A 72,089-nucleotide genomic window follows, 5' to 3' on the forward strand; every position below is an offset into this window, starting at 1 on the left:
TTTTGCGTGAATATTTTTCAGGCAAAAATGACCCTTAACCCTATTTTGAACAATGAAGCACGAAAGAATCATCATGAGATTATCAAACTAATAACGTTGGTGTATTTAACGCAGGAGATGATTGTGTGTCTATACAAACTGGATGTTCCAATGTATACATACACGACCTTAATTGCGGACCTGGCCATGGGATTAGTATTGGAAGTTTGGGGAAAGACAACACAAAAGCCTGCGTTTCTAATGTCACCGTCAAAGACGTTATACTCCAAAACACGTTAACTGGTGTCAGAATCAAGACCTGGCAAGGAGGCTCAGGCTCAGTTCACGACATTAAATTCTCAGACATCCAAGTCTCAGAAGTTGAAACCCCAATAATGATCGATCAGTATTACTGTGACAAGAGCAAGTGCGCGAATGAATCATCGGCCGTGGCTGTGTCTGGTGTTGACTATGTTAACATCAAAGGGACATATTCTAAGGAAGCTGTAAGGTTCGCATGTAGCGATGCTGTTCCATGTACTGGTTTAACGTTGGACACCGTACAGTTACAACCTCAGTCTGCTAAACAAAGTTCTTCAAGCTCAGATAATAATGGGGTTTCATGTTGGAAGGCATATGGAGAGTTGAAGACTAAGACCGTTCCTCCATTAGATGATTGTCTCCAATCTGGCAACCCGTCGTCTGGCGTCAATTCTAATAAAGATTCTTGCTGAATTCGTCGTCACTATTTATTAATTTCCTAAAAATATGTAGAGTGAAGTTTTATACTTTATATATATAGTTGTTAATGTTAATTTTTAGAATTATACTGGGATTGCAATAGTGTGAAATATATATGTTATGCTCATATTTTCGATGAAGGATGTTTAATTAAATAGAACCATATGTAAAAGGAAAATTAGCCTTTAGTTTCTGTTATTCCTCTTGTTGTCTTGTAAGATTCATCGATCTGTCGTATATGTATGGCCTGATCATATGGGAAATCTGAACTGTGGACAGTCTTTTGTGTATGAATTGATTCATCTGCTGCATTTTTTGTGTAATATTCGTCTTGACACATAATCTTGATCTCCATTTTTCTCTCACTTCACTTGGTGGTATATATACATCCAACTTATATACTATATTCAATACTTAATACTCTTCTGATTCTTAATATAAGACTTATTTAACTAATTTAATTAAATTAAGAAAGTTATGTAAGTTAGTTAATTAAAAGAAATAGGACATATTTTTTCTAAAGCATCATAATTATCTTTCTTAATATCCCTCCTCCCTCTTCTACTTAATTGTGGTTGAAGGAGTATCTATATGGGTAATTTAGGAAAAACTGATAAATATAAAAAATAGGTCTTATATTTATGACTAAAATTAACTCAACAATTAGATCCTATATTAAAAATCGAAGGAGCATAAGATTTAGTTTGTAGTTTAAATTGAACTACAAATTATATCTTATATTAAAGAATAGACGTAATATTTTCAATTTATCTTCTAATTATTAATAGTACGATTTTGATATATTGCCTAATACTTAGGTGGTCAATAAAAATTTTTTAAAAAAGATTATCTCTATATTTGATTTTCCATATGGGAAATTTGTTCCACAAAAATACTTTACGTGGATCTAGAACCCAAATACCTCTAAGGCTCTAGCTGGGGGGCAAAAAACCTAAAGCCAACAGGACCCTCAATGACACAAAAACAAATAAAACGTTTTTCCATATAAATTCACTAAAAAAAAGGACCTTTGCCATATAATGATATAATTGGGAACAATTTATTACTACTTGTAATTGAACATTTAATTTAGTTATAAATATAAAACTTTAATTTATTTTGTTTCTCATCTTTTTCCAAAATATTCCTATTGATTCCAAGTGATTCTCACTAAAGAACAATTCTAATCATCCAATATATATGATTGAAGAGAATAATTTAAATAGGTCAACTAATATTTGTGACAAATAATTAATTTAACTAATTTTTTTAATATATTCAAATTAGTTATCTTGCTTTTATATTAAAGACTTGAAGTGGTATTTTGTAGGCCTACCCTAACTTGAATGCACGTGTAGATATATAATGTTGCCCATGGGGAAGCTAAGGATAATTTGCTGAGCCGTTGGTGTCACAGAAAGTAATGGAGATTTTACTCAAAACTCTTGCACTCTTCAGAAGAAGCTCTATGAAACTCAACTTCGAATCCTTTGAACTCCTTCGCATGGAGTTCCTTCATTGTAGTTACAAAGGTTCCTGGATCATTGAACGATAGCTATGATATAAAGACTCCTTGTTATAACAATTCTTTAAGGACTTCACATCTAGAAAGAAGCATAAACGCAGATTTAAAATTTATAAAATAAAGATTTTCCAAATGCAAGACTTTGAGGGAAGGCAAATTGACCCAAGAAAGGTTATTATCTACTAATCCTCCATGCAACTTCAAAAACCTAATGCCGTTGCAATTGAAAATACTTGAAGGCAACCCCATCATGCACCAAGCTGGAAACCATAGCTCGAGATGCCCAGCTTTATGACATACCAGTATTTCAATCCATAACTCAAACGTCCTGGGTTCAATTAGATGAGCGTATTGAGAGGATTTGAAGCTAAACATTGTGATGGACTTGGAATATAATCGCCTGGGAAAAGGAATTCATCTTCAAAGTGGACGAAGGAATTAAAAGAAGAAAAGCTTTGGTCTTCAAGTCAAAAGTGGGCACAGAGAGCCAAACTGAGGTCCATCAAGAGGCTTATGGAAACGGCTTGTTTAGTTGAAATAAAAGAGAGTGAAGTGACGAAACTGTATATAGAAGCAGCAAATTGTGAGTAGGTAGAAGAGGCAATGGACATACCTATCGCTAAACGGCTTGGACTTTGGATTTGTGGCATATATGTTTCCGCCTATGTAAAATATCTAGATAAGGAGATTGAGTTTAATGACTCTAATGTAATTTTTCAAAAAGGACTATACTTACATTAAGCTGTTTATATCAATTATATCAAGTTCTTTAATTACATATTATTTTTGAAATATTAGCATTTAATAGTATTTAATTATAATCCATATGAAACAAAAAAAGACATAGTTATGTGTGATTGGAGAACTTGACATAATGGATATAAGTAACTTGACCTAAGTTTTTTCTTTTTGAAAAATATTTCTTGAATTTCAAATATTTAGAGTTTTTCTAAAATTATCAGAGAGATATCTTCATATCTTTTACATTTTGACCATTATATTATAAATTAATTTAGTTGACCCAAATTAAGGAAAATTAATTTTTATAACCAAATAATGCACAAAAAATTTATTTTCATTGTAATTTATTTGCTAACATGCTGGCAAAACAATATTTGTTGACATTCGTTTAAATTTATTTGTTGCCATTCATATGATAAAACTTGATGTACATTTTGCATGTTTCTTCTGACTATAATCCACCTCAATAATGCAATTGTGGTTAGAATGTTGTTTTATTCTACTTTCTTATATAAACCTTAAACAATGATACTGATATTAGTGAAATCAATCTTTCTGGCATGCAATATCTGGTGATGGACCTCTCCAATATACATTCATCTTATTTTCAAAATTACATGTTTTGCGTGCGGATATACTTTGAGGGCTAAAGAGTTGAAGAGCGATTGAGGATGTAGGAGAGACAAACAAGAAATAGACACAGTCAGTGAAAGAAACTGAAACGTGATAATGTCATTGACAATCAATTTTTTAATTTTACTTATGCGTATAGAAATAAAGTAATCCATGATGATAGTATGGAATTCCCATGTTGTTATGCAACTATTCAATTGGGATGAAATAAAAAGAAGACATTGTTAGGGCATGAAGAAAGAAATCATAATGGAAAGAGAATGGTGATAGTTTGATACCACATCACATGGTAAACAGAGTAGCTGGAATGAGAAACGTGATTGTATTCATTGTATCAAGTATACATATAGTGTGCATATGGTGATTTAGATGAGTTGTACTTTGAATAATCACTACTGAACCCAACTAATAAATTAGTTATAACATTATCTTTATATTACAACATCTCCTCAAGCCGGAGAATGTATATCAATAATTTTTAGTTTGCAGATATAGCAAATGAGAAAGAGTCAATTGAGGGCTTTTGTGATGAAGAGCCCATTTCAAGTCTTTCCATGCACAATATGAAAAGCAATTCCAACATGTGTTTATAAAATGTTGGATTTGTAACCATATGCTTTGATCGGCAAAACCAATTTTGTTCTTGAATTCAAGGGTCATTAACATCGCATGAGTTCATGAATGATAGCTAGGACTTGTTAGGGCTTGAGAAACAAGAACGGTACTAAGATTCTCACTAAGATGAACATAATAGGGTAGGATTGATTATGTAACGGTTCATCCAATGAAACAAAACAAAAGAGGATGTTGTCATTAAGGCATGACGAATAGAATCACAATGTAGAGAGAATGATGGTGATAATATCATATCACATGGTAACACAATAATTGAAATGTGAAACGTGATTGTATTCATTGTATCTCAAATGTGTTTATATATTTAGTATGTACGAGCTCATGAGTAATAGTTAAGACTTGTTAGGGCTCAAGAAACAAAAATGGAACCAAGATTCTCATTAGGATGCACATAACGAGAGTTGGATTGATTATATAACTATCCATCCAAGGAGGACGAAACAAAAGAGGATGTTCTCGTCAAGGCATGAAGAATGAACTGGAAATGGAGAGATAATGATAATGCTCTGATACCATATCACGTGGTGACATAATAATTGGAATGCGAAACTTAATTGTGTTCATTTTATCTCAAGTGTATGTAAACATATAGCGTGTACATGGTAATTTATAGAATAAATTAGTTATAACATTATCTCTATTTGTTTTTTTTTTTTACAAGTAGAGGGCTAAAGCCCAAAAAAATTAAAGACTAGACTAAAAAGGGATTAAATCCCAAACTATCTTTGCTACTCATAGTCCTTAAATGAGCAGGTACAAGCATGGAGAATCGCAGAATAAGATAGACCTTCTTTAGCTAAAGCATCAGCTAAAGTGTTTTGCTCCTGAGGAATGTAAGTGAGAATGATATCCCATGTATAGTCTATCATTTTTGGAATTTGTAAATAGATAAAGTTGCTAGTGTCACTAGCTTTCCTTTAACAAACCATATCCACCAAGATTTGACTCAGATTCAATGATAATTTTCTTCAAACCAAGCTCCCAAACAATTTATTCTAATTATAATATTAGTTATATCTGTATATTTGAACTGTGATGTAGTGCTTCTTTATGGATGTCATCTTCTTAAAATATCACTTTTGAAGTTTGGATATAAATAATTACAATTTGATATACCTTGTGGGAAAGTTCAATTATTTGGTCACAACCAATCTTCCACCTTCACTAGTATACCATAGGTAAATTATTTCTATCAAGTGTTTTATACAAATTTTTAGCTAGTGTTTATCTGTTCTCATGCAGGCTACATGGTCATCTAGTGCCATGCATGTTATATAGTTCGGTAATGATAATATACTAGCATTTTGCAATTTAACCCACCTATAATGTTACACTAATGTCTAACTAGGATAATGAATTGTCTTGTGATTAGTCTAGTAATGTTTCTTATATGAGAAGACAAATGTCAGAGTGCTATGGTGTAGTGGGTGAAGACAATGACGGTATCAGATATGTGATGTGAGGATGTGAAGGAAAGGAGAGAACACTGCATAAGCAAAGTGTAGCGAAAAAAATAAATGAGAGAAGCAAAAATAGAGAAAGCTTTCGAGCTCCATGAATAAGAGTTAGGAACTGAGTTTCATCACCCATGAAAGTGGTCTAATTCCATGGATAATGGTTAGAATTAAGCTCCATAGTTTTTGATGAAACTAAGTTCCATGAGAAATCCACTCCTAAGACAATAAATAAATATAACCAAACAAGATATAAGTGAATTATTGTCACCTCGCTCCTCTCCTTTGCCATCAATGAGAGGATTTCATTAAAAATCCCTTTCCTCCCCTCCAATAAATATGTAAATACAGTATTTAACTTGAGCATAAGGGATAAATATGCAAATTGTAAAATAATCTTCAGTTAAAAGTGCCCAATAGAGCCTATTCCTCATATTGGCCTTTTATCTGGAGGTAATATATATGTATGTGCATCGATGCCCATAATCTTCTGAGTAATATGGACTCTTATTGATAGGCCCACACACAACATTCACAACACTTCAAAATAGTAGAATTGCTAACCTTTCGTACATATTTGTTGTGGGTGAACGGAACTTCACATGCCTTTCCAAGCAACTTATCCTACTCAACAACATTCGTCTCTTTAATTCATTTTGCTACTAGAAAGATAAGCAAATATCATCGTTAAAATCAACCAGTCTCCTTTTGGATAACGGATTTACCTCTGCTCAAATTGAGATTAGTTGCTACTTATATGGATTGAAACAAGGACGAATGCAACTGACTTGAAAATTGGAAGATAGAAATTAACAAACAAGTAATGAATGGATCACAATTCAAATTCAAATTGAAGAATAAACCCCACCAGCTTCACATGACCACTTCATGCGCGCAAATTCCCAGATTCACTCAGATTTTGAAGTTAAGAAGTCCTGAAACATGTTTACACAGACAGATATTAATGATTATGAAGATGAACTATTGCTCAAAATGTCTATATAATTACAGATTTACAGTAGGGAAGGTGTTCAAAACGCTTCCGTTGGCCAAAATAAGCACTCATTAATTAGCTTGTTCTTGTCAATTCAAAACAAGATTAGTACCACCTAATCTTAAAAGTAGTAATTGAAGTCCTTATCTGACCGTAATTTGCTCCTAACGCTTTGGAATAGACTTGTGGCAGGAACATCAACAAAAGCCCTGCAATTCTGGGAACATTTGGGGTATGACGACAATAGTTGGAGCAATTCCAGGCTCTTTGCCTCTCGGCATGGATGATAAACATCAACAATCCAAATGATGATAGACCTCAAAACTTCTGCGTACTTCATTATAAATTTCACAATTCCAAACTCAATCTGCAAGCACTCAAAGGCACCAAGCGCGAACGTCTTTAGGTTTGATAACACACATGGAGGAATATCATCATCATCAGGATCAGGATTTGATTCCACCAACCAAGTCGACTCTCCATCAAGAGCCTAGACACACAAGTGTTTTTTGTAACATAGAAAAACCAGATAGCAGAATAAAAAGTAAAAACAGATTCTATTTTAAATTTTTCAAACCTCACGAATTATAAGAGTTTCAAGCTTGGGGAAACTTTAGAGACAGCTGACCATACTACTCAACTGATTCTGATCTAAACAACCTTCCAAGTGGGTCAAGTTGGAAAATGTTGGAATATCACAATAACTAGGAACAAAGTCACGCTGCATAAGCAAAGACCAGACCAAACTAATTATAAAATTTCTTTATTTATTATATCACTTAGAAACCAAGGAAAAATTACCTATTCATGCCTCCTTTAAGCTTAGGAATGTAACATTAGAAAAAGCTTTCAGTGGAGCTAGATCTACCGAAACCTCCGCAATAACCAAATGATGAAGCATTCCACTATCCAGCTTCATAGCGTCATAATCATCAAACTCCACAGACAGTAGCAGTAATTCTTGAAGATGAACACATTTAAAAAGAAGCATTTCTAAATTTTCAGCTTTCAGGAACTGAACATTCATCAAATGCAAGGTCTTAAGAGAAGGCAAATGAACAGTAGAAAGATTACTCAAATTTACCCCAACCAACTTTAGGATCCTAATGGTATTGCTTCTAAAAACAGAGGGTAACGACAACCCAACTAGAGAATCATAACAAGGTGCCAAACATAGATTCAGATACTCAAGTTTGCTATCGAGCACTTTGTTAACCCAAGCATCACACCGAGTAGGGTACGCACCAAAATCCTCACACTAGAGAGAAAACATTCTGAGAGATTTGGGATCAACTAAGTTCAAGGTAGCGTTGATAAACTGAAGGAAGGATTTATAAATATGGAAATTATCGTGAAACTCAAGCTTGGGAATGGAGTGCCAAAGAGATCTCCACCTCTTTGACAAGAGGGATGTGGCAACAACATCATTGGTTTCAAGAGAATTAGAAGAGAGAATATGTAGAAGCAGTGAGTCTGGTAAGTTGCTAATCCTATTGCTCATTGTTTCTTCGCCTCCTCTTTGTTTTTGGAACCAAGGGTTGAAGAAGTGAAAGGATTTAAGTGAAGTCTCGCTTTGTACTAAGAAGAAGAAGAATAATGATCAAACCTGGGCTGTGTTTTTGGTTTTCAAAACTCAGAGATGCCGAATTAAAAATAAGAAAGATGAGTCCAAAAGAGAAAGATCTGATGATGATGATGATGATGGATTCAGCTTCTCCCCTCTGCTATTCTCTCCTCTGCCAGTGCGCTACCCAGAGACGTGCGCAGTGCAAGAAAGGGCTAACTGACTGAACAAAGTTTTTAGGGGACCGGTTTCTCTCCACTTCCTTCCCGTTCGCTTCCAGTTCACTACCTTCCACGACGTCGTTTTACACTAGAAATCTTAACCGTCTATTTCCTCACTCCATCTCAGTCGTTCAGTGGGTTTAATGTTTAATATCACCAGCTTCCGTTTCTCTTCCATGAGTAGCGCGGGAAAGTCGAAGCTATTGGGGGGAAAGGTTTCGGCGCAGAGTTCTGGCAAGGAATGGATGATGAATATTAAAAATTGGTGAGTAAACAATTTTTACAAAATACCAACAGTTGATTTCAGTTTCTGCAACTCTTTCTTGAGCTCCATTACCTTGCATCTGACGCCATGGATCATGAAAGGAGCAGAGCATACTGGTGGGAAAATGAACCAATTTACATTATGTCTATTAATAAATTATTTCTGATTTCATTTATGTTTTTGTGAGGCAGCATGTATATATTCACGCACCAATGTTCTATGGATCATGAGGCAGCATGTGTATGTGGTCTTTATATATTCACGCATATTGTTTATTTCAACAGGGATTTCATTCACTCCTTGCAAATGTATAAACATGTTGTTTATTTTATTCTAGCTATTTGCAGGAAAATTCATTTGTTATTAAAATGTAATAAATAAAATAATTTTGTAGATGGAAGTGAAATAAAGTTTAGATAATACTTAAGGAAAAAATCATTTCTGACCACCTCATGTATTATTAAATTTTGACAATAGAAGTGTGGTAAATAGCCAATTATTTTACAAATCAATTTATACTGGGTATATACGTTGCAATTTTGCAGGAACCTTATACCATGACTACAAATTTGATTCCTAGACTTAATCTTGAATTTGATGATATAAAAGAATCATGGGAATTTTGGAAAGCATATGGGAGAAGAACTGGCTTTGGTGTTCGAAAGCAGAAGTTTAACAAAACTAAAAATGATAAGTCAATATATTCTTCTTATCTATATGTTTGTAATAAAGAAGGGGTCAGAAAACCAGATAAACGAGATGTGCGAACTAGGAAGCCCAGAGATGAGACAAGAACAGGATGCGAAGCTAGAATGAAAGTTAAGCTGGTAGATGGAAAATACAAAATTATTGAAGTTGTTCTAGATCATAATCATCCTTTTCAGCCCCCCGAAGCTGTTCATCTATTTGCATCACATCGAGGGATAACACCGGCTCAACAACATGAATTCGAAACTGCTGAAAAAGCTGGGATTAATCAAAAATCGGCATTCAATTTACAAAGCCAGTATGCAGGAGGTCGAGATAATTTGGGATATACAAGAGATGATGTTAAACATTATCTTAACTCAAGAAGGCAACGAGCTATGAAATATGGTGATGCTGGATGTATATTTCGTTATTTTGAGCAACAATTGGCAGAAAATCCATCCTTTTTCCATGCTTACCAAATGGACTCAGAGGAGCGAGTCACAAATGTGTTTTAGGCCGATGCACGCATGTTGATTGACTATGCTTGCTTTGGAGAAGTAATTTCACTTGATACAACTTATTGCACGAATAGTAATCACAGACCTCTTGCAATTTTCTCTGGCTTTAACCATTACAAAGCAGGGGTGATTTTTGGAGTGGCATTGTTATATGATGAGACCATCGAGACATTTAAATGGCTCTTTGAGACTTTTCTATGTGCACATAAGAATTTAAAGCCTTTAACAGTTTTCACTGACCAAGATGCTGCCATGGCACGAGCATTACAAGAAGTGATGCCAGATGTAAAGCATGCTTTGTGCACGTGGCATATTTCAAGAAATGCAATGAAGCATCTTCCAAATTCAATGGTTAGTGATTTCAACAAGTGCATGTATCATTGTTGGGATGAAATAGAATTTGAAGAAGCTTGGCAAATATTATTATCAAAAGAAAGTATGACAGAAAACTCATGGTTGATGTCTATGTACCAGATAAAAGAGAAATGGGCAGCATGTTATATGAAGAACATAAAGACACTTGGTATGAGAAGCACACAAATTAGTGAAAGTGTCAATGCATCTGTTAAAAAATGTACCAATGTTCTATTGGATATCAATCGATTCTTGCATCAATTTGAACAAGTTTTAGAGGAGAAACGCTACAATGAATTGAAAAGTGATTTTGAGGCACGTGACAAGGTGCCAAGATTGATATTGCAGAGTTCATGCATGCTTCATCAACTTTCTGATGTCTATACTCGACCTATTTTTGACTTGTTCCAGCACCAATATGATCAACGTGAAGCCACATGTATAAAAGAGAGAAAAGAAAGAAAGAAAAATGAAGATGAGGAAGACAGTGTCATCGTGTTTGATTATGTTATCACCATGTATGATAAGAAGAGGGAGTTTAATTTAACATTTGATCCTTCAACAGAGACGATCAGCTGTAGTTGCAAAAAGTTTGAAAGAGTGGGCATATTATGTTGTCACGCATTGAGGGTATTGAATGAACGTGATGTCAAATTACTCCCTCAAAAATATATTATAAAGAGGTGGACAAGAGAACCACGATGTGGTGCAGTGTATGATATTAAGGGAAATCAGATTGAAGTTGATCCTAAAATGCAAAGATCAAATCGATATAGACAATTATGCCCCTTGCTTGTTAAGTTAGCAAGTGATGCGTCAGAAAGTCCAGAGGCATTCTCTCTTGTCCATGAAGCTGTGTTGGAACTTAGTAAGAAAGTAACTGAGCTGCATATAAAATATCTTTCAGATGGCAACAATAGTAGCAAGGATCATGTGGAGAATCATGATGGTGATAATGATTGTAGAAAAGTTGTTGGGTTTAAAAAGAGATACGGTAAAAAGACAAGTAAACGGATAAAGAGCTGTGTTGAAACTCGTCCAAAGAAACGAAGAACCTCTAAGAAACCTCTTCAAGCTTCGCATTTAGTGAAAACTTCGCAGGTATATTTATGGTCAATTTAATTCTTGATCGATTTAATTTCATATAGAGGCTTCTTATATGTTTATTGTTTCTTTTTGAATATGTTTTAGGGACAAGATAGTCAACTTCAAAAATCTAGCTCATCAACTCAAGTACAACATGATCATATGATGTTGGATAACTCTCAGCCAAGTCAAATGACTTTCACAGATTTGTTGACGGTATGTCATATAATGTTGGACAACATAATCAAACTAGTTTCTTTATCTAAGACATGTTAATTGAGACATTCTTCTTATTTCTTGACTGTAGGCATCACTTGACTGCGACATGACTTCCTTTGAAGCATTGGATTTTAGCCAAACATATAATGATGGTAACCATAAAGAATAATGATAATTGAAGGGAAAAATTAGTCACTTTTATTGAAATTTGAATTTTTTACACAGCATTGTCTCATCTCAAGATAATTGACAATTTGAAGCCTCTTGCTACATATTGATTAACAATACAAATTTTGACTATGTTACAAATACAGGTTCAATGATTGACTTAGATCCTCCTGCATGAAGTCTCCATTTCAGCTCTTTTTGTCTAGCTCATTTATACAGCATCTAGCTTCTTATGGGCTGCTCTCTTTTTTGGTCAAGCAAGCTTATCCTTTTATATTTCTGGGCTACTCTCTTTTTGGGTCAAGAAAGCTCCTCCTTTCATATTTCCGGGCTGCCCTCTTTTTTGTTCAAGCAAGCTCGTTCTTCCAGCATTTTCATGTCTTCTTAACTCATGTAATTTGAGTAGGCTTTATTTTGTGATGAAGATTGCTCATCATTTGTGTAATCTGTCATGAAACAATCATAGATGTTACTTGGTATGTAACAATATTTCTCATAGCATTTTAAACTACTGAGAAGTATAGCATTTGAATAGCAAGATTGATGACTGATTATGATGTTCAGAAATAACAGTCCTCACAAAACATTAGTTATACTGATCTATAAGCATCAAACACAAAGACAATTTCATCAACTAAAATTGTGCAAGTATGCTGCTAAGACATGATATTGCAAATAAAAATTGGTGTGTGTCGCAGGTGCATATTGTTGAATGGTTGTATCCACAAGACCCATTCCAAATCCAATATTTGATATGTGACCACCTCCTGAACAAATAGCTTTAGCATGAGCCTCCATCAATGGCTTCTCCCAAGCCATCATGACAGCCTTGCTATTAGAGTTCATCAGCTTATTGTCTACATCTAAAGCTGGAGATATATTTGGGGCATAGGAGGGGTTCTCTTCATAGCAACAGTTTGAGCTGGAGGTAACCTCAGAATTCTGCAGGGTCTCCAGGAACAATTCAGGGTCATAAAGCTCGAAAATTGGAGCACTAATTGGGCTTGAGATTTCATCCTGCACCAAATGATTTAAAAGCATTGTGAACAACATGGCTTCCAAAATCTACCAAACATATAACTCAGGATAGTTTTCAGGGTAGACCCTATTTATAACAAGCTTGAAGAAGCGTGATTCTCTATAATTTTTTTCATTGTAGACCTGAATCCAATTCCTTTACTTGTTGATAGACATGAGCCTGATTTGGTCGTTTAAAACAGAAAAGAGGGCTCATGGTTTGAACACTGAAAAGCTAATATTCTCTAATCAATTTTAGCTTTGTATTGCAATTGTCTTCATCAAATAGTGGGCATTCCGTGGTGAGTTAAAAACTGTCAATTAATAACAGTATCTGCCACAATACTAGTCCCCAATCTTTGTCTAGTAAGAAAATGAAATAATTCAGCGTGCATAACCCCTCTAACACACTCTAAATGTAAGTCTCATTGGTTGCATGGTCCAGTCAGTTTTGTCCATATTCAGAAAAGGGAAAAGCCTCATTCTTACGGAGTCTTGATTGTTCTTATTCCCCAGTCAATAAACACATTGCTTTCCAACCGTATAAGTACATATAGGAAAGAAAACTTTCATGTCCTGCAAATTGTAAGGCGGTTTCTGATTTTCTCTGAAATATACACCCACACATACATGCGTTTCTCTGAAATATACACCCACACATACATGCGTTTCTCTTAAATATACACCCACACATACATGCGTTTCTCTGAATATACACCCACACAAATTCAGCTCTGGTGGAATATTATTAAAAACAGAGTAAATTGGGAAAATTAAGGTAGATCGAACAACTGACAGAAGATGAATTAGAACGGAAAATCTCGCAACTAAAATAAGGAACTTAGCTGAGTGGAGAGCGACCACCAGATCAGAGGACCAGGAAGATGCAGAGCCAGTGGATGAAGTAGAAGCATCCGAGTTTCCGGAATCAATGGCAGCCTTCTTTGAGTCCCTAATCTCCTCAAACAAATACCTAAGTAAAGAGATCCGACGAACCAGATCGGTGTAGTCCTTCTTGAACATAGCATCGGCTTCAGAGGTAGTAGCAGAAGAGGATCCCCCAACTCCACCGCAAATTCCAACAATGTCATGAACTAGACCAATGAGCTCCGGAGTGCGATCTCTGGCGACGGTGCTGGCAGCTCCGGTGGCCATTGTCATGTTATCCCTCTCTCCTCTCTCGCTTTCGCTGTGTTTGCGTCTGAAGGCAAGAAGAGCTGAGTAAACCGTAGTCAGGGAAGAGAAACGGAAGCTGATGAATGCACTGAACGACTGAGATGGAGTGAGGAAATGGACGGTTAGGATTTTTAGTGTAAAACGACGTCGTGGAAGGTAGTGAACTGGAAGTGAACGGGAAGGAAGTGGAGAGAAACTGATCCCAGTTTTTAGGGGGTGTTTGGATAACATTTTGTGCAAACCATGGTTTGGGTTTCCAAACCATGGTTTGCAAGTGCATCCAAACGGTGCTTTAGTTTAAGGGTGTGTTTGGATGAAACCAAACCGTGGTTTGGAAAAGTGATTCTGGAGAATAGATTTTGGGAAGAATAGATTCTGGAAAGAATAAGGGACCGTTTGGATTGCATTGCAAACCTTGGTTTGGAAGCCCAAACCAAGGTTTGGCCAAAATGCCATCCAAACGGTCATGCAATTTAAACAAACCAAGGTTTTGGTAAAACCATGGTTTCAACCGGTGAAACCATGGTTTGGGTAGCAGCATATCTGATTTGCTTTTCGGATCCATTTGCTGAAAGGAACGGTGGGCCCCTCCACAAATGACCAAAAAAGGCTCCAATTATTGCTCTGAATGTGTTCAATAATTCCTCTCCTCTGGTTCACGCCTTCTCCCGTCGGTCCCCGCACCCAACACCATCCTTCACAGAACACCAGTCGACTCCACGGTCTTCCTCTCCTCCTTCACAGAACAAGTCGCCGCCGGTGAAGAAGTCGCCGTCTAGCCACGGTTTGAAGAAGTCGCCGCCGGTGAGAGAAATCGCAGCTCCATGGTTGAAGAAGATTGCAGCTATTTCTGGCGCTTAGGTTCGGTGTGAAGTATTTGGCTGTGGTCGGTCTTCCCTGGCTCAGATCCGTCGCTCAGGTAAGGTGGCTCAGATCCGGCGTTTTCTTCTTCTCCATAGCCTCTGTTTCTTCCTCTGTAATATTCGGCGTGTTGCGAGCTGGACCTTGTTCTGGTTGTGGGTCTTCTTCTGCCTTCAATGAAACCGAAACATAACAGGGTCTTCTAGTTCCCTTTGTCCCTCACCTGTTCGGCACCTCACCCACAAACTCCATCAATCTCTGTTAGCTCTTTCTCTCATGCTCCAGCTCTGCCTTTCGATAGTCCCTTTCGCTCAGCTTCGTCCGATTCGATTGATTGGATTGTTTTATACCTTCCGATTAAATTTTCAGATAATTGATGTTGGATGGTTTATTATATTTTCAGATAATTGATGTGTTGGATTGTTTTTTGGGTAAGGAATCGTGAAATGATATAGCCGTTTGTCGTTGATGCTTGCTGGAAAAATTCTGATTTGAACATTGATGTTGTTTAATCGGCCGTTTGTCGTTGATGCTTGCTGGAAAAATTCTGATTTGAACGTTGATGTTGTTTAATCGGCCGTTTGTCGTTGATGCTTACTGGAAAAATTCTGATTTGAACATTGATGCTGTTTAATCGGTCGTTTGTCGTTGATGCTTGCTGGAAACTTGCCATGAGAGTTTGACCCGTTGAATATCCGTTCGGAAAAATTCTGATCTGAATATGTTGTTTAGTAATCTTGCTTATTAATATTAGGTTGGTTTATGCGTGGCATAGGACAGAAATTATTCAGTTGGTTTGAGCCTGATATATGGTATTTTCGGTTGGTTTATAATGTCTGATTTTTTTTTGGTTATGAGATATGTTTATCTTATGCACAAATATACCAAATGCAAATCTTTGTGTTAAATGTTTGAATCATGGTAACAAAAATGTTCAACATTTATAATTTTTGTCGCATCACGGTTTGTCGCCTGACTGTAGTGAATTTTTTTTTTCAGTGCTGGCTTGAGGTGTTTGGTTGGTGCTGATTTTTCTTCATTGATAGTTGTGGCTGACGTTTTGCTTTCAGTGGTGGGTTAATTTTCATTCATAGATTCATTTGTGTAGCTTGGTTTATCTGATTTCGGTTTGCTTCCTTTGTTGAAACCGAAACATCGTGCTACTCTCAAGGATGGTCTTTGCTTTCGAGGCCAGAGGATCAGTTTTCGGTTCATATAGTTTGACTAGTTTTTTTAGAGATATATTTGTAATCCTTATGTTTTATTTTTTGTAATTCTGTTTTAAACAAAATTATAGGATGTTGTATTTGTGGTAATCAAATTTAATTTATTTAATTTTTTTTCTTGTCATTAAAGGAATGGGAACATAGTTTCATTTTATGTTGGATTAAAAAAATTAATTACATGTTATAAAAACATAGAATGAATTTCTTTTTGTTTGAAATAAAAATGAAGGAAAGAAAAATGTTAATATGGTATTCATAGTTGATTTGGGTAACAATGACACTTGTTATTTCAATTGATTTTGAGTTGATTAACCTGTGATGACTGAAGAGCTGTAATTGTGCTATAGCATTATGGGTAAGAATACGGTGAAAGCTTCCTGGGACCTACGAACCACGAAAGTGTTTATTAACCTATGCATTGAACTTGTGCAACAAGGGGAAAGAAAAGGTACTAGCTTAACAAAGAAAGCTTGGGATATTCTTGCTGATAAATTTACTGCCAAAACTGGAAGAGTGTATGAAAAAGCTCAATTTAAGAATAAATATGATTCCCTACGAAAGGAGTGGCAGACATGGGATAGGCTGCTTCGTGAGACGGGATTGGGATGGGATACAGAAAGGAATACTGTCAGTGCAACTGATGATTGGTGGGAGAGAAAAATAAGGGTAATTATTGAACCTTTTGATCTTACATTTTTCTCTACTTGTTAATGTTTTGTGTATATTTACTGTTTTTGGAATATTTTATAATATTATTGGTGTCTAATGTGCAGGAAGTTCCAAACTACGAAAAATTCAGAGAAAGAGGACTTCAATTTAGGGATCAATTGACTCAACTATTTGGGAGTGTAGCTGCAACTGGACCACAAGCATGGGCACTTTCTTCCATGACACTTCCAAGTGAAGGAACACCGAATGAAGATTTGGAAGAAGGGTTCGGAGATAGTGATGAAATTTTAGGCGCACCAACTGGTATAAGTGGGGAATTTAACACAGTGAACTTCAATGATAATAGTGGAGGTAGTCGAGGCAACACTGAATTGAGGCAGGATACCAGTGGTGGGGGTACAAGCAGAGGTAGGAGTCGACCTAGTAGCTCACTGGGGGTCAGAAGGAAGAGTGAAGTCAAGAAGAAACGCACATCTCCCTCTATGAAAATAGCGGATGCAATTAGCAAGATTGCTGAAACAAATATTTCTGAGGCCGAGCGTGGAAATGAGGTCATTTCACGAGAAGAAGCTAGAAGGTTGGAAGAAGAAGTGCGTGCTTATGAAATTTCAATTAGGGGAGTCCTGTCTCACCTGAAAACAATTCCTGAAGTTGTCAGTGATCCTGATTTCTTTAGACAATGCACACAACTCCTTATGGAACGGCCGGAGACACGGGAAATGCATGCAGCTCTGAAGGATCAGAAGGAACAACTTCTACCTATTTTGGAGTTTTACACTAGGGATGTATGACTTGCTTATTATATTAGACAGTTCCATATGTGTATGTTTTATGTGACCAGTGAATTGTTATATGAATCAAACAACTCTGTAACTTTTATAAATGTTTTGTAATTTCTACATAGGAATTCTAAACTTTATGTGTATGTGCACAGGATAAAACGAATATGGATGACGAAATTAAACATGTGGAAGAGCATACTAAGGGACGGAAAAAAAGGGTTAACAAAGTTGCAGCATTGGTTGGTGCATATGCTACTTTGAACTTGTGTAAGGAGCCTCGGCATACAAGTGCTTATACAGGCTGCATATGGGTAAGGGATGTTTTAGATGGCAACTCCAGTCGTTGTTATAACATGTTTAGGATGGAACGGGATGTGTTCTTAAGTCTGGTGGAACAATTGCAACAACATGGTCTAAAAGAAACTAAAAATATAGGGATACATGAATCAGTTGCAATGTTTTTACATACCGTTGGGCATGCACTTAGTAGCAGAATGCAGCAAGAAAGATTTCAACATTCAGGGGAGACAATTAGCAGACATTTTCATAATGTCCTAATGGCATGCTGTAACTTGCCATGTCTAATATCAAACCAAAAGATCCAACATTCCGGCATGTTCATACAAAAATTCGGTTTGGTAAATACTGGCCTTTTTTTAAACATGCTATTGGAGCAATTGCTAGCACACATGTTTCCTGCGTTGTTACTGCAACAGATCAAACTAAATTTATCTCTAGGAAAGGAACAGTGTCACAAAATGTCATGGCGGTTTGTGATTGGGACATGTGTTTTGCTTTTGTCTTGGCCGGATGGGAAGGTAGCGCACATGATGCTCGGATATTTGATCATGCCCTCACAACTCCTTCAATGAACTTTCCCCATCCACCTGAAGGTATTTTTTTTATTTCCTATATTTTTTTTATATTTAGCTAAACAATAGAAACATAATTTACAATAATTTCATTTTTTATATAGGAAAATATTATTTGGTGGATGCTGGATACCCAACACCAAATGGATATCTTGGCCCATACAGACGAGAGCGTTACCATTTGCCTGATTTTCGAAGGACATCTGGGTTTGGAAATGACAATGAGATCTTTAATTATTTCCATTCAAGTTTAAGGAGTACAATTGAAAGAACTTTCGGAGTTTGGAAAAAAAAGTTCGCAATCTTACAAAACATGCCATCCTATGATTTTGAAACACAAGTTAAAATCGTTTGTGCAATGATGGCTATACATAATTTTATTAGAACGACATCTATTACTGATCCTGGATTCGTTCAGTTGGAAGAAGAAGGTACTTATGCAGAAGATGATGATGATGGGGTTAGATTTTCACGTATACATTCATCAATTCAATCTTCATCTTACATGGCTCAGGTTCGTGACAGCATAAGAGACGAACTTGTTAATTCAATATGAGGATAGTAGTCATGTCTTATTTACTTCCTTTTATCATAGATTGTAATATGTAGTTAAAAACAAAACCTATTACAAATGCTTTGTATCGATGCATCATCTTAATGATTATGACACTTCTTTATTTATATTTCTCTTATTAATATTATACCTTATATTCTCAAGCTAATTATTACTTACTTGAATAATTAATAAATTATTTTAAGACGTGTTTATTCTATTTTATCAAACAATATCATCCCATTTTATGTTTATAATCTTCATGAAAAATACATGACTTTCTGTTTGCAACAAAATAATTCATCTTCTCTAAAAATATTTTTCACTCTTATATTTTATGAATATATATGTGTGGTGACAATTAATTAATTAATTGTATTAAACATCAGAGGTTATTATACATGTAGTATGTTATTACAAAAAGTAGTTGTGAAAAAATGTTATGAGATTTCACGTTTACAATCTTTAAACAAAATTAATATTTTTCTGTTATAAAAAAATCATTTTTCTATAAACATATTTAATATTATGTTTTATAAATATATGTACACATATTAATTATGTATTAATTATATTATCTTATATATTATTAATTATGTTAGTAAAAATTATTTCATTAACAATTTTATTTCTTCAAATCAAAATAAATCATAAAATCTATCCCTTATATAATTATCATATTAACTTATACCCTTTTTGGTAATTTCCACATGTAAAAAGCACTTCTGGTAATAACTATTCAAACACTCTCACTTCTCAGAATCACTTTTTCTCAGAATCTATTCTCCACAGAATCTGTTCTCCACAGAATCTATTCTCCAGAATCACTTTTCCAAACCACGGTTTGGTTTCATCCAAATACACCCTAAATGTTATGAAAAAGTGATTTTGAGAAGTGAGAGTGTTTGGATAGTTGTTATCAGAAGCACTTTTTATATATACAAATTACTAAAAAAAAGACATAAGTTAATATGATAATTACAAAAAAAAATAGATTTTATGATATATTTTAATTTGAAGAAATAAAATTGTTAATAATATATTTTTTATTAACATAATTAATAATACATAAGATAATATAATTAATAAATAATTAATATGTATATATATTTTTAAAATATAAGATTAAATATGTTTATAAAAAAATATGTTTATAAAAAAAATAACAAGATTCATATCCTATAAACTCTCACACTCTCCCTTTTTTCTCCAAAAACAAAAAATTTCTGCTTTTTCCAAAACCACGGTTTGTCCAAAACCAGTGGGTGTTTGGGTGACTTATCACCCAAACCATGGTTTGGGGTGTCACCCAAACAGGGCCTTAGAAGAGGAAAACTATCGAAGATTTGAGTTGTGGCAATAGTAGCAACGATGAAAACTCCTTTTTTGACCTTTTTCCTGCCTAATTGAATTTGTGGCTATAAGATAGAGCACCCTCATCCTACTCCTCACATGCAATTTATAAAAAAAATTATAATAAGATCTTATTAAGAAGAATCAAATACAAAAAAATTATTAAAATAATTAAGTTAATCTAAAGTTCTACATAAAGTAATTGCAACAAATTCTATTTGTTTAATTATCAAATTGTTTTTACCTTTTTTTAAAAGTATGCACTAACAATTAAAAATGCAGTCACTAATAATTTAAAGTGTAATGATTAATAACTATCATAGCAGATGTTGATAACTCATACATTATATTTTCATAATATGTTAACAAAATATGTTATTAATATTTGCTATGATAGTTGTTAATCGTTATTTCTTTAGTTGTTAACGACTTCTTTTTCAATTGCCAAGCATGCTTAAAAAAAGATAATTTGGTAATTAAATAAATAAAATCTTTTGTAATGAGATCCTTCAAACTTCATAATAATTTGATAATTTTAAAGAACCTTTTTATATTTAATTCTCTTGGAACCTTATTATAATTTTGGAAAAATGACTACAAAATACCATATATGAGTTTCAAAAAGACAAAGAAGGCATTCAAATAAGCAAAATGACAAAGAAGGCATCAGGTACCAATCTGAAATTTTGATGTTTGGCCTAAATACCGAATTGCCCTTATTATGTTTGAAAATTGAGGAGATGGAGAAAGGTAGAAAACGCCTCCTCCCAACGAAAGCAATCCCCCCACTCAAAGAAAGAGAAACTGCCCCCACTCTGCGAAACCAATCCACCCACTCGGCGAAACTAATCCCACCACTCAGTGAAATCAAATCCCCCTACTCAGCGAATCCAATCCCTCCACTCAACGAAACCAAATCCCCCCACTCAGTGAAACTAAATCCAAACTCCTCTAGTCACCGAAAAAGGTTCTCCGATTTGCAAGGGGATTTGTATGTAAAGGGATTTGCAAACTGTTTTCAGAAAATATAAAGCTGCCTAATTTTCAAGTATTGTTAAATCATTTGCCCAGAATGTTACTACACGTATAACGAGATTTATAACCCGTGAAGTGAATTTGACCACTTCTTCAAGGGGTTTGACAACCTGTTTTGAGGGGCAGGGCAACTTTTCTCTACAAAAATATAATTCCACGCTAAATTTGACAAAACACATAGTAGGATTTTCAACTTTCACAGTGAGTGTTACTACATTTTCAATGGGGTTTGTAACCTTTTGTGAGGGGCTGGCCAACGTTTCTATCAAAAACAAAATAACTCCACACTGAATTTTACAAAACGCATAGTAGGAATAACAACTTTCACAGTGAGATTTACTACTTCTTTAATAGGTTTTGCAACCTTTTGAGAGGGGGTAGGCAACTTTTCTATCAAAAACAAAACAATTCCACGCTAAATTTTTCAAAACATATAGTAGAAATAACAACTTTCACAGTGAGATTTACTACTTTTTCAATGGGTTTTGCAACCTTTTGTGAGGGGCTGGGCAACGTTTCTGTCAAAAACAAAATAATTCCACACTAAGTTTTACAAAAACACATATTAGGAATAACAACTTTCACAGTAAGATTTAATACTTCTTTAATGGGTTTTGCAACCTTTCGTGAGTAGCTGGATAACTTTTCTATCAAAAACAATATAATTTCACGTTGAATTTTACAAAACACATAGTGGTATTTACAACTTTCATTACTACTTTGTGTAATGGAATACACCATTTATGAAACAATATTTGCCAAAAATCAGCTGCTATATAACAGTAGATAATTACATATATTCAAATGACTGCACCTGAAGTACATCAAAGTAAACATCAAAGTACTTCTGTAACGAGCACTTAACTTATTTTAACTGATTATGGGCCCGTTTGGAACAGCTTATAAGTAGTTTATAAATAACTTTTTAATAGTAATTTACGGAATATAAAGTAAGTATATAAGCCCTCCCAAATAGGCCTTGATTTACATGAAATATGCTTATAGAAAATTTTTTAAGCCCTCCCAAATAGGCCCTATAAGAAATTTGTATTGGGTGATTTACATGTTTATTTTAAATATTTTAAAATTATCTCTGAAAAGCTATTTCAAGGACTCTCGCAAAATGAAAATATATAGGTTTGGCCTGATCCGAATGGTCACAGAAATTAAGGAGGTGTTTGGGTAAGATCAAAATCATAATTTCAGAGGTGCTTTTACGGTATACGAAGTAAATATGTGAAGGAGTTTGCCTCGATTTGCAGAAAAATACTTCTGAAAAGTGATTCTTGGGATATTCAAACACCCCCCTAAGTATAGCTATAGCTTGTATGGGGCTTCGTGTGAGGTGAGATCCCTATGACTGCCTTGGTCAAATGGCCGACCTACTTCCTACCAAGTGGCTCCTGCCACTTTATTTGACATCTTGACGTTTATGGATCAGTTTCAGTACTTATCAAGCACTTTAAACTTTTTAAACTTATTAGATCTGAATTGTCTATATTAGATTTAAATAATTTAGATTCAAAATTTTTAATTAATTATTTTTAAATAAAAAAATTATTTTTTTAAAAGAATGATAGTTAAGAGATTATCTTTATTTTAGATTTTATACATATTAAAATAATTATCTTAAATAAATAAAAATAAACAATCAAATCTAGACCATCCAAATAAGATATAAACGATTCAGATTTAATGAGTTTAGGATGCTTGTTAAAATAATGAGCACTGAAACTGATTCCTGATGATTATTCATCTCCAACTGAAAGGACAAAAATCATTGTGGCTTGAACACTTATCTTTGTAAGATTAGAAATGTTAAAGTAAATCCTGTCGGTAAATGTATTTTTTAGGATTTAAATTTTATTTTTTTTAATGAAAATAAAATTACTAATAATCTCAATTAGCATTGTATTGTTAACTTCTTAATTAAATGTGTAAACAAATAGGGATGTTCATGGGACGGGACGGGACGGGACAGAGACGACCCTGTCACGAGACGGCTTTTCCGTCTCTTGTCCCGTCCCATCCGACGTCCTATCTATTTTTTTAATTTGAAAACTAACTATACACAATAAATGTAAAAACTTATAATAAAAACAATGACGAGAAAAATAGATAAAATAAGGAAACAATGACAAAGAAAAATATTCTTTGTAATCATGAGACAAAAAATTAACAAACCTAAAATATTCACTACAAAAAATATCATTTAACCCACACAAGAATAACTTATAAACAAATAAAAAATAACAATTGATAAATATCATTACCAAAATACTATTACTATGATAAATAAAATAAATTTATAACAACTAAAAATAAAGATAATATATTGGAACAGGACACCCCTGTCCTGCGTCCTATCCTGTCCCGAAATAATTTTGTGTCATCCCGCTTTCGTCTTATTCCAAAAACTTTCAGGCGGGATTGTCCCGTCCTAAAATGACTGGGACAAGAACAGGACGATGGGACGGAACACAGTTGAATACCCCTATAAAAAAAATACAAGAAAAAAAGATATTAAAATAACTTTGAAATTAAAAAAAAACATATTAAGGTGGGTAAAATTTAAAATCTTAAATCTCTATATGATTTTGGAATTTTAAAATATTATGAAATAGCATTATTAGTCTTATTTCTTGTGACTACTTTCATATAGTTTTAACTATTCTAATTTAAATGTTGACTATTTTTGTTTTTGAAGTTCTAGTAATTATTTTTATATAACTATTGATTACACAATAATTGCAAGTAACAAAACAAAAAGTGATTACTAAATCTCTAACAGCACATGGTAAATTTTTTGAAAATTTGAAATAAAAATAGTTAATAACAAAAATAGAATAATCAATAACTAAATAAGAATAATCACCAAATTTTTAAAAATAAAAGCAATCAATCGTAATACTAGAGTAGTTAGTAACTAAATAAAAATAGTCATCAAAGTTCTAAAAACAAATATAATCAATAACTTAAAAAGAATAATTAATACATAAAAAAAAAGTAATTATCGGAATTCTAGTGAGTGGTGACATGTCACCGAAAACGGCTAGGGGAAAAAAAAGTGAATGACATTTGTATAATTTTATTAGATTTTTTTAAAATATTTTTATATATTCCTAAATATTCCTTTAGTTGCAGAATCCAATTAATTGCGTCGCTCTCTTTTTAATTTCTTCCCCCTTTTAAGGGGTGTGACTTTTAATTTTTTTCGTGTATGAAGAGATTTTCTCAGATTCAATATAATATTAATTAAATAACAAGAAAAAAAATTCGATTTATATTATCCGAATAATTTAAACATGAAATATGTCGGCCAAAAGAATTAAATATAAAAAATATATATAATTTAATATTGTTAAATTATAATCATATTTTTAATATTAAATTAGCATTTAATCCAATCGTTATCCTTTTCTCTAGCAATCCAATTATTTGACACTATGGGTATTAGGATAAAAATTTAAATGAGATTAAATCCATATAATATATATTTTCTCATTGATAGACTGAGATAATAAAAGGATGATCCACGATATATTGTTTTATTGATTGATGATTGATGGATATTTGACGATATTTTAGGAACATAAGGGCTCCCTTTTCAATTATCTCTCGTTCCTTTTAAGTCTCTAAGCGACTCCTTAGCCAGTAAAATCCTTTCTCTCGCTCTTTATTTACAAACAGCCACTTTAGTAATTTCTATTTCTTTGCCAATTACACGCACAGATATTCATTACTATTTTTCAGACTTGCATTATTTCTAATAATTTGGAGCACAATAATTATAGCCTTGTTTTTATCATCATATTCATATCCTATGTAGCTCAAACGTAAAATAAGCTTCCACCATGATTTCTTTTTGACAATTATGTACCAAAGATATGTGGATTTCCTGTGACCATTTGACTTTATCTGGGTTTTCTTCGTTTTTGGAGATCATTGTGATTACTTGAAATTCTATGTGTGTGTATTTGTTACTGCACCTCGTAACCCTAATCTAATAATCTTCATATTTTCATTCTCTTTTCCTTCAGAGCAAGCTAAGGTGGTTATTTCAAAACCAATGTCCAAACGTAATGAAAGCAGATTGGAAGTAATGGCAAGTGATCAGATTAGCGAGTTACCTGACTCGTTGTTTGAACATATTCTGTCTTTTCTTCCAACCAAACAAGCCATCACCACATGCCTCTCCTCCAAGAGGTGGAGCCATCTCCGGTGGTCACTGCCCATTCTTGACCTGGACGACTTCAATTTCCATAGCCTTCACTCTTTTATTCAGTACGTAGATACAATCATGAGCATGAGAGATCATTCAGAAACCCTAAGAAAGTTTCATCTCTTTCTCAGATCTACAAATGGAAACGTGCCACGCATGAAGATTAACACTTGGATTAACACAGCAGTAGATTCCAAAGTTGAACACGTTGAGATTTATGATAAAACTCTTAGCAAGTTCAACATTGAAATACCCTCTTCCATTTTCAACTGCAATACTATCAGCATTTTAAAGCTTAGTGGTGTTAAAGTGACGACTCCTTCTTTTATTCATTTGCCTTCACTTGAAGTCTTGCACTTGAGCAAGGTTATATTTCCAAATATCAAATTCATTTACAATCTTCTTTACGGCTGCCCTTTGCTTCAAGACTTGGCACTAAAATTCTGCGGCACAACTGATGGGTATTCGGTTGTACCAATAAATAAAGGGAGCCTTAAAAATTTGGTTTCAGCTGATGTTTATGACTATCCATTTACTTTGGAAACTTTGTCAAACGTAAGAGCACTGCGGATTGATACGGTATGATGTTGCCACTTTAATTTTGATCTTTGGTATAAAAGCTACTTTTAACTAAGTTGGATAGGATAAAAAAGTTGATTTAGTTAGTTATTTGTAACAAATATGAGTTAAATTCCCTAAAATGTATTTTTAATCATAACTACCTTTAGATGGAAACTCCTTAATATATATTATTAACAAGCATATTTTAGAGCATGAATTTAAATTTGAGAGACAAAAAGTTGAGTTGATGTCTTATTTTAGAATCAATTTAACCTCCAACAACCAGCTCTTATACTAAGGATTAAATGTTGATAAGTAAATAATTCACGTACATTATTGCTTTTCATTCTTAGATTTGATATTTCAGTTTGCTTATCTTGTTGCTTTTCATCCTCAGATTTGATATTTCAATTTGTTTATCTTGTTGCTGTCTCCCTCTCTTGCAGATTGGTTTTTCAAGTCGCCTTCATCCTGCCACATTTTATAATTTAATCCACATGGAAATAAGATATTATTCACCAGATTTCTCGCATATAACAATATTGGAATGCTTGCAAAACTTCCCCAAGCTTGAAACTCTTATAATTATTGAGGTTTGAATTTGTTATTTTCAAACTCATGTGTGTGGACTGCCATTTGATTAGCTAGTTGGTTTAACTCCTAACTTTTACACTACATTATTTGGTTCAGTTTAATGGTACAGAATGGTTGGGAGAAAGCGTTCCAGAATGTGTTTCATCGCACTTGAAGGAATTCCATCTTGGAAACTACAGAGGCCTTTACAATGAATTGGAACTTGCAAGATTTATAATGAAGAATGCAAGCTTCTTGAACATCATCTCAATTCGTGGACATGTTACATTAACAGAAAATTCAAAACAAGAAATGCTTCAAAGATTATCCTCTTGTCCTAAAAGCTCCGTGAATTGCAGGCTTTTGTTCGAGTGAGCTTCCGACATGCGGAGATTTTAAGGATGTAAATTACTAATTGTTATCTGTTTTATTTTTTGCCGATGCATATCTGCTTGAGTTTAATTTTCTTTTCCCTTTTGAATTTGATCCGTTTCAAGTCAATTGTCTATACTACCTTCAAACGAAGTCGTGAGATTCAACAAAGACATTCCAAGTTAACCTGTGTTGCAAATTGCAGTTTCCAGCACTTCCCCATAAGAGCTGCCTAAGCAAATGAGAATGGAGATTACTCCTTCTTGGAATCCACTCAAAGTACCTACAGAACCAAGAGTTTTGCCAAGAATCACAAAATCCTCCACCAACTTCAAGCTCCCCCATACAGGGCAAATATTCTCCAGTTCCAATGGAGAACAGCCAAATTCAATCCTACCAAGCTTTGACCTACACCATATAATACTACTTTCATTTGAGGCTATCAGTAGTGTTGTTATCAAAGCTTTGTTTATCTAGGCCAGTTCTGCCCTCCCTATTAACCTTCCCAGACGATTAAACAAAAGGTTCATGGCAAGTTTGACCGTAAATACAAGCACATTTAGTGAGTTACCAAAAGAAATGAGATTAAATGGGCGAGAAAACAATTATTTATACCAGTCAAATGATGAGCATATAGCACAATACAATTCAGATCGTTTATTTATCATTCATCTTCCAACCCTTGTGGCCCTGCTACAGAGAATGGCGACATTGACTCTCCTAAAGTCAATACCAAAGAATCCAGCTATGATGCAGATTAACGTTTGCACAGAAAAATATTAATGACTATGAAGATGAAATATTGCTGGAAACGTCTACATACATACAGAAGCGAACGAAAGTGTTCAAAACGCTTCCGTTGGCCAAAATAAGCACTCTCATTAGCCTTTTTTTCCCCGTATAAGTAAATTCAAGACCTAATAAGGTACCACCTAATCATGGAAGTAGTAACTGAATTCCTTATCTGACCCTAATTTACTATACACATTCTGAAATATATTTATGGCAGGGACATCAACAAAAAGCCTGCAATTCATGGAACATTTGGGGTATGACGATAACATTCCCAGCAATTCAATTCTCTTAGCCTCTTGCCTTGGATAATCACGAGTCCAAATGATGACAGAGCTCAAAACTTTTGCATGATTCATTATAAAACTTACAATTTCGAACTCACTTTGCAAGTAGTTAAAGCCACCTAGCACAAACACCTTCAGGTTTGATGACACACATGGAGGAACATTATCAGGACCTGCTTCCATCGACCAATCCAATCCCTTACAACCCTGGCCACGTACACAACGAAAGTGTTTTGTAATAATTCAGAATACTAGGTAGTAAGACGAAAACAGATTCTATTCAGTTAATTTTCAAACCTCGTAAATTATAAGAGTTTCAAGCTTGGGGAAACTTCGAAGGCAGCAGACCAGACTACTCCACCCTTTCTGAGTTAAGTAATGAATTTCCAGTTGGGTCAAATTGTAAAATGTTGGAAATTCATAGTCACCGGGAAAAAAATCATGCTGCACGAGCAAAGATTAGGCCAAATTAAATAAATTTGGGGATATGGTATTATATAGAAACAATTAAAAAAAAATTACTCATGGTAGGTCATTGGTACCTCCTCTAAGCTCAGAAATGTAACGTTAGAAAAAACTTCCATTCTAAATAGATCTACTGAAGAAACCTTTGCAATAACCAAGTGATGAAGCCTTCCAATGTCTAGCTTCATATTCTCATCATCAGGAAACCCCAGATACAGTAGCAGCAATTCTTGAAGACGAACACATTTAGAAAGAAGCATTCCTAAACTTTCAGCATCCGAGAACACAACGTACATCATATGCAAGGCCTTAAGGGATGGCAAATTGACAGTAGAAAGATTTCTCACCTTCACCCTAACCAACTTTAAGATCCTAATGGTATTGCTGTTGAAAGTGCTAGAGGGTAACGGCGGATACGTAACCATAATATCAAAACAAGGTGCAAAACACAGATTCAGATACTCAAGTTTGCTCTTGAGCACTGTGTTAACCCAAATGTCAACCTTATCATGGGGCATATCAAAATACTCACACTTGAGAGAAAACATTTTGAGAGATTTGGAATCAACCAAGTTGAGGGTAGAATCTATAAATTGAAGGAAGGATTCGTAACTACGAAAGCCTTTTTCGTAGAACTCAAGCTTTGGAATGGAGAGCCAAAGAGATTTCCAAATCTTCGACAAGAGCATTGTCGCAATAACATCTTTGGTTTGGAGAGATTTAGAAGCGAGAATATGCAGAAGCAACGAGTCCGGTAGATTACTGATCCGGTCGCTCATCGTTACTTCGCCTCCTTTTTTATTTTGGAACCAAGGGTCGAAAAAGTGGAAGGTTTTAGGCGTAGCGTCACTTTGTAGAATAGCAACTCTACAATCCGCCTCCGGCTTGAAGTGATCAATAGGCTTTGCCCATTGATATTGATGATCTTGATCATCGCGTCAATAAATGCTTGCACAGAGCTATCTTCACGCGGCAATATTGCAGATATATACACAATATGGGGTTGAAGACAATTTTCTTTATATCATCTGCTGTGACGATTCATATGGCTTTTTTACTGATATACTGTAAACAGTAAAAAAAATATTATTTCTAATTATAAGACCCAGTTGACTTATTTAAGGAGATTAAGGAAGTAAGTTAAATTAGTTATTTGTAACAAATAAGTATTGTCATTCCTAAAATATCCTTACTAATTAAGTGTATTGGCTAGAACTATCATTATTATAAGGACTATCTTGAGAAAAAATACATAAATATAATAGATAAAATGAATTGGGATCTTATAATTAGGATCAAACAAAAAGTCAAACAGGGTCTTATATTAAGGACAGGAGGTAGTACCAAAATTCTGTAAAGTGAAAATTAGTTATCCAAATCCTATATAAATAACGAGGTTAAGACTGTGAGAAAGGTTCACGCGAAGATGAATTTTATCTTTATTTTTTGTTATTTTGTCATATTGTCTCATCGACTCTGACGTATACATCTCAATTGAATGCTTGAAAAATTGATGAGTGTGGAATGGCTTAGAAAAAAAATACGGTGATAGCTATTTTGGGGGGATGATTGATAGAGTTAATAGTAGAGCAAAATATGCAAATCAAATATAAACCACTTAATGTAAGATCTATTTATTTAATCTAAATAGATTAAAGAAACCAAATAAATTATTTGATTATTAATATGAGAGATAAAATATGTAAAGATCTTACACTTATTATCAAAATTCACCCTCAGACTAACTCCTACATTTAGAATAGGAGTATATTGTATCAAAAAATGTAAAAGGGTTACATTTTGAGGGTGAATTTTGATCCCAAATATAAAACTTGATTAATGTACGAAATATGTGGTAGAGAAAAATAGGCAAATCAAATATACACTCCGTTGATAGCAAAATATATACACACTTTGTTAATTCTTAATGTAAGATTTATTTATCTAAATTAAATAGATTAAAGAAACTAAATAAATTACTTGATTATAATATATATAACATGATCTCTCTAAAATATTTTTATATAATATTATATTATATGTCAATTTATAAGTTAGACAAATTAGTTTAAAAAATACAAATTAGTTCAGGAAAAAATAATAAATATAAGAGATAATATAGATAAAGGTTTAACACTTAAAACCAAAATTAACCCTCAGACTAAGTCCTACATCTAGGATGAGTGGAGTATATTATATCAAAAAATGTAAAAGTATTTTAGTTTAAAAAAATTATATATATGAGAGATAAAATTATAAATGTCTTATATTTAGAAAAAAATGATAAATATGAGAATTAAGATAGATAAAGGTTTTACATTTGAAAAAATACTTTTATATTTTTTGATACAATATACTCCTCATGTTCTAAATATATGAGTTAGTCTGAGGATGAATTTTAATCCTAAATATAAAATCTTTATCTACCTTATCTCTTATATTTATAATTAAATAATTTATTTAGTTTCTTTAATCTACTTAAATTAGATAAATAGATTTTATATTAAGGAGTTTATATTTGATTTGCATGTTTTGCCCTCCACATATTTTGTACATTAACTCTATCAATCATTCTTTTTCCCTCAAATGGCCATCACCGTATTTTTTTCTAAACCATTCCGCACTCATCAATTTTTTAAGCATTCGATTTGATTCCAATTGTAAGAGAGGGGAGAGAGGAAGGAGAAATGGTTCCATGTGTGATGAAGTTTACTTTTTTATTCAAAAGAAATGTACATGTTAGAGTTGACAAGAAAATACGACAAAAAGCAAAGATAAAATTTATCTTCGCGTGAATGACTTTCTCACAGTCTTAAACTCATTCTTTACATGAATGAGTTTAAATATAGTATTTAGATAAATAATTTTTACGTCGCAGGATTTTGATAATACTTTTTACTGTTTACAGCATATTAGTGAAAAAAACCCTATTCATATCAATCCAACATCGACGCTTAGGAATTGGACATTAAATGAGGGTGCAATTTACTTTGCAGTCATCCAATTGTTTTTTTTTTTTTTTATGTTGACTTGTTTCAAAATGTGCAACCAGTTTAATAATACTTTACAGTACTAAATTAATTTTTTATTTTATATTTCTGCACAATTTTTGCCCACAATTTTGTACCATTAAACTTTATAACTAAAATAATATTCACGGGGATCTGTAAAAGTATGATCACACAAAAAGAGTATTGGGCTTCGTGTGAGCTCCCTGTAACTGCCCAGGCTTTAATTCCTGATTCCTTGTCTTCCTCTACTCTTCCTTTCCAGTCGTCCAACCTCCCTCCGCCTTTTTGTTTTTTTTTTTTGGTGAAAAGAAGGGGCCAAGCCCAAAACAACAAAATAACAGTTAGCCTATTTTTCTGAGGCAATTTCCTTCTAAAAATACTTGAAATAAATATGTAAAAGAATTTATCTCGATATACAGAAAAATGATTCTGAAAAGTACTCTTGAGGTGTTCCGAACACCCCTTAAATCTTCTTATAGTAAATTCAGATACCCACTAACGAAGATTAGGTCTAACAGAATAAGCTAGTTCCTCATAACGTAGCGAGTCAAAGTTTGAATTTCTACTAAAAGAGATGTATCCATATGTAGTGTTTGATAGTGCCTCGAATAAAATTGTTTCTAGTAAGAAAAAGATACTCAAGTTTGCTCTTGAGCACTGTGTTAAGTGTTAACCCAAATGTAAACCTTATCATATGAAAATACTCACACTTCAGAGAAAACATTGAGGGATTTGGGATCAATTAAGTTGAGGTTAGCGTCTATAAATTGAAGGAACGATTCATAACTACGAAACCCTTCTTCGTAAACCTCAATTCCACATCTTTGGCAAGAGCATCGTCGCAACAACATCTTTGGTTTGAAGAGACTTGGAAGAGAGAATATGCAGAAGCAACAAGTACGGTGGATTACTGATCATGTCGCTCATCGTTTCTTCTTCCTCCTCTCTGATTTTGGAACCAAGGGCTAAAGAAGTGAAAGGCTTTAGGCGAAGGGTCGCTTTGTAGAATAGCAATTTTATAATCCGGTTTGAAGGGATCCATAGGTTTTGACAATTGACATTCGCGATCTTGATCTTCGCGTTAATAAATGCTTGCACAGAGCCATCTTCACGCGGCGGAATTTCAAATATTTTCCAATATATGTACAAAATAGGGTGGGAGGAACAATTCTCCGATTCATATCAATCCGACATGATTTGGAAAATAATTTCTGAAAAATAAATTTTGAGAGAATAAATTGTGTGAAAAATATATTTCATAAAAAAATAATTTTGATAAAATGAGAGTATTTGAATAGTTATTATCAGAAACACTTTTTATATGTGTAAATTACTAAAAAGAGCACAAGTTAATATGATAATCATATAAAAGATAAATTTTATAATATATTTTAATTTAAAAGAGTAAAATTGTTAATAATATATTTTTTACTAATATAATTAATAATATATAAGATAATTTAATTAATAAATAATTAATATGTGTATATGTATTTATAAAATATAAGATTAAATATGTTTATAGAAAAATAATTGAGGAGTGTTAAAGTCATGTTATTATTGGGATCTACTCTGACAAGTACAATCATACTTTCCAATTTGAGCCAAAAGCAGAATAGATTTACTTCTTCTGAAACCATAGTTTTGAACCCAAAACCATGGTTTGTTGATCTTGTCCCTTGTTTGGCGAAATTTTGACCCAAACTATGATTTGGGTCCCAAAATCATGGTTTCAAATATTTTTCTAACAGTAAAAATCAAGAGGGTTTGGCAATGGACAAGATTACTTTTAAGAAGTATTTTTTTAATAAATAAAAACAAATTCTTTCGTATTTATTTTGTATGCTATAAAATGATTTTTAAAATTATGATTTAATTTCTATTCAAACATCCTATATGAGAGTACAATTTACCTTGTAGTTATCCAATTGTTTTTTTTTTATGTTAACTTATTTCAAAATGTGAAAGCAGTTTAATACTCCCCTAATTTTCAATTCTTTTTTATTTTTATATTTATGTACAATTTTTGCCCACAATTTTGTACCGTTAAACTTTATAACTGAAGTAACATTTACTTTTGTTTTGATAGGAATAAATTTGAAATGTTTTATGAATTTGATTGTGATCTCTTGATAACCTACATACAATGACTTTATTTTTATAGAACATAATAACATGGGAAAATTGCAAATAAAGACCGTGGAATATATAAAATCGCAATTTGGGTCCTTGAATTTATATAATTGCTGTCAGAGACCCGGTCCCAAATAAGAATTATGAAATGTTGATTAAAAGTCAAAAACGCCCTTCTGCTTTTTTGCAGTCCCTTATCTACATGCCCTAACTTTATCTTTCTTCACTTTCCAAGTCGTCTCCCTCTTTCTTCATTCTCTGACTTGTCTCCCTCTTCTTGATGATGAACCATACAAATCTCTTGAAGAAATTGAGGCTAACACCATTAGAAATCTCCTTCTTGATGAAGATGGTCCATCTTCTGGTGTTTTTGATGACTCGAGTTTCAATAATTTACCAAAACTGGTGATGACCTGGAAGATTTTGATCTGTTTGGCAGTAGTAGAGGTATGGAGCTGGAAGGCGATGAACATCTAACTATAGGAAAAGGGGCCAATGGTCCAAATAAAGATCCTAGTTGCTTCGGACGTTTTAAATGGAAACTTTCTTTTGTTGAACATTCTTCTAGAACAATTTTTGTTAGAAACATTAATAGCAATGTTGAAGATTCTAAGCTAAAGACTCTTTGAGGTGCTTCTTTATTGTTTTACGTTGATAGATGCTATGCTAGAATTCTTAGAAAGCATTTTAGACTTTGAATCTTATAAAAAGTCAATGCAATTTCTTGTTTGTTTTGACAGTAATATGGTGATGTCTGAACCAAGTTTGATAAGTTGTTGAAAAGAACAAATTGACAAGTTCTGATACCCACTTCACGACAAGTTCAGTAATGCGAATAACAAGTTTAGGAAGGAAAATAACAACTTCTGATAAGCAATTCATAGAAATTCGAGTTACTGTGTTAAGATGACAGCATTTTCAGATTTCTTTAGCAGATGACAAGTTCTGATACACAATTCATGACAAGTTCAGTAAGGCGAATGACAAGTTTAGTAAGGCGAATGACAACTTCTGATAAGCAATTCATAGAAATTTGAGTTTCTGTGTTAAAATGACAGGTTCTCATTAGGTTTTCATACTTTTTCTGTTAAAATGATTGGATTTTCACATTGATTTATCAAATGACAGGTTCACAATAGAAAATGACAAGTTTCCATAAGATTTTCATACATTTTCATACTGTTTTTGGCTAGAATTGCAATTTGCATATTTTTGACAGCAACAACTTCTGATAAATATGAAATGACAAGTTTATAATGAAAAATGACAAGTTAAGTATGGCAAATGACAAGTTCCCATAATGTTTTCATACATTTTCATACTTTTTTTGTTGGAATTATAATTTGCACATTTCTAACAGCACCTACTTTTGATAAACACGAAATAACAAGTTCATAATGGAAAATGACAAGTTAAGTATGGCAAATGACAAGTTTTCATAATGTTTTCATACTTTTTCTGCTATGATCACAATTTGCACATTGCTGATAGCAACCACTTTTGATAAACAGTAAATGACAAGTCTACAATAGCGAATGACAAGTTAAGTATGTAAAATGACAAATTCCCATAACGTTTCCATACAATTGTAAATTTTTCTGTTAAAATAACAATGTGCAGATTTCTGACAACAAACACTTCTGACAAACAGTAAATTACAAGCCCATAATAGCGAATGATAAGTTAAGTATGTAAAATGACAAGTTCCCATCACGTTTTCATACAATTGTAAATTTTTTTGCTGAAATCGTGTAGATTTCTGACAGTAACCACTTCTGATTAACATCTTTTATCATCAATTTCACCTCTCATTTCCTCCTAATGTATAAAATTATAGCACCAGAACTCTCATAAGCCCCTCAAGAAGCATGCTCATATCAACACCAGCGGCAAATGCACTATGATGATCATATCCACTCACAAGTGCATCCTCAACCATGAAATCCCAAATGTAAATTGTCATATCATATGAACAAGAAACCATCAAATTCTACATATAAGGTGAGAACTTTATTCATTTAGCACTGTATTTAAGGCTCGTTTGTTTCTCACATCCCACACCTTGATCGATTTATCCACCAAAATACAGTCATCATACTTGATTTCCACAATTTAGAGCTTTTTTGCAATTATCAGAAGTTGGTGCTGTCAGAAATGTGCAGATTGTAATTCCAACAGAAAAAGTATGAAAATGTATGAAAACGTTATGGGAACTTGTCATTTGTCATTTTGTCATACTTAACTTGTTATTTTTCATTGTGAACTTGTCATTTCGTGTTTATCAGAAGTGGTTGCTGTCAGAAATGTACAAACTGTATTTCTAGGAAAAAAAAGTATGAAAATCTTGTAGAAACTTGTCATTTTCTATTATGAACTTGTCATTTTCATAAATCAATGTGGAAATTCAGTCATTTTAACATAAAAAGTATGAAAACCTAATGGGAACCTGTCATTTTAACAGAGAAATTCAAATTTCTATGAATTGCTTATCAGAAGTTGTCATTCGCCTTACTAAACTTGTCATTCGCCTTACTAAACTTGTCATGAATTGTGTATCAAAACTTGTCATCTGCTAAAGAAATCTGAAAATGCTGTCATTTTAACATAGAAACTCGAATTTCTATGAATTGCTTATCAGAAGTTGTTATTTTCCTTCCTAAACTTGTTATTCGTATTACTGAACTTGTCGTGAATTGGGTATCAGAATTTGTCAACTTGTTATTTTTAACAACTTATCAAACTTGTTATTTTCAATTATGAACAGAAACTGAAAATTAAAATAGAAATGAAGAATAAAAATCCAGATTTGTTGGGCGTTGTCTGAGCACCAAGCAATCATCGCACACTTGCCGTCGTCGCTGCAACCATCTTCGACTTCAACGCAGAACTCGGTGACCAACTGGAACCCAATTCCCTGTCGAAGCTAGGCTTCAACAATATCCAGCGAGAGTCTTGTTGAGTTTAATTATTGTTTCCCTTGGCATCCTTCTTCTAAGTCCTGTTATTCACTTGCTTTGGGAGAAGGAACAAAGAAGATGACAGAGGGAAAAGAGAGAATGAGAGAAGTTGGGGGAGATGGGGTTAAGGACAAGGAAGTGGGACTGGAGAAGAAGGAAAAGGAAGGGGAATGAGATGAGGAGGAGGAAAAAGAAGCACGGAGAGAAGGATAGAGGGGAAGAAAAGGAAAGAGAAGGAGAGGATAAGATGAAAAAAAGACAAGGAGAAGCAGAAGGGCGTTTTTGACTTTTAATCAACATTTCATAATTCTTATTTGGGACCGGGTCTCTGACAGCAATTATATAAATTCAAGGACCCAAATTGCGATTTTATATATTCCACGGTCTTTATTTGCAATTTTCCCTAATAACATTATGCAATCTATATAAATAACCTTACCTAATGAAATTAAGACTTATTGTTATGATGATGTAACTTACTCTAATTTGTTTGAAAAAGAAACTTGCTTGTAATTGTTATTCTTTGTTAGGAAAAGTGAGATATAAGTGAGAGTTGCTTCTCTAATCCTATTTATAAGTCATTTTTAATATATTTTATACAGATTAACAAAAACCTCAAATTTCATTAACTTTTACTTAAAATTCAACAATTTTCTGATTTTATCCATATTTAATATACATTATAACTCATGTTAAAAAAATCAACACGATAATAAATGAAGGATAAAACTATATATCAATATAAAAAACTTTCCTTTGATGTCTTATAAATAAGACGGAAAAAAAATTAACAAATAGGACTAGAAGAGTAACCGATAATAATAACAAAAAATAAGTATTGAACTTCGTGTGGGCTCTCTGTGACTGACTAGGCTTTAGTTCCTGATTCCTTGTCTTCCTCTACTCCTTTCCCCGTCGTCCAACCTTCCTCCTCATTTTCTTTTCATATTCTTCTATTTCTATTTTTGTTTTGTTCTGAAATATTTGAATAAAAATTAAATCACGATTCTAAAAACATTTTTACGATGTATAAAATAGATATGTAAAGAAATTTACCTCACAGAATCCCAAACACCCCTTTTAATTTCATGCTTAGGGTCAAATGGCATAGAGGATAGAAATTACCTCCCAATGCCATAAACAAATCTGACATTTTGATATTGCATTCGTCTTCCAAGTTCCAATCCCTCGCCAACATCCTAAACTTCCTCCGGACTTTTTTGAATTCACGATAAATAAATACATTTATGTAAATCAAGATAATTTTTTTTATATATTTATCTCGTATTCTATAATAAGCCCTCTATCTACCACACAATCTGTGTATTTCATCTCTTTTAATACAACCCATATTTATATCCGAAGGTTCCTATTCCTAGCAGGTTCTTTTTTTTCAGCTGGTCTAATCCATGCTTATTCTGGTTCCATCTGAAGATTTGTTAAGCTGGTCTCATTGTCAAAACCTCCTCTTTTCTTAAAATTATAGCCGGCTTTGAGCTTTGATCTTTCGTTCAGAAAATCACGTTTGAAAGAGATGATTAGGATGAAATATTATGCCATAATCATCTTGGACGTCCTTGAAGGGATTCGCAATATCCTTATTCCACCAAAAGAATATAGAAAAATTAATCTACAGACTGTTCACAAATTATGTTGTTGTTAAAATTTAACATTTATATGGCACAAATTTATCAGTCAAGCTCTGACTATTTAAGGCTATTTACCATCCAAACATCACAAATTTACAAGCGAGACTGCACCTGCTCTGTACCTACTTAATATCCAAAAATTCAAACATTTTGAAATTTCTTGAGATTAAAATGAAATTAAATTTTGTGACTAAAAGACATTTGTGCCCTTACTTTATTTTGTTGAAGAAAGATCAGCCATCACAATTTACCAAAAAATATAAGGAGATTTGCAACAAATAATAGACGATTTACAAGAAATATAAGGAAATTAATAACACACACAAGGGAGTTACCAAAAAAAAAGAAGATGATTTATGAGAAACATAAAAACGAAAAATTAAGTGATTTAAAAAAAACAAATTATTATTTGTAAAACAAGGGCACAACTGTCTTTCAGAGTTTAATTTTATTTTGGCGAAGAGGATTGCAATCAGATTTCAGAATATTTTGAAAGATTTTGAATATTTAATAGGTTAGGAGGTGCAGTGAAATTCTCCCAATTTACAAATAAAAGTTATCAACGGTTTTTAAGAATAAAACATTTATAAGCTGAACAAATATTGATAACCAATTTTAATAAGGAAAATGCATTCTAGTCCTTACATAAAATTGGAGGACAAAAATGCCTCTCTTTTTTTTTTTTTTTGGGAATCGCTTTCAGTCTCCTAGATACCTACTGGTGGCTGGCCAAAAAGACACATACTGATAACTGATGGGAGAATCCAGGCGAAACACACGGAAGACTCCAGATCCGAAAGTCATTTTCTTCAGTCAAAGTTGGGTATAATTAGGAAAGGATGATGGAAAATGCACAGAGAAAGTAAAATAAAACTGATACAAGTGACAATTACGAGATAAGTGCGGCGTTTTGCTGGAAAGAAAAGTTTGGGAGGGAAAAAAAAGGAGGGAAAGAAAATAATAAGAAGAGAAAATTGGAAATATATATATATATATATATATTATCGCACTCGCTCACGAGAGAAAATGAAGAGAAAAGAAACAAAATGAGCAAACATTTGAACTAAAGACAAAACAAGAGACCATTACGAAATAAATACGGGATTAAAGGATGCAAATTAAAAACAATAAATTCGCAGAGTTGTTACATGTTGGATGTAATTTGGACTGAAACTTTCAAAAGCAAGTAGAAATATCTTCCAGGGAATACAATTTCAATTTCTTACTTTGCATTCTTCACTCGCCATATAAAAGCACTCTCATAGTGAACTCAGAATCGAATAAAGATAGCAGCTAATCTTGGAAGTAGTAACTGAAGTCCTTGTCCGGCGACACTAAGTTATTATACACGTTCTGAAGTATACCTCCGGCAGCAACATCAACAGAAGTGAGCCTGCAATTCCGGGAACGTTTGGGGTATGACGATTATGTTTCCAGCAAGTCCAAAGTCTTAGCCTCTTGCCTTGGATGATCACGAGTCCAAATGAAGACTGACCTCAAAACTGTCGCATGCTACATTATAAATCCTACGATTTCAAACTCACTTTCCAAGTAGTTAAAAATCACTTTTGAAACCAAACCATAGTTTAACGTAAAAAGTTACCAAACACACCACATTTTTATAAAATCATAGTTTGGCTCCATATCTATAGTTTGACCTAGAGGTGTTCAAGGCCAGCCCGTCCCGATCCTAGTCTTATTGGGACGGGACAGATCCGTCCTGAAATTTTTCAGGATGAGACGGGGTCGTCCCATCCCAGTTCCTTTTTTTTTTAATTTTTTTATCCTATTTATATAATATCATTTTTTTCATATTTTTTTAAGATTTGAGACTATTGTATGGAATTATGGAGATATTTATTTAAAGTTTTTGTATTTGTTAATGATTTGAGATTATTGATGATTAGAATTTTTGGCAAGTTTTTATTGTGTTAAAAGCTTTTGTTTAGAGTTTTTAATGACTATTATATGTAATATTTTGAGCTTTTGTTTAAGAGTGCCCAAACAAATAAAAAAGAAAATAAAAAGATTTTTTTTATAAGGTTTAAGCCCAAAAAAATTAATTAAAAAAATCAGATTTTTTTTATAAAAAATTTAAAAAAATTTTAAAAACTTTTTTTAGAAAAAAAACTTCGGGACATCCCGGTCCCGTCCCAGATCCGTCCCGTCCCGTCCCGACCGGGACACGGTTACTGTTCATCAGGACGGATTGGGACCGGGACATCCGTGAACAGCCCTAGACTGACCCGCCTAAACCATGGTTTCATGCAAAGCAAAAAAATGTTGCTTTTTGAAAATGTGGTCCTGTCTTTACATTGTAATACTACATCTAGTTCTTAATATAAGAACTAATTAACTAATTTGAGTAGAGTAAAAAAATTAGTTAAATTATTTATTTGCAATAAATAAATGTTATCTTCCCTAAAATCCTCTTTCTAATCATGTGTATTAGCTAAAAGTATCATTTGATGAAATATTTAACATGTGTAACTACTACAATGACTACTTAAAAAAAAAGATAAATATGATAAACAAAATGGATTGTGATTTTATACTTAGAACCAAATTGAATATCAAAATAGCTCTTATATTAAATATTGAAGGTAGTATGTTCTTAAAAATACTAGTTGTGAAAAAATGTTATAAGATTTCATGTTTAAAATCTTTAATGCAAAATGATTTTTTTTCTATTGGCCAAAAAAATAATTATTTTTCTGAAAATATATTTAATCTTATATTTTATAAATACATATACACATATTAACTATTTATTAATTACATTTTTTATATATTATTTATTATGTTGGCAAAAAAATATTATTAACAAATTTATTACTTCAAATAAAAATATATTATAAAATTTATCTTTTATGTAATTATCATATTAATTTATGTCTTTTTTATTAATTCGCATATATAAAAAGTGCTTCTGATAACAACTATCTAAACACTCTCACTTTATTATAATCACACTTTTACAAAATCTATTCTTTCAAAATCTATTCTAAAAAATAACTATTTTTCCGGAAACTATTATCCAAACTATGATTTGGTTTTATCTAAATATCCTCAAAGCCACAAAGAGCGAATATCTTGAGATGTGATAAGACGCGTTGAGAAACTTCATTAAGACTTAGTTCTATGAATCAATCCAACCCCTTAGGACCTGTTTGGTTAGTGGAGAGGGTGGGGGAGGGAAGGAAAAATGAACCCCTCCCCTCATTTGGTTAGAATTTTTAGAGGGGGGAACCCAAAATCTCTCCTCCCCTCTACTCTTTTTCCCTCATTTTGGTCTCCTTTAAATTTGGAGTTTTTTGAAAAGGAGGCAAGTTTTGTGACTAATTTGCCCTCATATATTTTATAATATTCCATCTTTGCCAAGACTCAAACTCTACGCTCATTCACCGTCGCGCCCTTCTCACCTTGCTATCAATTCCCTTCCACTTTCCCTCCACGCTAATTCATTGGTCGCAACAGCAGCCAAAAAGCCAATATTATTGGAAAATCTTTAATTTCATAATAACAAAGAAGCCAAGATGTGAAATTTGATCAGATTTTAATATTTATTGGTAGTTTTGTTGCAACCAAGTTTAAATAAAAAAATTTAATAACCTTACTAATACTACCCAAAAAATACTAAATCAAGTCGCTTAGAGCAAATTTGTTAATTTGATTTTCTAAATAATTATTTTATCAATTAGATATAAATATCACTGCACCAATTCCTTTATACACACATAAATACGTTGATATGTGAGTGAATTTTTATGAATTATTCAACTCGAAATAATGTGTAAATTAATTTATTCAAAATAGAGGTAAAAAAAATATAAACTAAAAGGGTATAATAGTAAATTAGTTATTACCTCCCCTCCCTGCTCAAACCAAATAATAGATCGTTAAATATCTCTCCCCTCTTCTCTTTTCAAATCAAATCAAATAAGGTAACGTTAAAACCTTTCCCAACCTCTCCCATCTTATCCTTTCCTCCCTCACCTCAAACCAAACAGACTCTTAAGAACCTTGCCGCACTGAATGTTTATTGTACAGCTTGGGGTAACACCCGAACTCCATCCATTCTGACCTGAATGAACCTCCAGTTGGGTCAAGCTTTAAAGTGTTGGAATATCATAATCACCAGGAAAAAAATGACGCTGCATGAGCAAAGATCAGTCAAAATAAAAAATGCTTGAATATATAATATTACCTCTGGTCATTAATGTCTTTAGTTTAATATAAAAGTTACTTGACTAATTTAATAATTTGAATAGATTAAAAAAAATTAATTAAATTAATTTTTTGTAATAAATAGATATTATCTTTCTTAAAACATCCTTATTAATCACATATATTAGTTAGAATTATTCTTGTCACAAGACTACCTCAAAAAAAATATATAAAAGATAAAATAAATTAGAATCTTATATTTAAAATCAAAATAAAAATCAAATCCATTTGTATATTAATTATGCTTACATTTCTGTAAGCATAGAAATGTAACATTAGAAAACGCTTGCATGGGATTAATAGATCTCCTGGAACCAGTGCCATAAATGTCCAGTTTCGTATTCTCATAATCAGGTAACTCCACATCCAGTAGCAGCAATTCTTGAAGGCGAACAGATCCAGAAAGAAGCACTCCTAAACTTTCAGCATCCGAGAATTCAACGTACATCATATGCAGGGCTTTAAGGGATGGCAGATTAACAGTAGAAAGTTTACTCAACAGCTAGTCTAGTCCTGACAACAATTTATCTGAAAATGACAAGTCTTGATTGGAAAATAACAAGCCTAAATTTGATATTAACAAAATGTTTTTTTTTATACATGACAGAAAATAACATGTGCATTAATTATAAAGACAACAATTAATTTGAAAATAACATGTCTTGATTGCGAAATGCCAAGTTTAAATTTGACATTAACAATATATTTTTTTCTTGATACATAACAAAAAAATAACATGTACATTGATTAAAAATGACAATAATTTTTCTAAGAATGACAAGTCTAAATTTAATATTAACAAAGCGTTTTTTCCTGATACATATATAGCGGAAAATAACATGTGCATTAATTAAAAATGATAACAATTTATTTGGGAATGATAAGTCTTAATTGTGAAATAACAAGTCTTGACTGTAACTAGACTAGCTATGCCTGTCACACACATAAATAGGATTTTCAATATTTATACCTAAATGACTATGGGGAGAGGGCACATCAAAATAAAGTCAAATATAGTCCTTTATAGATAATTAAATAAATTTGACATGTCCAAATCATTTAGGGGGAAAAAACAGCACAAATTCAAAACAAAAACTGTAATCAAGTAATCAAGACTTGTCATTTCCTAATCAAGAATTATCATTCTCAGATAAATTGTTGTCATTTTTAATTAATACACATGTTATTTCCTATTATGTATCAGTAAAAAAAATGCTTTGTTAATATCAAATTTAGACTTGTTATATTCCTAGCATGATTTGTGATTTTCAAATAAATTGTTGTGATGAATTAGAACCCTAGTAAAAGAGTCAACTTATATATATATATATATATATATATATTGTGCATTATGAGGTTAACAAATCATTGGTGATCCAGTAGTCATTTTCTTTTTTGTTAGCCTAAATGTTCAAGGGATAGTGGGATCAAATCCCACTCCACCACTTTCTTTAAATAATTTCTAACATAACCAAAAAAAAGCATGTCACAAAAAAAATTCTACTAGCAGCCACCACACCGGTGGTCGGTGGTAGCCTACTGCCGGCAAGGGGTTGAACCTTTTTTTCAAAAAAAACAAAAGGGATATCCTTTGTCATTTTTTTCTGAATTTTAAAATTTTAATTTGGAAATAACTTTCCTTTTTGTTATTTCTAACACTTAGCTTCTTAAATTGGGATATCCCAATTTCAGTCTTTTTTATTTGTCATTTTCCCTTTTTTTATGCCTGAAATTGACACGGTCTATAAATGTTAGCCTTGTAAGTTAAACAGCGTTAAATTCCAAGAATGTGATCTGATAAGTGAGTAAGATGAGTTGGTATTCTTATAGCTTACGTGGATATGTGAAGAAAAAGGAGAGACAATTTTATTTTCCCTTTTTTTATTTCACTTTTATGACTAGACAATTTTCCCTCCACCTAAGCACATTAACTTTGTTAAAACCATGTGGACAAATTTAACACCATTTAACTTATAGAAATTAGGTTAAATTATACAAAATGCCCTTAACTATGGACCAATTGCATATAACCTTTCTGATATTTGAAAGTTTAAATTCAACCCCTGATCTTTTTTTTTTTTTTAATAATGAACACCTTATCGTTAACTCATCGTTATCTTTTTAATGGAATTTGCCACGTCAAATAAACGCAAAACATCTCACATCCTACGTGACATCTTGCATGGCATCCCATCTAAGTTAATTTTATAAAATACCTGTGAACTTTAAACTGGTTGCACAGAGCCCCTTAACATTTTAATACTAAACTTCCATTACTTTTTTTCCTATTTAATGCTCATCAAAACCAACTCATTACTTTCATTGCACCATTTTTACAATGTTGTAATCTTATTTTACTATCTTAATAAATTTATTAAGATTTTGAAAATCTTTTATTAATTAAAAATTATGTGGTAAAAATAAAATAAAAATGTTATTTAAAACTTTATGTTGACAAAAAATATAAAAATAAAAATTCAATATCTAATTGAAGAAAAAAAAACAAAAAATGCTAATAAATTATAAATATTGGCAAAAGTAATCCTCTAATACAAAATTACTATTTAAATGTTTGCATTGATAATAATATTTGTATATCATCAATGCTAAGTTATTTCAAGAAAAATTAATTAAAATAGTTTTACAATATTTTTTTTAATAGAAAACATTCATTGGTGCTTAATTAGTGGGGACTTCATTCTTCTTTATGGTAAGAATGGACTAGAGTCTTGAGTATTAGGAGGCCAACTGTCCTACAATAAATAATGAAAGAATAGTCATTATTCTATTTAATATAAGCATGTGAATGTAAAGTAAATCAAATTTTCTAATTAAAGAAAATTATAAGTGTCCATTCTGTTTGATTTGATGTAGTGTTTTTCTTTTTCTTCTTCTTATATACTATTTTGTTGGGATTAGGAGGAGCCTTACAACCCTGTGCATTGTGACCCATTTTTTTACAATTGCCATACTTTGTGGTAGCTCTTTTTTTACTTATTTTTTATGGGTCTTATTGCTCATCCGGAGCTTTCCTTTTCTTTTCTTTTTTTGGATCTACCAGGTGGCCTATTATACTTTGGTGGTTTCAAGGGAATCATTGTAGACTTTGGCTAATATTTTTCACTAGGCACTGCACCTATTGCTAAAGCATAAGCTCTCATGAATAAATCTTTGTTATAATATATAGAAACATAATCTTCAAGTACTCCTCTTATTTGATAAATTGCAGCAACAACATGCCCACAAGGAATCCCAGTCAAATCACAAGCTTTACATGTACAAGTCATCATCTTAAGATCTACCACCTCCCTCTTCAATGGACTTTACAATTTAAATTGCCCATCACTTGTCATATAACATATATAATTCTTAGAGTCATCCTTTGCTCTTTCAAGCTTACTAATAATTCTAGGACATATTGCATTTTGAGATCTCCCCATGCCTTCTCTCTTTGCAACTAGCCTCTTCACTAGCATCCTTCCAATTATTTCACACATTGTGATGATTGGCTTGTCCCTTGCAACCAATATAAAAGAGTTGAATGTCTCTACAATATTATTTTGCACAATGTCCCACTTGGCATTTGTTGAGAATGCATGCTTACTCCAAAGCTTAGAATCATACTTATCTAACCTGTTAGCAGCATTGGGTTTAAGCTTTTTTAGTCATTTCATATGATGGTTGAATTCTTGTCTAATTGTTGCCCTATATGCATTCCGAAGGTCATCTTTCAAATTCTTTCCTTTATATCTAAGCTTGAAATTAGCACCCAAATGCCTAACACAGAACCTATGTTCACATTTCATTGCCTTGAGCACTTCTTGCAACCCTTGCAATTTAATTAAATATATTTATAAAAATTGAATAATGAATTATTACTAGTGAAAAATAAAAATACAATAAATATATTATAAGCATAATACTTTTTGCATATTTGACCTCACGATCCATCTTTTATCTTTACATGAGCTAATGTCCTCAAATGGCAAATTCAAGAACCAATTCCAACTACCCTTGCACTCAGATTCTACAATGGCATATGCTATAGGATACATATTCTCATTTGCATCTTTTCCAACTGCAAATAGAAGGCGGCCTTCAAAGCTACCTTTCAAGAAACAACCATCTATGCATATAATTGACCTACATGCAGTTACAAACCCTTGTTTACATGCACTGAGACACATATATAGTCGCTTAAATTGTGACCCTTGTGCCTTAACTATCACTATACTTTCAGGGTTAAATTTCATTATTGCTCCACAATATGCATACACTTTGGCAAGTTGCTTTGCATCACGACCTTCTAACACTTTTAATGCCATTCATTTTGCTTGATATGCGGAAAATTTTGAAATTTCAACATTATAATCCCTTCACCCTTGATTTGCGAATGTTGTTACACTCTAGTCTAGTTAGTCTCTAATATGTTCAATGTATCTATTTGACAATCAACCTGCAGTCACCCATTTGTTTTCTCTTTCCCATCAGCATGAGTCCTTGATGCATGTATAACCTATCCATAATTGCACTTGCACTTCACCCTGATTCGTGATGCTTCATTTTTTATATACTTGAACTCAATGCCATTCTCAAATGGCATATTGCTTTAATGCTTACCTATAAACTTTGAAGTTACCAACTTGAAGATTGATAGGTCTTTTAAAATCTATCTTTTCATTAAACTCATTAAATGATTATCTTTCTATTTGCTGACCTTCATTATCTAATCTAGTTGGACTTTCCAACTTTTCACTATCATCATAATCAAATTGCACTTGTCCATCCCAATAAGATTCACTTTGTGCCTCTTCATTCCTTGCACCTCTACTCTTGGATCCTTCAAGTGGGTTATGATGCAACCATTGATTAACTTCTACTATTGTCCCTTCATCAACATTTTTAAAAAATAAATATAGCTGCCCAATATCACTATCAAAAAATTCGCACCTGTTCAAATCAATTTGGGTGTTCAGTTTCTGCTACTGTGAGAATCTAGAAAAATTGGGATATTATCTCTATGTCCATAGAATTATAAAAGCCAAAAGAAAAAAAATCATAGCCTAACAAATATGATCGATGTTCACCTTTTCTTTTTGCTAATTGCGAGCTAGATGTCCACTCCCAGCTTTCCAGCTTTGACCATGAAATATTGAACAAGGCTGAAAGTTTCATTTTAGCGGTGTGAGACTTTCATAAGAATTGAAAGGTAAAAGTTGCGTTTCATCGAAGATGTTTAATTACTAAGAGGGATTTTTTAAATATAAAATGACATTTTAATCCTTGTATAAAAATAATATAATTATTATGAAATGATTATATTAGATGGGATGTCATGTAAGATGCCACGTAAGATGCGAGGTGTCTTGTGTTGATCTGACTTGACAAATTTCATTAAAAAAAGTAACGTTGAGTTAACGGCAAGTTGTTCGTAATAAAAAAATGAAAGATCAGATGGGTTGAATTTAAACTTTCAAATATAAGGGAACTGGCCCATAGTTCAGGGGGTTTTGTATAATTTAACCTAGAAATTAATGTTTATGGAGGGAGTAAATTTTAATAACAAAGAATACTAGTTTGAAATGCTGACTTAAATAGGTCTTTTACCATAAAAATAAGATAAGACGAAAATATCATTCCTGATGGTGCATACCGCATCATTGGTTGGCCAAAATGCATCATTGTTTTGTAATTTTTTCATACTTGTGGTCATTAGTAAGAGTGTACTCTTTTCCATCCACACTCATCGAAGTTTTTTTTTTTAAAAAAAAAAAGAGGGCTAAATTATTAACTTTATTTAAGAATTAAATAAGTTTTCATTGACTCATATTTAAATAAAAATTGAAATAAAAATGATATTGAAAAAATTTTAATTAATATTCTATCAAGTATTTTATAATAAAAACAGGACATCTGTTGAGATTATGGACAATATTACATGAAGCTCCTTATGTCTTTATGTTAAATTCTCCAATCACAAATAAATATGTTTTTTATTTTTAAAATATTATCATTTAATTATAAACACACATGAAAAAATATAGAACATATGACTATGTGTGATTGGAAACTTGACATTAGAATATAAGAAAATTTTCCTAAGTATTACCTCCAATTCTAAATATAAGATGTATAAGGAAAGAAAGGATAATTATTGGTTAAAAATTGGTAGTAATTGAAAATTAGCAAAGGAACATATTTTTTGCAATATTGAAGCAAAAAAGAAAAAACTCAATCTCTACCCAAAAACAGGAAGGAATTGTAACGAGGTCTTGAAAAAAGAACATAACTGAGTCTAAGGGAGTGTTTGGATAAAAACAAAACCATGGTTTCAGAAGTGCTTTTACGGATTACGAAGTAAATATGTGGAGGAGGTTACTTCGTTTTGCGGAAAAGTGTTTCTGAAACCACGGTTTCAGAGCATCCAAACAGGCCATAAATGATAGGTTAGAAATTATTATTACCTACTCTAAAATTTGCGAATTTGTCATGATGGGATTTTATTGCAATTCTTTTTTTCTTTTTTGGTGAATGATTTTATTGCAATTCTCTGAACAATAATATCATATAATCTAAACAGAATTTGCAGACTATATAATTAAAACCAAATCAATTTATAAATTATTAAATTTGACATGAAAAAATTTATATAGTGGTGGGACTGGGATGGGACACACACATATATACATCCTGTCTTGAAAATAGAATCAGGATGGAGCGCTAGGATATGACACACCTAATATTCAGTCTACTAGGTACATATTGCCCGGGCAATTGAGTTGAAAGTTTTGCCGTGACACATGAAACCTTCAATCTCCAAGTTACTTTCGTCTTGTTGATTTAGTACCTGTTTGGATTTATTTATTATGTATTTATAAGTATATTTTATGCAAGTCTTAAACAAAACTCCTCTTCCATACGCATCATTTGGCAGTTTGCCTGCGCAGGAAGATGCACTCTCTGGAGTGGGTGGAAACACCACCATCTTTATCCGATTGCCTCTCGTGATGCGGCTGGCTCTTTGGTTTCTACACGCAACCTGTTCGCCCAGGATGGAAGGCACGATGGAGAGGGCATTGGTTAATTTGCTGGGACTAGCCTGGTCTTTTGTTGGGACTCATAAGTCCTGTTAGTTTCTCTATTTATTTTGATGTGTTCTGTTCTTCGGCTGTTCTGCTAAATTTTGTACAATGCTTGCTTATCTAAGAATGAATTATTCAGGCCAAAAAGACCATCATGAATTAAGCCTAGAAATAAAGGAACCAAAAACAATAAATTCGAAGAAGAGTCACAGCTGGTCCCTCATAGAATCATCTGAAACTTTTAACATGCAGGAACATCTTCCCAGAGAATACATTTTCTTCCTTTCAGATTTCAACTAAGCATTGCTCCCAACGCCTGCTTAATTACATTTTCAAAAAGCTCCTTCAGCCCAAGATAAGCAGCTAAATAAGCCTTTTATACATGTAATAGTGAAAACAGCATCTAATAAGATCCCAGCTAAAATTCGAAGTAGTAACTGAAATCCTTTTCTTCAACTAATTTATTATACACCTTCTGATATATGGTTTTGGCAGGAACATCTACAAAAAGCTTACAACTCCGGGAACGTTTGGGGTATGACGATAATATCCCCAGCAATTCCTGTCTCCCAGCCTCTGGGCTTGGATAATCATAATCTTCAGTCGTAATGATCACAGGCCTCAATACTATTGCATGCTTCAATATAAATCCTACAATTTGAAACTCACTTTTCAAGAATTCAAAGCCCTTAAGAGCGAAAGTCTTCAGGTGAGATGACACGCATGGAGGAACTTCATCAGGACTTGGTTCCATTGACCAATCCACCCCCATAAAATCTTGCTGGCCACACAAGTGTTTTGCAAGTTAGAAGACCAAATAGGGGAAAGTAAAAAACAGATTCTATTTGATTTTTCAAACCTCACGAATTATGAAAGTTTCAAGCTTGGGGAAACTTGGGAGACAGCTGACCATATTGACCCACCCATTCAGAGTAAATAAATCAACTTCCAGATGGGTCAAATTGTAAAATGTTGGAATATCATGATCATCAGGAGAAAAATCATGCTGCGTGAGCAAAGACCGGACCAAATTAATTAAAAAAAAAAGGATATATAATATGATATTAGACAATGAATGAAAAAACTACTCATGATAAGTCACTGATTACCTCCTTTAAGCTTAGAAATGTAACATTGAAGAACACATCTATTTGGAATAGACCTTCTGGAACATCTGCAATAACCAAGTGATGAAGCCTTCCAATGTCCAGCTTCGTATCCTCATAATCAGGTAAATCCACATCCAGTAGCAGTAATTCTTGAAGACGAACACATTCAGAAAGAAGCATTTCTAAACTTTCAGCATCCGAGAACTCAACGGACAACATATGCAAGGCCTTTAAGAGATGGCAGATTAACAGTAGAAAGTTTACTCAACTTCACCCTAAGCAACTTTAAAATCCTAATGGTGCTGCATTTGAAAATGGTAGAGGGCAACGGCTTAACTACAGAACCAAATTCACTGTTAAACCATAAATTCAGATACTCAAGTTTGCTCTTGAGCACAGCGTTAACCCAAATGTCAACCTTATGAGGGGGCAGATCATGAGAGTCACACAGAAGAGAGAACATTTTGACAGATTTCAGATCCACCAAGATGAGGGTAGCGTCTATAAATTGAAGAAAGGATTCATAACTACATGAGAGTGCATCGTGAAACTCAAGCTTGGGAATGGAGTACCAAAGAGATCTCCATCTCTTTGACAAGAGGGATGTCGCAACGACATCGTTGGTTTGAAGAGATTTAGAAGACAAAATATGGAGAAGCAACGAGTCCGGCAGGTTGCTAGTCCTGTCGCTCATTGTGTTTTCGACTTCTCTTCGGTTTTCCGATGAAGGTTTTGACGGGCAAGGCACGAAGGTTGAGGAGAACGGAATTAGTTGAAGATCACAATGCCCACCCCCCTCCAACGATCCCAGTTACCATAAGTGTAGACTCTTGATGATCTCATCAATAAATGCTTGAGCAGAGAAATAATTTTTTGAGTCATGTGCCATCTGAACGCGGCACAATTTCAGAAAGAAAATGCAGACGACGAAGGGACATTTTTTATTTTTTATTTTTTACTTTTGACCTGAAGGATATTTTTTTATCATAGGCGCTTGGAAAGTTGGAAGTTGGAAATTGAAATTAAATAAGAGGGCAGTCACTTTCCTATAGAGTCGGGAATCAGGACCGGCCCGGCTCTCCAGGACCGGCCTTTTAAGGCTGGCGGGCTTAAAAGGGCCGGCCTTCCAGTGCTGAAATTTTAAAAATACTCCAATTTGCTAGGTCCGGCCCTTAAACTACAGGGCCAGGGCCGACCCGCGGGCTTTTGATCCGTTTAAGAAAAAATATTATTTTTTATATTTATCATATTTTTTTATAAAAATATAAAAATAAACCAATAAAATTATTAATAAAAGACATAAATATGAATAAAATTAAGTCACAAATATAAAATATTATCATATATAAATATTCATCAACATCTAAGAACATCTAAAACATTCATTAACAAGATAACAACATCTAAAAGTTTTATCTATAATGTAATTGTGCAATAAATAAACACTATCATTAATCTTTTGAAACTTCATCATCACTATAATTAATTATTTTTCTTCCTAAGTATGCTTTTCTTTCATAACAAAAATATCAAGTTTTTCTTTTTTATAAGAATTTTATTTTTAAACTTTGCAATCTAACTATTATTTTACTTTAATGAGAGAAACATTGTTGTTGAAACTCATGAATTTCTAATTCAAATTATAGAATCACAAGTTATATAAGTTTAAAAATATTCTATTATCAAATATATATATAGTTTAAAAATATCAACGCATATAATATAAATCAAATCATTATTAAAGTCCAAATTAACCCACTTTTTAAAAATTTAATTAGATAAATTATTGTCTAAAACTAAATTTAATTTTAAAATGATAATAATAACTAAATATTTGAAATATTATTAACAATGTAAAAAATTAATAACATTAATATTATATAAAAAATTTAAAAAATAAAAAAAATTATAAAAGGGCTTAAAAGGGCCGGCCCGCGACCCTCCAGGGCCGGCCCTTTTAAGCCATCGGCCCTCCAGGGCTTATTTCTCATTTTAAAAGAAAAATATCAAGCCCGGCCCTCATAATTTCAGGGCCTAAAAGGGCCGGCCCGACGGGCTCGGCCCGTTTTCCCGACTCTACTTTCCTATCCTCTAATTGTTTTTTTTCCTTTTTTTAACTTCACTTATTTTAAAATATAAATCCAGCTTGATATTATATCAAATAAGAGCTAGTGTAACAATAAATTTAATTTTAAATATAAGATCTTAATTTATTTTATCTTTTATATTTATCTATTTTTTTAAAAAGAGTAATTTTAATAGTTGTACACATTAAATATTTCATGAAATGAAATTTAACTAATAAAGACGTTTTTGAAAGAATAATATTTATTTATTACGAATAATTAATTTTTTTAATTTTTTTAATCTATTTAAATTAGTCAACTAATTTTTATATAAAGAATTGAGAGTAGTAATATGCAAAGTATTTAATAATTTTTCTTATTTGCATCTTTTGCACAATTTTTGCCAACAATTTTATAATTAATGTAATATTAAGTTTGACAGAGTAGACAGATTAATTATTATTTTTTATCGTAGCTAAATCAAACTTATTACTCCTATAAGACCTGATTATTGAATTAGTTTTCATCCTAAATATGAGATCTATTTTTCATATTTATCAATTTTTTTTAAATTATCCTTATGGATACTTCCTCAATTATAATCAAGTAAAAGAAGAAGAGGGGTATTAAGAAAGATAATTATAATACTTTAAAAATATATATCATATTTTTTATAATTAACTAATTTATCTAATTTTTTTAATCTAATCAAATTAATTAAATGAGTTTTATATTAATAACAGAAAGAGTAGCATGGATAAGAGAAATAAATTATAAAGAGTGTCTTGGCGCTTGCTGACAAAAACTGAGTGATTGGACTTCGTATGAACGAAAGGCAGCCACGGCTTCAAAAAGTTGCCATATGTTTTTTGGAAATGAGTTTGGGCGCTCTAATTGCATCATATTTAAACGGTTAAGATTTGACCTAGACAGATTTAACTTCTAATTTTTTTAATACTTATTTTTATTTAAAAATAATTAATAAAAAAATATTAAATCTGAATCACTTATATTTATTTTGGACGATTTATATTACTCATTATTTGAAAAGCACTGTAACCAGGTCCATGCTTTTTGCTACTAAAAAAAATGTCTTCTAATCTATCATATAAGTCATTTTAACCAATTTATCAATAACAAAAGAATGATGGTGAACTCATTAAATTTGTTTCAAATTGAAATTTTTTTCAACTTCACCCATATTAAATGAGATTGTGTAGGAGAGGAAAAAACACAAAAAATTATATTTAAATATTAATTATAAAGACAAAATTAACAAATAAACTTACATTTCATATTACTTATATTTTAAATTAAGTGAGCTACTTATGTTATAAACAGGAGGGAGTAAGTAAATACCCGCGTTAGAATCAATCACTGAGAATTTAAAACTCATGACTTAAATTAATATTGGCACTGGTGAACGTGCTCAAAACGCTTTCAGGGGTGTTTGGATACCCCAATAATCACTTTTCAGAAGTAATATTCTGCAAATCGAAATAAACTCCTCCACATATTTACTTCTTATACCGTAAAAACACTTCTGAAACTATAATTTTGATCTTATCTAAACACCCCATTCGTCTGCCAAGTACTCATTTCTCCATCGTCTTTTTTTGTGGGCAACAATGAACAGAATTGGTTACAGATAATAGCCCTCTGATGTTATTTATAAAGTAAAAAAAAATATTTTTTATCCTATTTATAAGATATTAAAAAAAATTATATTTGAATGTATAATTTTACTTTTTATTTCTGTATTAACTTTGTTTACATGAGATATAATATATATTAAATAGAGATAAAATTAGAAAATTATTAAATTTTAAATGAAAGTTAATAAAATTTAATATTTTTCTACGTCTATATGAAATATGATAGAAGTGAATTAAAGGTTTTTTTTAATATCTCTATTCAAGAGAGAGAAAGTAAAGACAGAGAATAAAAAATTATAAAAAAAGAGAGAATATGTCACGGAGAGATGATGATATGAGAAATGAGATAATAAATACTCATCTGATCCTATTTATAGTGCATAGATAGAAGAGTCTTTTGGTCTTATTTATGAGGTATTGAAAGAAAATTTTTGCACGGATGTTTTATTTTATCTTTTATTCATTATTGTGTTGACTTTATTTATATAAAATATAATATGTATTAAATATGGATAAAATTAAAATTTTATTGAATTTTAAATAAAAGTTGATAAATTTTTTAATTTTTTTTGTTTGTGTGAAATATATTAAAAATAACTTACAAATAGAATTGAAAGAATATATTAAGCATCAAATAAATAATTAATAGGACGAAATGGAAAAATTATTATAAAAATTCAAGACAACTTATAAATTGATTATGTTCTTTAAAAAAAAAAAGAAATGATAATTGTCAGAGCCTAGAAAATAGGTCGAGCCTGTCAGGTGAATCCATTTAAGCTTGAAAATTGTAAGACCGCGCTTAAAATTTTTTCCTTCAGATGAGAAATGGGCTTAAAAGGGCCAGTCCTATAGGAGCGATGACTTAAACAAGTTGGCCCTACAGGACCGAAAGTTTAAATATGCCGGCCATGCAAGGCGGAGAATTGGCCCATTTTGGACCCTTTTATAATTTTTTTTAAATTTTTTTGTGTAATTCTAATATTATTAAAATTTTTTTACATTGTTAATAATATTGTGAATATTTTATTGTTATTATTTTCAAATTAAATTTTCCATAATGATTTGATTTATTTAGTTTTAGATAATAATTTATCCAGTTAAATTTTAAAAAATAGGTTAATTTAGACTCTAATAATGAGTTGATTTATATTATATGTGTTGGTATTTTTAAATTATATATATTTGATAAGAGAGTATTTTTATAGTTGTGACAGCTATTCTTTCGAAACCCATTTAAATTAAATCCAACAAATTATTCAAAAGATTAACCTTGATAGAAAAGAAGAAATCTTAAAATTTTAAAATCGCTATCATGACTAAAAGAAATAAACTTATATTAGAAGAAACATCAATCATTAACTTGAACCTTGAACTTTTAAAGTCCAGAAATATCATTCAACCATTAGCCCAAACCACACTTATACCTTCAAATATATGAACTGATAAATCATTTTAATATAGGTCACAGAGCCCATTAGTCAAAAGTCAACACTACCAAAAAAAAATGTAATTTTCAAAGTTTTAAATATCTTTTGCCTTCCAATGACCCTATATCAAATAGTAATAATTAAAAGTATTAGTTTACAGTATTAAAATATATGGGCCCTATGTAGCAATATGTAACAAATCAACACATAGAACAAAAACAGGAATGCTATATAAGCTACAACAGCATACTATGCCTCCAGAGCCTTCCTTGATGGGTCAGCACCTAAACTATCACTTGAAGATAGTAAAACCATGGGTGAGACAAACGTTTTAGTAACCGACTTTCTAACTCATTACACATACGAACACGTGCTCGTGAGGTGTCAAGTGAGACAATTATTAATTCTTGAGAAATATGAATATATATCCACAAAAATATATTTTCAATCATCCAAATCCTCACTATGGGGCTAGCACATAAGCCACATAAATCCATCCCTCACTATGGGGATCAATCATACCTATAGACCTATCTCTCATTCTGGGGGACGAATAAGAAGCTACAAAGACCTATCTCTCATTATGAGAGACGAAAAAAGAAGCCAACTAATGTGCACCAATGGTGGCATAGGATAGGGCTCAATCCAAAATCCAAATAACAACCAATCATTCACATTATAGCAAAAAAAGGTCTCAATCATTTCTCAATATAATCCATAAGATATAGATCATATATCTTTTTTAAACTTCTCCATCACAATTCTAAAAATCTCACAAGATAATTTTCATAGCTCAAAAGTTATAATATATCTACTTGAGTTCCAAATAACAATATTATTCTAAAATAGCAAAATACTCACAAACAACATATTAGCACATATAATAAGCAGAAAGTGGTTACTTTTTGCCAAAGCAATAAAAAAGATTACCACAAGATCAATCATTTGCTTAATCAATAATTAATTTACACAATTAATAACAACATATTAATATAAGCTAATTAATTAAGCATATATATATTAGTTAGATTTCTAATTTAATTTAATTTTTATTCTAAATTCCCACAACTCTCATAACCTAAAATTAAGTATTTTAGAAATAATTTATAAATTTTTCTAACAGGCTAAAATATTCATTTACATCCTTTGGATTATTTACTTTAATAAAAAGGATTTTTTTTCAAAATTTCCAAATATGGAATTATTATATTTTAAATGCTAAAAATCTCATTTAAAGTTAAATCTTAAAATCAAACCATGAAAAGTTTAATAATATTTCAAATATTTAAATAAATAATCTAATCAAAACTTTAATGGTATAACTATTATATATATATATTTCATAAATAATAAATTTTTTAGCTAAAATATTTATTTTAAAACCTCCAGTCACTCAATAAATAAAACTAAACCGATTAAAATTTTAATAATATGTTAAACACCTCAAATAAATTATTTAACTTAATTTTAATCGTTGAAAATATGATATAAATCATATATATCAATTTTTCAACTAAACAAAATTAATTTAAATACTAAATCCAATAAATGTGCAAATCTTAACTGATTAAAATTAACTACTTATTTACCTCTAAATTTTTATGGTTATCTTTTATCAAAACTTAATACTTATATCACATATAAGTATCAAAATTTTCTCTAATTACTACAGTAATACTGTCAATAGGAAGCTTAAAAGATATAAGAAATATTTTTAATGAGAGTTTGATTAAAAAAAAAATATATTTGTGTACCTAAATTATCTTTAGAATTTGCCCTTTCTTTCAAAATGACCTGAGCTTCGCTTGTTCTCTCCGACACTCTTTCTGTCTTTTCCTCTCTCTCATGCCAAGTTGTCTTCTTCCTGCTATTATCTCTTTTATTCTTCATTTTTCCAACTATTTTACTCAATTTTCTTCTTTCATTTAATTCTTCTCCCTAAAGTCTTGCTTCTCCTTTCAACGTTCCAACTTTCCACCGAATTCGGTGAAAAGTTGTTACCTTTTTTTCTTCTTCTTTTTTTCAAATATTAAAATATTGTTATTTTATTATAATAATAAAGTATTTTTATTTATTTTTAAAAAATATATAAAAATAAAATTCAAGATATTACAATAGTTATATAACTTGTGATTTTATAATTTGAATTAAAAATTTATGAGTTTCAATAATAATACTTTTCAAACTAAAATAAAATAATAGCTAGACTATAAAATTTAAAATTAAAATTTTTATAAATAAGAAAAATTTGATATTTTTGCTACGAAAAAAGAGTAATTAATTATAACAATAATAAAGTTTCAAAAAATTTATGACAGTGTTTGTCTATTGTACGCTTGCACTATTGATAAAACTTTTTAATGTTATTGTCTTTTTTATTGATGTTTTTTATGTTCATGGATATTAATAGATATTTAGATATAATGATTTTTTGTATTTGTCATTTAATTTTATTCGTATTTATATCTTTTATTAATAATTTTATTAGTTTTTTTATTTTTTAATAAAAATTTGGGAAATATGAAAAATAATATTTTTTTTCCTAAACTTGCAGGTCAGCCTTGAATCTGTCACTTTAAAAGCCAGGTCTAACAAATTAAAATATTTTTGAAATTTTAATTTTGAGAAGCTAGTCCTTTTAAACTTGTTCATCTTAAAAACCTTGCCTATATTCTTATCTCTAATAATCAAGAGACAAAAAATCAGATTGGATATTAAACTAGTTAAAGTAGTGGTTTAAGGATCAGTGGATCAGACTAAGGTCCAACCAGAATCAAATAGGTCATATTAAAATAATATAATTTAATTAAAAATAATAAAATATAATAACAATAATAATTAACAAAATACAAATTTACAAATTAACTTGAAGGATTTAACGTCAGTATTTTTTGTACGCGGTCGGTGGGCCCCACATACTTTTTCCTCCTCTTAAGGCACTGGGACCCATTTTTGAACTCCCCTTTGTACTTTCCCTTTCAGTCTTGTTTCCTGGAGATTTCGTCCGCGGAATTTCCGAGAAGCATCTATTTCTCAAGTCAGAAAACTTTAAGAAGGATCTTTGATGTTTCCAATCCATGGAGTAGCCCCTCAAGCACTTCGACTAACATCGATATAAATTTCCGTTGCTGAAATCTCCAAACACACAAATGACAAACCCCATCCTCTGTTTCTCTTTCTCTGTTCAATGATTCACCAAGAACACGTCTTCTACGTCACTCCTTTAGGCAAAATCCCTCGTATCACGGTGATCGAGTGCGTCATCGGACTCTGCCTCACGGTGATGCTCGGCCTGCTTCAACTTCCTTACGAGTACATTGGAGAATACCCTGTTCCGACCATCGTCTTCAGGGGTCGTCCCCACACATTTCATGCCTTCGTGCTTCTCGTCGGCGCCGCCTTTATGACTGCCAATAGGGCCGTTTTCGCCCCACCCAACGCCGCCGGCAAAGTCGAGAGATTCTGTGTCGTCTTCTCCGTCGCCTCCATCTCCTCTGCTATTCTCGTCGTCTTGTGGGCTCTCCTCTGCTCTCTCATTTCTTAATTATCATAATGATCATTAAAACGCATTTGATTTCATGCGTGAACTATATTTATGTTTCTTGAGTTATTTGTATTAGGTAAACTCATTTCTATCTATTTGTTGCTTTGGATCTCACAATCCTTCCTTCTGTATTCGTAGTTTGAAATAAAGACAAGAGTTGGGTGAAAATTTGATGTGAAGTTTTTATTCAGGAAGAATATTGTCTCAATTTTTTTAGACTAAACAGTAAAAACATATTTTAAAATCCTGCAGTTTTAATAGTATTTATTAATACATTACATTTAAAATTAAATAATTTTTAAAGTCATTTCTCAGTGAATGATTTTTTTAGAATCAGTCATTGTGAAGTGAGTAAAAATATTCTTCAAGTGAACGATTTTAAAATTTCATTTCCTTCTTAATAACTTCTCACCTTCTTTCCTAATAAATAAAAATGAAATGTTGGTATAAAGTGTTGATAACTACATAATAATATTAAAACTAATGTAATTAATGCAACTAGAAGAGAGTATTTTATTTTTAATTCAAAACACTAATATTATGATTTGTTATCACTAATTCAAAAATGCAACGTAACAAATGGCAGGAAAAAGATAAAATGCAGAAAAGAAATACCCTTCATTGATTTCAATTTTTTATTATATATTAATTTTACCTAAAAAATATATGAAAGTAATAGTTCACATGAAGTGAGTAGAACACTTTCTTTCTTTTTAACCAACTTAATATATACCATAGATTTAATATTTAGGGAGTATATATTTGTATTTTTCAGTTTTATCTTGTCAAATTTAAACTCCTGGAGAAGTATATTTTCATGAGAAAAAATAATAATCATGTACCAAAAGAGATTGGAGCTTATACCAAAATTTTAACATTTTAAAATAATATAACAGATGATATTTTTGCTGTTAAAATAAGAGATACTTACTTTAGAAAGAGTACAAATATTCCAGATTGTCGAACCTACCACTCACCTCCTGAAAATTAGAATAATGAAATATTAACTCATCAAGTGTATTATGGATGAAAAATCAAATTCTATATCACAGTTGCAAATTTTTTTTAAAAAAAAAAGAAAGAAAGAAGAAAAACAATATACCCACAACAGCAGTAAAAGAGCTTGTCAAGTGTTTGGAAGTAAAAGTGAAAAAATAACATAGTAAGAGAACAATGAAAATGGAGCAAATGAACCACCAAGAGGAGGAGGAGGAGGAGGAGGAAACAAAAACTGAACATGTCAATATATAAAAGCGCACAGATTGCAGCGCCGAAGTGAGCATTAGGAAAGAAATGACAGAGAGAATCTCACATGCAAAGGAAATGACAGAGAGAATCTTGCATGATGAAGTAATTGTCAAAAAGTGAAATCGTTCATGTCAATAACGATTTTACTTTTTATCAAATAACATACAATCATTTTTTGTAATAACAATTTTAAGTGTAGCATATTAGTAAATACTTTTGAAACTGCAGTATTTTGGTATATAATTTTACTGTTTGTAGCATGCTTGTAAAAAAAAACCGACTCAAAATTGTCACAAAAGCATTAAAATAGAGTAGTGTTCGCTTTTATCGTTAAAAATTTTAACTGCATGTCAACCGGTGGATTAGCTAGTGGTTTGGTTTGGTTTAATCGTTGAACCGGTTACAAATCAAACCGGTGGCAAACTGGTAATGAACCGGTTTGGATGATTATATTGTTATTGATACTATTTTTTATTTAACTTCTAATATCTCAATCATTATGAATTTGAATGAATTTTGATGATGTTTTAGTATCAATAATTATTAATTTTAGATATTAAACAATCATAAAGATCAAAATTTTTAATATTGTTATATTTTATTATTATTACAATCAAACTATTATTGTATTTTTTAATATTTTGTTATTAGTGATTATTACTATTGTTGTATTTTGTTATTTTTAATTAAATTATATTATTTTAATATGACTGATTTGATTTCAGTTGAACCTTACTCTAACTTACTAATTCTTAAATCACTACTTTAACTGATTTAATGTTCAATCTGATTTTTTAGGAAAAATTACATACAAGTTCTATAGAAGATAATTAATTTTGGAAAAATCTCTCGAAATCCTCAAATGCTTCCTAAGTCTCCAGGGACCACAGAGAAAAAAATTAAAATTGTGAAATTACTTACTTGCCTCAACCGAATGACAACATGCGCAGCATATAGTCACAACCTATATTTGAGCTGTTCACAACATGCACAGAAGTCAATTATAACCCACACTCAACCGAATGATAACATGCATAGTATATAGTCACAACCTACACAGCAGCCAATTACAACCTCTTCATTCAATGAGGACAAGTAGGTAATTTTACAATTTTAATTTTTTTCTCTCTGAGGTTCCTGAGAATTTAGAAAGTATTTGGAGATTTTAAGAGATTTTTTAGAATTAATTATTTTTTATGAGACTGTGTGTAATTTTTCTGATTTTTTATGTAAGATATAACAGGGGTTCTACAAAAGAGATGAAATACATAGAATATTTTATTACTTGGAGACGTGATTGAAGGGGACAAAAGGCTAGCAGGGAGGGATTGGCTTTCCTTATTATTACCACTCATCAATCTTGAAAAGCAGATGAAAGGTGAGGCTATTTTGGAGGCTATGGGAAAGAAAATAATGAAAGTCATTTGAGAATAAATTTTAAATTTACATGAAGATCTGAAAAGAAGATGTCAGATGAGGTGAAGCAGCCTGCCTATTGACGGGGTGTGACTACTGCTGCTTCGCCTCTTGCTCGTTAGGTTCCGTGTAATTTCTTGTTTTCTCCCCTCCAAATGTGATGAGCACATTATACATACATATAGACCCCCCCCCAAAAAAAAAAAAAAAACACACACACACACATCTATATTGTATGTTATACTTTGCATCTGCGGGCATGAAGTTTTCTCTATATCTTACATATTTTCTATGATATGATTTTTTTTTTTCAAGTTGCTTAATTCATTGCTAAATTATCTGAGTTCAGTCATTGTATGAGATGAACAGAATAAGGTCTTGGATATTGTGCTGAGAAGGTATGAACTGAATACCATCCTCACATTTACATGTAAAAACAATTACGAGCGATTCAATTTGCTTTGTAAATAGAGATCATAGCTAGTTCTCGTATTTCATAAATTATAATTTTAAAATTATTTATAAGTTATTCTAATTGGGTCTTAATATGTTAATTACTTCAATTCGATCCTCTCCTCGTCTTTCCCCCCTAAATGAAAAAATAGAATGGCTGATATTCAACATTTAATAAGATCAATTTTTAATTTTAGGTATTTTTCAGTCGTGAATTGTCCAAAGTAAATGTTTATATCAATTAGATCGTCCTTTTCTTTTGCAACTTTATTTCTTTTTGACCATGGATATTTGGGGTTTGAGAGGAATAACTAATACTCTTTCTATTTTTTAAATAACTTTTAATTTTATTATGTAGATTAAAAAATTAATTAAAATTTTTTTCAAAATATTTTTATTTATAGGGTAAAAAAGAGTATAAAAAATAAAAAAATATTATGATAAAAAATGGGAAAATTGCAAAAAAAGACCTTGGAATTGCAAAAACGCAGATAGGGACCCTTGACAACTTTACTTTGGGTTTTGACAACTTCAGGGCATATTATTCTTGTCAAAACCCAAAGTGAAGTTGTCAAGGGTCCCTATCTGCGTTTTTACAATTCGAAGGTCTTTTTTTACAATTTCCCCTAAAAAAATTATAAAAGAGAAAGAATATAAATATGTGAATGGAAAAAATGATGATTTAAAAATAAGATAATAAATATATTATATATTAAAATAAATAATTAATAAGATAAAATAGAAAATTTGTTATAAAAATTTAAGATAATTCGCAAATATTATTTATAAACAAAAGAAAAAGTATTTAATACACTTTTAATACACTGAGCCAGATGATCAAGAGCTGTAGGCTTAAAGTGATGGGACTAGACATTATTTACTACCTCCGGTCTTAATTATAAGACCCAGTTGACTTATTTAAGGAGATTAAGGAAGTAAGTTAAGTTAGTTATTTGTAATAAATAAGTATTGTCATTCCTAAAATATCCTTGCTAATTAAGTATATTGGCTAGAACTATCATTATTAGAAGGATTATCTTGGAAAAAAATGTATAAATATGAGAGAAAAAATAAATTGAGATCTTATAATTAAGACTAAATAAAAAGTTAAATGGGGTTTTATAATAAAGACTGAAGGTAGTATTTCTCCATATTAGGACTGCAATTTCCCCGGCTCCGCGTTCCGTGCTGGTCTCTCAAAAGTCAAAACGTCCGCGGAATGCGAAGTTGCGAATGCCACTTTCCCCTTACAAGCAGTCAGGCGATGATTTGTTCTTGCGAGTGCAAATTTTTATACGAAAAATATAATTTTACTATTTTAGAAAATGGCTGTCACTTTCGTTTCAGTACAGACTTGGGTTCCAACTTTGTCACAGGCTTTCTTGTATTGGAAGCTATTTTAATTATAAAAGAAGATCAATAATCCGGAAAAAATACAATTAAATTTTAAAATTTTAAATTGACCTTATTTACTATAATTTAATAGTAATTAACTATATTTAAAAATAAATGACAACATATTTTTGTAATCATTTTTAATTTGAAATTTCAAAATTTTAAAGGCATTTTTATAGGGATTATCCCAAGATCTTTCCTCTATTATTTCCTTCCTCTGTCCTCATCTTCAATCTTCTTCACATTAAACTTTAATGGTTTAAATTTATTTATCTATTTTTAAGTAAAATTAAAATAATATTTAATTTATAAATATTAAATGGTTATTATTATGGTTCTATTTGTCATCACGATTGAAGTCACTTATAAACACATTTTATGTAAGTCAAGACAAAACTCCTATCACATATTTATCTCGTATTTTGTAAATTACGATTAAAATATTATTTATAAATTATTTTAAACGAGTCTTATATTTTTATCCAATGATAACAAAGAAAAAAGGTGGTGAAACCAAAGGTAGTGGAGGAAATCTTTATTAATAACTCCAGCATTTGCACATGCTGAAGCTCAAAGCGTCATGCTTGAACAGCTACAACACTTCGTCAATAGATTTCGAATTTCGATCCTCTCCTCATCCATTTTTTCCCCTAAATAAAAAAAAAATGGAAGGGTTGATATTCAATATTAATAAGATCAATTTTTATTTTTAGGTACTTTTCAGTCGAGAATTGTCCAAAGTAAATTTCTATCAATTAAATTTGTCTACTTAATTTTTATATAGTATTATAATCATAATTTTATAAATAATTAAACTTCAACTGTTTATTTAGTAATTGAATATTCCCCGTCTTTTTGGATAATATCAAGTTTAATAAAATAGTTATAATTAATGAAAAATAGTAAATATGTAAAAATTGAATTTTAAAATATATCTTTAGTCAATAAGGGGCCAAATGAGAGACAGAAATCTTGATAATAGGATAAACGAGCTAAGAGGATGTGATGGGACGAAAGGTGATGAAAGATAAAATAGTAATTATAAAAACTACTTAATATTTAGAAGATTTTATAAATAAATAGGATCAAATTAATTCAAATTTTGAGATGATACGAGAAAAGCAGGAAGGAGGAGGGAGGAATAGCCTAATAGTAGTAACTCAATCAAAAAATGACAAATAAGTTGAAAAATATCATACTTTAAATTAGGTATCTAAAAATTGAAAATGACAAAAAAAAAGTGTCTAATATAGCATTTTATAATGTAGTTAAATAATTAAAATATTATTTTGTTAAAAAAATTATTAATAAGTTTTAAATTGATAAAACAAGTGTTGAATAGTAAATAATAAGAAATATACTGATAATGATAAGTTATTTATTAACAAATTATGAATTAACAATAACAAGTATTAAACAACGAATAACAAAAAAATGTCCTAGTAATGACAAATTTGATATTTTTTTAAAAAATATAATATACAAATATTTTAATCATTTAATCACATTTACAAAATATCAAAATATCAAAAGCACTCTGGGGGGTGTTTTTTAACTCTTTGGTGTTAAATTGAGAAATGATAATTTAAGCAGGAGGCGAAAGAGAGTTGGGAAAAAAAAAAGAAGGGAAAATGAGCGCCTGTTGGTGGCAATTTCGAACGGCATTAAATGCATGATATTTGATAGATTTCCTTCAGTTACCTAGTCTATATGCTGGGCCTGCGCATGAGAACATCAACTAAATGAGATCACTGAGTTCTCCGAGTAAGAGTAAAGGAGGTCTCTGATCTGAGTGGCAACCATCCTTGAAAATAAGGTTGAAAGCTTCCATTGAGTCAGTGTGGACAGATCCATCGATATCCAGTCGAACATATTCCTCTGGTGGCGGCTTCCGGTGACTATCATCAAAACCATCACGCTTGAAAATCTGGTATTTTGAGTTGTCAGAAGAAATATTTGGAAACTCATCGCCGTGATGACCTTTCGCGTTTTACACACACACACACACCCCCCTATACACTACTAACACCAGACATCTCTTTTGCAGCAAAGTAGAAATGAAGCGCATTGCATCAAAAAAAAGAAACAAAAGGAGGCGTAGGATCAGTGATTTGCCGGAGCCATTACTTGTTCATATTCTTTCTTTTCTTCCCATCAAAGAAGCCGTTGCCACAAGCCTCTTGTCCAAGAGGTGGAGAACACTTTGGCGCTCCCTTCCCAAGCTTGAATTTGATGACAGAAACTTTGGTAGTCTTGAATTCTTCGTTCAGTTTGTAGATGCAGCCCTCCACTTAGCCCATTTCAATTCTGTTCAAATGTTTATTCTCAAGTGTAGGCATTTCCGTCTGCCCCCTGTTAAGGCTAACATTTGGGTCAACACAATGATTAGTCACAATTTAACGCATCTAGAGCTAAATGCGTTACGGCCTGTTAAGTTGCCCTCTAGCATTTTCATCTGCAATACCTTGCGTGTTTTGAAGTTGACTGGGGTGGGCGCGACTAATCTTTCTAGGGTTAATTTGCCTTTACTTGAGGTCTTGCATTTGAGGATGACTAAATTTTCAAATTTTGAAGCTGTGAGAAGGCTTCTTTCTAGTTGTGTTCGCCTTGAAGAATTGGTGGTAACTGATCTGGTTATACATTCAAGGCACAACAATGCTAGTAATGAGCATTCAAGGCACGACATTGCAAGGTTTGAACATTTGTTGTCGGTAGATGTTGATGTTCCAAACAAAATATTCCCAATAAAAGCTTTTTCCAATGTTCAATTTCTCACCTTACGTAAGGTATGGACGCGAGGAGCTAGTTGATGCTGTTTATTTCCCTCCTTAGACTTCAGATACAGTTTGTTTTTAAATTGTCTTGCTCATTCCTCACGCAGGCTGTTGATACCTTTGGGTATCTTTTCGATGATTGTCCAACATTTCCCAGTGTAATCCGTCTACAAATCGAGAAATCTGGATGTATCGACTGCAGTGTACTGAGCATGCTCCGAGGCTTTCCCAAGCTTCAAGGTCTTATAATTCATGAGGTGTGAAACTAAATGGTTTGATATGATTTGATTTATATGCGGAGTGCATTCTCTTTATTCAGTTTCTATAACCATGTACACATATATATTCATATGTATGCCCATTTGTGTGGTCAGGTTGATAATGACTGGGATGATGATGACGACTCGGATTTGATGGAGTTGTCGACGCCTGATGTTCATGTTCCTCCATGTGTTTCATCTCAGTTGAAGGAGTTCGCTCTTTTTGGCTTCGAAGGCTCCAAAATTGAATTTGAAATTGTGAGATACGTAATGGAGAAGGCGACAGTTTTGAGGACTGTTATTGTTGGGAGCGATGGCACATGTGAAAGTAAAGAGGAAGACTTTCAAATGCTCAAGGAATTATCGTCCTATCCCAGATGCTCTGCAAGCTGCAGACTTATTTATGATGCTTTTGGGGAAAATATTGAGGAGGTGATGAGAAAATTTAGCACAATTGGGAAGTTAACAGCTGCTTCATTTTGAGCTTAACATGCATCTATTAAAGAAATCTGGAATGGAACGAGTTTCATTATGTTCACGACGTGACATTACTTTTTTTTCTTTCCCAATTACAAAATGAAATTGTTTTAGGGTTTTTCTGGGTCAAGAAATTGTTTCAGGGTTGAACGTTTTCCTTTTACTGCTTTCTCTTATTCCTGTCTTGCGCTTCCTCCTTCGCTGGCGAGGGGCAGGGTGGATGATAGCTGGGCCCACGTAATTTGGAAACAAAATAAACACGCGCATATCCCTCTCATTCATTTTCCAATGACCTTCTTTTTGTCGGCAATTTTTCCTATGACCATCTAAAACAGACAAATCTATAGTTTGAAGAATAGATTTTAAAGAGAATAGATTTTGAAAGAATGGATTTTCTAAAAAAGTGATTCTGATAAAGTGAGTGTTTGGATAATTGTTGTTAGAAGTGCTTTTTGATATGTAAAAATTACTAAAAAAGATATAAGTTTAAATGATAATTACATGTAAGATATATTTCATAATATATGTTTATTTGAAGTAATAAATTTGTTAATAATATACATTTTGACAACATAATAAATAAGACATAAATAATATAATTAATAAAAAATTAATGTGTATATATATTAATAAAATAATTAAATATGTTTTTAGGAAAATGATTTACTTTGCTGAAAAAAATATTATTTCTTAAAAATTTTAAAGATAAAATCCCATATTTTTTTCACAAAATTAAATAACCACACAAAAAAATTTCATATTAATTGTCTTAATAATAGAGGTTGGAACGAAATATATTTGTCTAAGTATTTTTTTTAACAACACATTACATTATCTGAAAAGAAAAAAGAAAATAAAAAGGACATGACTATTCTTGTATATAGTGAATAATTTGATTTCTTATGGAGTCACGTAACCAAGCCATGTGAGATGAAGATTCTATTGATGAAGGTATTAAGACCTTGTCTACATATTAACTCTAATTAAGTTTTACATTAATGATCGGAACAATAATCTTACATTTAAGACTAATATTAACTCCAATTAGGTCCTACATTAAAGACCAAAATAATACATTTATTATTATTTTTGCCAACATAATAAACAATGTATAAAAACATATATTAATTACTATATCCAGTTCTAAATGTAAAAGTTAGTTGACTAATTTGAGTAGATTAAAAAAATAAGTTAAGTTAGTTATTTGTAATAAACAGGTGTTGCCTTTCCTACAATATCCTTATTAATCAAGTTTATTGGTTATAACTTAAAAAACAATAGACAAATATGAGAAATAAAATAGATTGAAGTTTTATATTTAGGACCAAATAAAAATCAAATGAGGTCTTATATTAAAAACAAAATGTGGTAATTATTAATATATGTATATATAATTATAAAATATAAGATTATGTTTTTAGAAAACTAAATAATTGTTTTCAACCAAAAAAAATTAACGTAGGGGGTGGGGGAGAACCACTCAAAAAGCAAAATTTTTTTGCTTATTACAAAACCTTGGTTTTGAAAGGCAAACCATGGTTTTATCATAAAACCATGGTTTTGAAAAATTAATAGGTGTTTGGGTAATTTTTTCCCAAACCATAGTTTGGACAATCACCCAAACACCCCCTTAATGAAAGCAAATTCTGTTCTTTAGCCTACACGGTTAAAATATTAAATATTCAATTTAGTAGTAAATTTAAAAACTGAGATGACAAATTTAGAGATTTTGAAAAAAATATTATATATTTAATGATAAAATATTATAACAATTAATTTAGTATGATTAATGTAATATTAAGGGTATATTTGAAATGTTTTATTGACTTTTACATATTTAATAATACCTACATGTTTTACCATCACCATAATCTGATTTTAATTATTACTTTTTTGTCCATGTATAGTAGTTAAAACAGACTAATATTATGAATCGGCAAAATAAATGAAGATGATTAAGTATCAATACAATTAAAATTAGGGTTACTTAGTGATAATAATAATAATGAGAATATACTAATAGTACTTTGCGCGAATAAATATTTTGCTCATTGATTTTTTTGGGACTTCAGGGTCCCTGGCGGTTTAACCTCAAATGTGAATCTTATGGTCTGTTTGAAATGAGTTACTAACAATTTTTTAATTATAATTTACAAAATATAAAATTTTTTTGTTGTGACATATTATAATATATATTTCTAAATACTTATCAACGTGATTTCAAAACGTAATTTTTTATTTTTACCTGCTGCTTATATTTTATTCTTATTTTTCAACTTTGGAATTCACAGAATCATCACCATCAATACACACAGATCCTAACAAGAAAGAGGCAAAGGAGCAGAAGTCAAATAAGCAGACCTACTCCCGTCAATAAGCCGCCTACCTCACTTTATCTTCATCCAAATTTAAAATTTTTATTCAAAAATCTAAATTCATTTTTTCTTTTTCAGAGCCTCGATAACCTCACTTCTCATCTTCTTTTCAAGAATGATGAGTGATTTTACATACAAAGGGGTAATAAATAAAGCTAATTCCTGCTAGTCTCTCGGCCTCTTCAGTGACGTCTTCTGAAGTGTTTTCTTTGGTTTTTGGAGTTTACAGCTTGAAACTCTACTGTAAGCGTGGGATACGGCTGCAGTAAATTTGACTAATGCGGAGTGGCACCTTCCAAGGCCAGGCCGTTGTAAATTAAATATCGATGGGACAGTATCAGTGAGTTGTTGGAATGGGTGTGGTGGAGTATTTAGGGGGGGGCGGATTGTGGCTAGGAGGTTTTACAATGAAACTGTCTGAATGTACTGTCGCAGAGGCAGAAGCTAGGGGCATCTTGGAGGGTCTGGAACTACGCCGGAGGATGGGTTTTAGGAAGACAGAGGTTGAGATCGATGCAAAGTTAAGTGTCAAAGCTATCAAGTACAAAAAGAATTTTGAAGGCAACTACACACATTTGTTAGAATCCATGAGATGTTAAATTTCGAGTGGTCATTCAAAAAACAAAAAAAAATTTCGAGTGGCAAGTACAGCTCAGCCATGTGTACAGAGAGTGTAATCAGTGTGCTGGCAGAATGGCTACTAGTGGACTCGAACAAATTGGAACAAAACGCTGTTGGCAATCCCCCCCGGATGACGTGCAAAAGCTGTTACGAGATAACCTTGGGTGTGTTTGAGATGCCGTTTGAACCCCAAACATGCATTCCAACCGGAGAAGTTGTAGGTAAGAGAAAAAAGATATTTGAATTCATGTTTTGGAGAGTTGACTTTTGGCCTTCAAATGGATTTTTGTAATACTACTCTATTTTTTATTATAAATCACTTATATTCTAAATTTATAAATAAAAAATACATTAAATTAATCAGTTTTTTCTCATTTACCGTTATTAAATAAAGACTTTATTTGTCGTTGTGCTGGATTAAAAGTTGAGAGAGAGGGAGGGAGAGAGGAGACAGGAGACGAACTACATAGAAAATGAAAAGTTCAAAGAGAAATGAAGAAAGACGTGTTTCGAGAAGCCATTACTAAAGACTTAAATTAATTAATTTTTTTATTAAATGAATAGAGTAAAATTAAAAAAAAAATCATTAATTATATTACAATTAACTTATATTTTGAAACAAAATTTTAAAATACAAGTGACCTATAATAAGAAACGGAATGGTAAGCTACTTTGAGCTACTTTTTTTCAGTGGCAGAACGTTAAATAATACCGTTATAGCATTAATTGGATTTTAAAATTTGTTACCTATCCTGACCCTCTTGCATGTATTTTCTCTCACTTAAGTAAAAAAAAAAAAGAGACATACTAGTCTTCTGCCATTTGAGATAAAACATAGAACAGAGGCGTGCTACCACATGTCCTCGGTATCTTTTGCCACCCCCCCCCCCCATGTCCCTGCTGTCTTCCGGTGTGTCTTCACCGTCTTCCACAGTATCCTCGTTCTGGTTCTTGTGTGGGAGTTGCTGCACTGTGGTCTTCATCTTTTTGTTGGTGTTGTCTGTTTGGTTACTTCTTCTTCAGTTTGTTTGTTGCAAGCATTGGTCATCGTCTGTTCTGCCACCGCCGCCAGATCTCCTCTACTCCTAATCCACACCGGTGACGGTCTCCTTCGTTTACCTGGTAAGAGATCAATATTTTCAGACCCAGATTTGTTCATTTTTCTGCTTCTTCTTGGTTGCTGCTTCTTTCAATTTTCTGACCCAGAGCTATTCTTGGTTGCTCAATTTTCGACCCCGATATGTGCTTCTTTCTTGTTATGTTCTGGCTCTATTCTTGGGTAGGTGGATTCCATTTTTCCGTGTCCTTCATTGCTTGGTTTTCAGTTCTTCTACCTATAGGTAGCTTGGCTACACGAACATAGAGCCCTCTACTATGTCCTTTCTTATTTGATTTTTCTGACCATTCTCTCTTCCACATGTGCGTGTTATTGTGGTTTCCAGTTGGAAGATGAAATTTTTTTTTTCAGGAATCTTCGTTTAAAATATTTCAAGGATGCAATAAGAGTAATTGATGGCATTCATGCATGATGGGTGGTGAGTCATTCTAAGCAAGACAAATATATTAGGAGAAAGGGATATCTGACACAAAATGTCATGGCTGT

General features: G+C 32.0%; 6 protein-coding genes across 6 annotated transcripts in view; 4 read left to right on the top strand and 2 right to left on the bottom strand.

The window, feature by feature from the left end:
- The window catches only part of LOC114748363 (polygalacturonase At1g48100-like), a 3,744-nt gene extending 2,730 nt beyond the window's left edge, over nucleotides 1-1,014 (top strand). The window contains exon 5 of the mRNA XM_028936740.1: nucleotides 115-1,014. Coding sequence (XP_028792573.1) covers nucleotides 115-713 — 599 coding nt within the window. The 3' untranslated portion in view covers nucleotides 714-1,014. The remainder of the gene's footprint in view (nucleotides 1-114) is intronic.
- Nucleotides 1,015-9,310: 8,296 nt separating this feature from the next.
- On the top strand, nucleotides 9,311-9,958 carry LOC114748286 (protein FAR1-RELATED SEQUENCE 5-like). Its single transcript, XM_028936648.1, has one exon. It carries the CDS (start codon nucleotides 9,311-9,313, stop codon nucleotides 9,956-9,958), a length of 648 nt encoding a protein of 215 aa, XP_028792481.1.
- Nucleotides 9,959-9,970: 12 nt separating this feature from the next.
- LOC114748296 (protein FAR-RED IMPAIRED RESPONSE 1-like) lies at nucleotides 9,971-11,966 on the top strand. The gene is made up of 4 exons (XM_028936661.1): nucleotides 9,971-11,416; nucleotides 11,507-11,617; nucleotides 11,709-11,772; nucleotides 11,935-11,966. The coding sequence occupies exons 1-4, from the start codon at nucleotides 9,971-9,973 to the stop codon at nucleotides 11,964-11,966; spliced, it is 1,653 nt and encodes a 550-aa protein (XP_028792494.1).
- Nucleotides 11,967-25,632: 13,666 nt separating this feature from the next.
- LOC114748304 (F-box/FBD/LRR-repeat protein At4g26340-like) lies at nucleotides 25,633-27,063 on the top strand. Its single transcript, XM_028936673.1, has 3 exons — nucleotides 25,633-26,133; nucleotides 26,562-26,708; nucleotides 26,806-27,063. The coding sequence occupies exons 1-3, from the start codon at nucleotides 25,633-25,635 to the stop codon at nucleotides 27,061-27,063; spliced, it is 906 nt and encodes a 301-aa protein (XP_028792506.1).
- Nucleotides 27,064-27,242: 179 nt separating this feature from the next.
- Nucleotides 27,243-29,383, bottom strand: LOC114748312 (FBD-associated F-box protein At2g26860-like). The gene is made up of 4 exons (XM_028936684.1): nucleotides 28,748-29,383; nucleotides 28,224-28,346; nucleotides 27,741-27,805; nucleotides 27,243-27,468 (listed from the first exon to the last, which is right to left on the bottom strand). Exons 1-4 carry the CDS (start codon nucleotides 29,381-29,383, stop codon nucleotides 27,243-27,245), a joined length of 1,050 nt encoding a protein of 349 aa, XP_028792517.1.
- A 20,698-nt stretch (nucleotides 29,384-50,081) lies between these two features.
- On the bottom strand, nucleotides 50,082-51,466 carry LOC114748325 (putative FBD-associated F-box protein At3g50710). The gene is made up of 4 exons (XM_028936688.1): nucleotides 51,113-51,466; nucleotides 50,773-51,000; nucleotides 50,523-50,669; nucleotides 50,082-50,444 (listed from the first exon to the last, which is right to left on the bottom strand). The coding sequence occupies exons 1-4, from the start codon at nucleotides 51,464-51,466 to the stop codon at nucleotides 50,082-50,084; spliced, it is 1,092 nt and encodes a 363-aa protein (XP_028792521.1).
- Nucleotides 51,467-72,089: the final 20,623 nt, after the last annotated feature.

This window comes from Neltuma alba, unplaced genomic scaffold (genome assembly GCF_004799145.2).
Source record: "Neltuma alba isolate B1F8T4 unplaced genomic scaffold, ASM479914v2 tig00000917_pilon, whole genome shotgun sequence".
In the NCBI taxonomy this organism is placed as follows: Eukaryota; Viridiplantae; Streptophyta; class Magnoliopsida; order Fabales; family Fabaceae; genus Neltuma; species Neltuma alba.

Bases quoted from the DNA above. Each gene is read 5' to 3' on its own strand.
- LOC114748286 (XM_028936648.1), top strand. From the start codon at position 9,311: ATGACTACAAATTTGATTCCTAGACTTAATCTTGAATTTGATGATATA.
- LOC114748296 (XM_028936661.1), top strand. From the start codon at position 9,971: ATGTTGATTGACTATGCTTGCTTTGGAGAAGTAATTTCACTTGATACA. The intron at 11,417-11,506 runs GTATATTTATGG...AATATGTTTTAG, and splicing joins ATTTAGTGAAAACTTCGCAG to GGACAAGATAGTCAACTTCA. The intron at 11,618-11,708 runs GTATGTCATATA...TCTTGACTGTAG, and splicing joins CTTTCACAGATTTGTTGACG to GCATCACTTGACTGCGACAT.
- LOC114748304 (XM_028936673.1), top strand. From the start codon at position 25,633: ATGAGCATGAGAGATCATTCAGAAACCCTAAGAAAGTTTCATCTCTTT. The intron at 26,134-26,561 runs GTATGATGTTGC...CCTCTCTTGCAG, and splicing joins GAGCACTGCGGATTGATACG to ATTGGTTTTTCAAGTCGCCT. The intron at 26,709-26,805 runs GTTTGAATTTGT...TATTTGGTTCAG, and splicing joins AAACTCTTATAATTATTGAG to TTTAATGGTACAGAATGGTT.
- LOC114748312 (XM_028936684.1), bottom strand. From the start codon at position 29,383: ATGAGCGACCGGATCAGTAATCTACCGGACTCGTTGCTTCTGCATATT. The intron at 27,806-28,223 runs GTAAGTTTTATA...TCTGCATCATAG, and splicing joins TGCAAAGTGAGTTCGAAATT to CTGGATTCTTTGGTATTGAC. The intron at 27,469-27,740 runs GTTGGAAGATGA...TATATGGTGTAG, and splicing joins TCTGTAGCAGGGCCACAAGG to GTCAAAGCTTGGTAGGATTG.
- LOC114748325 (XM_028936688.1), bottom strand. From the start codon at position 51,466: ATGAGCGACAGGACTAGCAACCTGCCGGACTCGTTGCTTCTCCATATT. The intron at 51,001-51,112 runs GTAGTTAAGCCG...CATCTCTTAAAG, and splicing joins TTAACAGTGAATTTGGTTCT to GCCTTGCATATGTTGTCCGT. The intron at 50,670-50,772 runs GTAATCAGTGAC...TTGCTCACGCAG, and splicing joins CATTTCTAAGCTTAAAGGAG to CATGATTTTTCTCCTGATGA.